Here is a 72089-nt window from a genome sequence, read left to right as displayed (position 1 = left end):
TCATCCGCTAGTGTACTCTTCTACAGCTCCTCGTCCCTCAAACACACCGAGTCCGTCGGCTCGCTCCCGTGTCATCCTTCTCTCTAGCCGTGTCTTCCGCTCGACTTTCTGTGCTCCTAAGATCCTGCACACTTAGACACAGGGTTAAACACCAACAGGAACTCACCTGACTTGGTTGATCACATCAAAAACTACCACGGGATACCAACAATCTACCCCATTTTGATGTGATCAAACCCAAGTTAAAGTTAGGGTAAAAATAATTTCTAATGTTTGCAAGTAAGAAAGTTTTTCTAAGTAAAATTTGCTAGAAAAATTTACAAAAAAAAAATTTACTAAAAAAATTTTCAAGTAAATTTTTTTTAACCTTTAAGAAAAAAAATTTGCAAGTACCCTCTATACTTGTTCCTCCTTACTCCCCCTTTTGATCACATTAAAAATAGGGTTTATATAAAAGTCTAAGAGTAAAAATAATAAAACCAGTAAAAAAAAGTTTGTAACCATTTTAAAAAGAAAAAATATTTAATTAATTTTTAACAGAAAATTAAGGTATTTTTATAACTTTTTAATGCTTAACAGTTAGTCAATTAAATACTTATTTCAATAATTGACTTCCAGACTGTGGTGGCGCAGTAGACCTTCTTGGATATTAGAACAACAATCACTTCTAGACAAAGCCTCTAAAAGAAATTCAATATTTAATTTTTCTAAAAGTCTTGTGTCAAAAAGCAATTAATCTAAATATGCTTTTAGAATCCAAAATAGATTCCTTCTAACTGGATTAACTAGGAATCTCTTAGGTACATATTTTTTTTAAAATTTTCTAATTTGGCCCTTATGGTATTTAAGGTACCAATTCAATCCACTATATTTTCTACTATGTTAAATATTTGAGCATGTGTGATTTTTCAAAGTTTCTATCTCTTTTTGTAATTTTTCATTCTCAATTTTAACTTTATCAAAGTCTTCTAATCGACAAGATTCAGCTAGTATTGATTTTAATTCCTTAACTTATTTTTCTAATTTTTATTAATAATTTAATAAATTGAAATAATTTGTCAGGAGAAAGAGATCGTACCTAACTTACTTTATTGATCTCGTGATCCGAAGCTCCCACTGAAGTACTGCTTTCTTCCAATGTCACTCCTCCTTCATTGATGCTTTCAATGCACATTTCAGACGAGCTTACTTCGTCTCCTTCTTCTTGGTGACTTGCCACTAGCGCAAGTCCGGCGATGGCTTCAATTTTTGATTCGGACGATGTTTCGTCCCACGTCATCTTCATATTCTTGTATTTGTTCACTTGGGTCAGCTTCTTGTTCTTGTTCTTGTCCTTGTCTTTCAATTTAGGACAGTTATCTTTCACATGCCCTTCTTCATTGCAGTGGTAGCATCTTATCATTCTTTTCCTACCCCGCACTTGATTAAATCTTTTAGTTTTAAATAACTTTTTAAATGTACGTACCATCAGTGTTGTTTCACTATCATCAAGAGAAGATTCTAAATCTTGTTCATCCACCTTTGCCTTTAAGGTAATGTTATGCTCCTTCTTCGGACCTACATATCTAAAGGACATACTCAACGGCCTTGCAACTACACACTCGTCTAAAGGACATACTCAACGGCCTCCACCTAATCGGACACAACTTGGAAAACCGTGACACTATAAGGTACACTCTGAATGCCTTTCGGAGGAATGCTTTGTGGGCATCGATTGTAGATGCCTACAAAGTTTCCAAAGATCTTTCAATTCTTAAGTTAGACGAGTTATTTTGTGAATTGGAATTAGACTAACAGTCTAACACAAGTCATGTCGAGAAAGGTGTAGCGTTGTATGCAGGTTCAAGCAAGGAAACAAAATCAAAAATGAAGATCGATTCAGAAAGCGAACCAGACTCTGACTCAACGAACGAAGAAGAATTAGTCAACATGGTCCGAAAGTTGTTGACTAAGAAGAAGTTTAGAAGAAGCACCAAGAAGACCCCACCAAACCAGATCAAAAAAAATCAGAAGTAATCTGTTATGGATGCAACAAGAAGGGGCATTTCAAAAATGAATGCCCAAATCGAAAAGAAGAAAGACCCAAATCAACAAGAAGAAAGAAGGCTCTTCAAGCAACATGGGACGAAACTTCTTCCGATGAATCCGACGCGGAACAAACAAAGCACTCAAGCCATCTTGCATTTATGGCAAGAAACGAAGATTCAGGGTCCGAGTCCGACGAAGAGTACGAATCCGAGATCGACATCGAGTCCGACGAAAGCAACGGATCAGAAGATCCAAATATGGTAACATTTTATACCAAGTCTAATTTACTTAAAGTAGTTAAATGTCTGTTTAAAAAATTATCAAAATCTGAAAAACAAAATAACTTGTTACTTAAGGAAATAGATCACCTTAAGCAACAAGTTAACTTGAGTGACTCGACTAATCGAGTTCAAGTCGAAACTTCAACTCAAGTTGAAAAACTTGAGGAAGAAAATTCTGATTTGAAAGGTCAAGTCGAGTGACTCAAGAAAATGTTGGAAAGGTTCAAAATGGGATCCAAGTGTCTAAATATGGTACTTGGATTGCAACGAGTCGTGTACAACAAATCAGGACTCGGCTACAAACCCAAACAAACAAACAAATCATACTTATCATTGATCAGTCAAAATACTAGAAGACAAGTCCAAGCATGAGTTCAAACAAAACTTTTAACCAAACAAATTGAATCAACTCTATACTTGGTTCATAGGAGTCAAATTCATTACTTAGATAAACCTTATCTAAGCTATAACTCAGGGGGAGCAAGTAGAAAAATAATACAACCAACTTGACTAACCAAACTCAATACTTAGGACTAGGTTTATTTTCTGCTTAGAATGGTTAGATGAAAAAGGTTTACCAAACCCTACAACATAGCATCGGAATGAATTGGGATAATAGTACGTCAAGGAAGTTTTGTCGAAGTCATGTCTAGGCTGAATATGGAATTCTACCTGGTGCACTAGACTTAATGGATCTGACCGAAGCTACCCCAGTCAAACATGGACTAGTGAGACCAAAATTTAGTAGTAAGTTTTTTGAGCGGGAATAGTTTGGAAAGCCTTCAACAAGTGGTCTAATGATATTCAAGTAGGTCATATGCCTCGCCACTGAACTGGAAGCTTATCCTAAGGACGCCTGCTTGATTAACCCAAAGCTAAGTTTGAATCTAACATGAGTTCAAGAATCTTTCTCGAATAATTAAATCAAACTTCAATTCAAACTTAAATTTAAAATTAATTAAATCAAACTTCAATTCAAACTTAAATTTAAAATTAATTATCAAACTTTAATTCAAACTTTAATTATCAAACTTTAATTCAAACTTTAATTATCAAACCTAATTCAAACTTTAATTATCAAACCTAATTTAAACCTATTTAATTAAAAAAATTTTAAAAAACTATTTAAAAAACAAAAAAACTTATTAAAAAATATTAAAAATTATTTTAAAACTTATTAAAAATTATTTTACAATTTTTTAAAACTTATTAAAAATTATTTTAAAACTTACTAAAACTTATTCTAAAACTTATTTTAAAACTTATTAAAAATTATTTTAAAACTTACTAAAACTTATTTTAAAACTTATTAAAACTTATTAAAAATTATTTTAAATTATTTTAAAACTTATTTTAAAACTTATTAAAAATTATTTTAAAACTTTTTAAAACTTATTAAAACTTATTAAAAATTATTTTAAAACTTATTAAAAATTATTTTAAAACTTATTAAAAATTATTAAAAATTATTTTAAACTTATTAAAAATTATTTTAAAACTTATTAAAAATTATTTTAAAACTTTTTAAAACTTATTTTAAAACTTATTAAAAATTATTTTTAAACTTACTAAAACTTATTTTAAAACTTATTAAAACTTATTTTAAAACTTATTAAAAATTATTTTTAAATTTTTTAAAACCTATTAAAAATTATTTTAAAACTTATTAAAAATTATTTTAAAACTTATTAAAACTTATTTTAAAACTTATTAAAAACTATTTTAAAACTTATTATAAATTATTTTAAAACTTATTAAAAATTATTTTAAAAAACTTATTAAAAATTATTTTAAAACTTTTTAAAACTTATTAAAAATTCTTTTAATCTTAATTAAAATTATTTAAAACTATTTTAAAATTATTTCAAAACTTAATTAAAATTATTTTAAACTATTTTAAAATTATTTCAAAACTTAATTATTTTAAAATTATTTTAAACTTATTTTAAACCTTATTAAAAATTATTCAACTTTATTAAAAATTATTAAAAACTTATTTTAAACCTTATTAAAATTATTTAACTTTATTAAAAAAATTATTATTTTAACATTATTATTATTAAGAATTATTTAAATTTTTTAAAATAATAAAAAGAATTAATTAAAAGTTCCGTCGCCCGAACAAATGATTCGGTCGACCGAAAACTTTTAATCCCACTTAAAGACTGATTCAATTATTCGGTCGACCGAACCGGTTTGTTGGTCGACCGAAAACATAAAATTTCATCCGTTCAACTACTCTCCACCCACCCTGTATCTGTGCCAAAATAAATATATCGGTCGACCGAACATCTGCTCATCGGTCAAAAGGACGAGAAATTTAAGGGATCGGTCGATCGAACCCCCTATCAGTCGACCGATCAACCCCTATAAATACAAGTTTTGGCAGACCGAAAACCTCATCCCCCAAAATCCTCTTCTTTCTTTCTTCCTTGTATACAGAGCTTTTTCACCGGTTTCAGTTCGTTTAGCAGCCCGACAATGCCTCGATAACGATTTCTTAATTTTAAATCTTTTAAAATATTTATGCACAATTATTTATTGTTATTCTTTTATATATAGTGAAAAAAGTAGAGCTATTGCGCAACGAGAGGCTAGCTCTCTTAATCCCAGTCAGGACCCTAGGTTTTCTATTGAAGAGTTAAGGCAATCTTTTCCTAATAAAAAATTTAAGGTGATAGGTACTCGTTGTTTGGATCTCCAATTCTACCAAACCTTTTGTCCTGAAGCCATAGAGATCAATCAGCACTATCAACTTGATAGCATCATCTTTTGTAGACATGCATACAATCCTATTCTCTGTTCGGAATTTTACCACAACTTGTGCGAGCTTGACCCCCATCACTATAGGACTAGGGTCGCCACTAGAGAAATGCTTTTTGATCTGAATATGTTTCTTAGGTTTTTACGGATACGACCCTCAGTTAATCGTATCTTTTTCAGTGCTTCCATTCCAGATCCATTACCTGCTCCATTTACTCATCTTACTCTTGATACTATGTATGCTAACTTCTTTGAGGGACCACGTCCTAAAAAGATGTCTACTGTACCACTTAGTCCAAGAGATAATGCTTTTTATAAGATGGTTGTCTCCTGCATTCATCCCCTGTCATCTAGAGATCAGGGTGTTTTACGACCGGTCCATCTTTTTCTGAGGTACGCCTTACGACATAGACTAGAGTTTGACTTAGGATACTAGGTGTTTCGGTCCATTATCTATTATTCGGGGTATAGCACCTTGAATAAAGTTCATATGATCCAGTGTCATATTCTTATTGCCTATATTGCTTCTCTGGGTGTGGGTGTTCATCGGGGTGAGTTGATTGAGTTGTCAGATTTTGATCTTGTCGGGGTTAGGCAATTGTCCTTGGCTGGGATTAAGACTAGTGACGAGGGTCTTTTGTATAAATGGACTCATCCACACTACATTCCACCGGCTGTCGATGATCCTATTGCTGAAGATGATCTGGTCCCAATTACTGCATCTCCTCCAGTATATATTGATCCAGGATTTGCCATGACACTCTACTTTGATTTTCCTCAAAGCAGTTCATATGCTACTCCTCCAACTAGTGACTTCTTTACCCGTCTACGAGATGATATTTTTAGTCGCTTTGACTCGTTGGAAACAAAAATGGATGATCAGTACAGCTCTCTTCAGGGATAAATTGCAGATTTTCATCAAGAGATGCTGGATCGTACTGATGCTTTAGAGAAGGTGCAGCGGAGGATGTTTGACTATTATCGAGATGATGAGGATGAGTGATTTTTAGGATCTGTTATTTTTGACTTATTGTATATGTTTACTTGGATTATGACTACGTTTAATCTTAAGTAATTTCTAGTTAGTAATGTCTTTTGCTAAATTTTATAGAATAGTTTTTCTTTCATTTAAAAAAAAAATTACTTATTTTTTAAAAAATTAGTTTTGTAAAAATCCCCTTTCAAATTTTTAGTTTTCAAAATATTTTAATTTTCTGGAGTAGCTTAGGATCTACCGTAGACTGCATGATCCTATAGTTCTAGGAGTCAGCATCTCACAAGCACAGTAGGATCCCTTTTTTGATAACTTAGAATGGGTGAGATGCTTAGGTCTTAGCCCTAGATTTCAGATGCTTATGTCAGTGCATCGATATAAATCTGGGCTTTAAACAACATACATGAATCAATTTGAGTTAACTAGCTAGTAAAAATCTAGTTAGTCCTAAATACTCAAATTGATCAACCTGAATCATTAGCTACTATCTTGTGGTAGTTAGCCTTGAACAAAGGTTGGACATTTCATCATAAGGATAAATTTTCCTTAGTTTTCCTACCTATGCTTGGACTTTTAGGAATTTGTCAATTTTAGGGGAGCTTCAAAACAAGATTTTTCAGTTTATACTTAGTGATCAAATTATTTTCAAAATATATTTTTCAATTTTCATTCTTTTCAAAATATTATTTTTTAAAATGTTTTTCAAAATTCATTCTTTTCAAAATGTAATTTTTCAAAATGTTTTTCAAAATATAATTTTTCAAAAAAAAATTTCTTTCCAAAATATAAAATTTCAGATGTTCTTTAATTTTCAAAATGTCTTTCAAAATTTATTCTTTTCAACATATAATTTTCAGATATTTTCAAAATTATTTTGCTTAGTAATGTTTTCCAAAATTTTATTCAAACGTAATAATATGTTTAAATTTTTAACTTAGTCAAATTTTTCAACAATTTTATTCAAAATTTACATTACTTAGTAGAATTTTTCAAAATTTCACTTAGCAAATTTCTCAAAATTATTATGCTTAGTAAAGTTTTTTTTCAAAATTTAGTAATATGTTTAAATTCTTTACCTAGTAAATTTTTTTTAGAAAAATTTATTCAAAATTTACTTTACTTAGTTAAATTATTTCATATTTTAATCATTTTACTTAGCAAAACTTTATGGTTAAAATCTTTCTTGGTTTTTATGTCTACCCCTATTTTTGATGTGTGTCAAAGGGAGAGAGATAGTGGATTCAGGGAGAGTTGTTTAACTTAGGGGGAGAAATGTTAAATTGGTTGTTTATTTACTTTTTGCATATGTTTAAACTTAACTTTGAACCTTGGTTGCCAAACATCAAAAAGGGGGAGATTGTTGGTGCAAGTTGCACCAGAATCAAACCTAAGTTTTGATGTTGTCAAAGGTTCAAGTTAAGTCTTGTTGTGATCTAACAAGTTGACTGAGTGTGCAGGATATTTACTCAACCGGGAAAGACCTAGTTGGAGGCTAGGCAGGAGAAATCTTAGCAGATCGTGGAACCCAGGTGCAAGTCCAAGTGAGTCGAGGGGACCGGATACTTGGCGGTGTGATCGAGAGGTCTGGAGGACAAAAGATCAAAGGAAAAGTTTTGGGGAGCCGATCAAGGCTGAGTGAAAAGTCCAAACTAGATCTGGAGGATCTAAGTTTGGCAGGTAGGTTGAGGTAAATAAACTGGAGGAGCGACAGTGAGGTCGGGTTCCCGAAGGGAACAACCTTAGGTCGCTGATCCTACTGAAGAAACTGGGAAGGTTTCCAAGTTGAGATCAAGACAGCTCTACTGTCTCTTATTATTATTCTTGCATTATACTATTACTGCACTAATTTCTGTTTTGCAGGATGTTTTGCCTAAAACTATTTTGCAGATCTGAGCTGATCGGTCGACCGAATAGTAGGATCGGTATCAGTCGACCGAACCATAGTGACTCAGCACAGGACAAATCATCAGCATCGATCAGTAGCAAAGGAAATAAGCTGATCGGTCGACCGAACCTGGCGATCGGTCGACCGATCCAATCAGCATTTATTCAGCATTAAATGATGATCTCGGCAGAATCACGACGAATAGGGAAGGAAGCTGTTCGGTCGACCGAAAAGCATGATCGGTCGACCGAACCATTAAAGACCAGTAAATGCAAAAGATCGAGCCAGCTTCGAACTTTAGCCAGGAAGGAAGAGAGCGGGTTCGGTCGACCGAACAGTGGGATTGGTCGACCGAACCTCCAGTACATCTATAAAAACAGGCTCGAAGACAGAGGCCAGATAGAACTTTCTGATCATCTTCAAGTCTTCTCTGTGCGTACGGATTGTGCTACAAGTCTTCGACTCCACAAAACTACTCCGTCCGAAAGTGCCGACCGAGCTTCAACCTATACGTATTTGTCGGTATATTTTTTATATTGCACTTAATTTCAATAAGATAGTAGGATTGTTACTATCTTATTCTATTTGTACTTGTACGATCTGCTTCTCTCCAAGGATTTCGGAGAGAAGAGTTATAGTGATTTGCCCATCGGTGCAATCAAGGACCGCAGGCCTTCGAGTAGGAGTCGAGCTAGGCTCCGAACGAAGTAAAAGAACGTGTCTCTTTGTCTAATTTCCGCTGTTTAACTTTGAGTTTTAAAATACGAAAAGAATAGTTTTAAAAAGCGATATTCACCCCCCTTCTATCGCAACTACTCGATCTATCACACATTGGTTATGGGACGAGGAGCTACTCATGCTTCTAGATTTATTTGATAGATGGTCTATGGATTCGAGCCATCCATCTCCTAGACTAATAGAACCAAAGGCTCAGATAATCTCAAAATTACATTTGACCCATGAATGTTCATGATCATTTCACTTTGATGAACATCCATATATTTTAATGTAATGGTGAGACTACCACTGTGCTCCTAGAGTTTGCCCTCTCATTTGTATTTTGACATGTGGAGATTAATCAAAGTGAATGATCATTTCACCTAGAATTTTAACATGTCAAAAATGCAAGAGTGGCCATTAAATGTATTCTTAAGACTCCAAGAAACTCATCTGTCCCTAGAGTCCTCTAGGACTGTCCTATGTGATCTGGAAGGAAGATAAATTTTGGAGGCTTCATTTAATATAGTGACCCTTTGCATAGGATCAAATGACTCGAAGTTTGTCAAACCAATGTGGCAACAACTAGGATAGCCATTCAGCCTGGTTTTTGTAGTCAAATGTATACTCCGTAATAATGGATTGAACCAACATATGTACAAATAGAGAAGAAGGCCAGTCAAGCTAGCCATTTAGCCTAAAGCCAAATTCAAGCCTAGAAAGGTTTTCTATTTAAGAAAAAGTAAGGAAAAGAAGCCTTATTTAAACAAAGATAAACATATTAGGAGGTTTAAACCAAAGAAAACATATGTCAATACTATAACTTATTTTTCCTGTAATGAACCAGGACATCTCTCTTCTGCATATCCAAATAAAAAACTTATATACAAGAGTATATATACATATGCAATTTTTTTTATTTGAAATTTTTTATGTGCTTAATATTATAATCTAGCTCCTAAATTCTAAAAAGAACATCTTATTAGCATAACCAAAAGATTAAAAAAAACAAAAAGAAAAAAGGGAAAAAATCATTGATGGCAACGCTTACAACATCACATACGCTGGGCTATGTGATGCTCACCTTATGTTGTACACTCCGTGAGCACCTAATGTGATTGATTTATTTATTTATATTTTTTAAGCTCTAGATTATCCCAATCAGATTTTTCCTTTAGAGTTTAGGGGTTGAGTTATAGTGTTAAGCAAAAAAAAATTAAATAAAAAAAAAATTAGGTGCACAAGGGGTGTGCGGTGATGTGTGCATTTCATATAAATTTTTTTATCGTACTTTGACACACATTCTATCTCATTTTATATGCATATATTTTATATTTTCATCTTTGTGTGCTTCTTTTTTTTACTTTTAGTTCTAAGAACTGCTCTTCACTTATTTTCATTAATAGGACATGAATTTGGAGCTAAAATGGAGCATTGAAAGTGGAGTAAGGAGCCCAACACATGAAGCACCCACAAAGAAAAAGGATTCAAAAGCCCATCACAATGAAGTTTTAATCAAGGAACATGGTCCGATAATGTCCCATGACACAAGCATGCTCAGATGGAAGAAATCGAGTGCAAAACAATGCTTAAATGACCCCAAATAGCATCAACTATGGGCCCTTGTGTTATTGGGCACGGGCATGGCAATTTTGGGCATTTTCCTGAGCTAAACACGAGTGACCATGTTGGGAACTATGAGTCGTGTCATCCTTTGCCTACATTGCAGACCAAATTTTGAACTATCATAACTTTTAGCTTGGTTTGAACCATGGGTCATACCACATATGAAAATATAGATAATTTCAAGATCTACAACTTTACTTTAGAGTCCAACCTGAGAAAATAAGAAATAAACGTCAAGAAAGCTGGTTTGGTGAAGCCTTATAAATCTAGCAGAATCTACCCTAATCGACCCAAACTACAGACTAAACATTGATGGACCATAACTTTCGACTCGGTTGGATTTAGGAGTCAAACTACCTATCAAAATGTATATATTTTTAAGCTCTATAACTTTAATTTAGGGCCCAACCCAAAAAAATTGAGTCTAAGGGTCAAACCCCCCATTTTAGTGGAGTCATGTAAACCTACATATTTGGATCACTTGAGGGGAGGTATAAAATGGTCAAGCATACCCTTACTTGACCACTCTTGGACTAGAGGACTTTGTACTCCTCCTTGGGAGAGGATTTTCCCCTCTAGGAGATATCCTAGAGCCATCATCTTCAACCACTCCAACAATACGTTCACCTCCGGTGCGAGGGAACCACTTCGATGACACCAGGAATCATCTCCCTAAGCATCTCTCTATCTCTATTCATTATTTTCATCTATATAAATGATTTCATTTATGTATTTAGATTGCAATTCCTTTGTTATGGAGTAGTTATCATGATTCTAGGATGTAGAGAGTAGCCCTTTTGAAATATGAATATCTTTTCGGTTAATCCATATGTTTGCATGTTTCTTGTTTGATGAAATATTAGTTTATGGTTCAGATCTACCGTATTAACATGATCTCTATGCCAAAAGCATGAGATTCATATCCTATGAGGGTTTGGGGATGAACTGAAAGGAGAATCAGTGTAACGGCCCAATTTTCCTCATTAGGAGTTCTAAAAGTTCTTAAAAATATTTATAAATATTTTAGAAATATTCTAGAGATTTTTAGAGTATTTTTATGTAATTTTTGGAGGTCGTTTGGTATTTTTACTAAACGAAGAAAGTTTCGACAAAAAAATGTCCAAGCCGAGAATTGAACCCACGACCTTTAACTCAGTCAAAACCCAGCTGACCAGGTGGGCAAACGGATTTTTCTGTTTAGAAAAGGTAGCAAATTTATTTAAGATAGTTAACAGAATATTGGATTATAAAAGGGATAAGTTGATCTTGGATTTGTCTGTTTAGAAAAGGTAGCGAATTTATTTAAGATAGTTAATAGAATATTATAAAAGGGATAAGTTGATGTTGGATTTGTCTGTTTAGAAAAGGTAGCGAATTTATTTAAGATAGTTAGCAAAATATTGGATTATAAAAGGGATAAGTTGATGTTGGATTTGTCTGTTTAGAAAAGGTAGCGAATTTATTTAAGGAGTTAACAGAAATATTAAGTTATAAAAAGGGATAAGTTGATGCTCTGTTTTCCCGTGACTTAAACCATTCTCTCCTTCTCTTCTGCGTACGATGGCGGAGCTCGGGTAGAAAACGAAAGGGAGTTAGGGCATCATCTCCGGCGGTCGGCCAAGGTCCTAGAAGCCCTTTTTGTTCAGTTGTGAGTCCAAGAATCAAGGTAAGTACTTCTCACCTGCAGTAAGAGTAGTTTCGGACCTTTGTTCTTCTTGAATTCGAAGCATAAGAAGCGCTTATAGTGCAGATTTTTAATTAAGCCTATAGTGCAGATTTTAATTAAGCTTATAATGCAGATTTTTATGTAGAGCTTATATTGCAGATTTTAATTAAGCGCTTATAGTGCAGATTTTTAATTAAGCCTATAGTGCATATTTTAATTAAGCTTATAATGCAGATTTTTATGTAGAGCTTATATTGCAGATTTTAATTAAGCGCTTATAGTGCAGATTTTTAATTAAGCCTATAGTACAGATTTTAATTAAGCTTATAGTGCAGATTTTTATGTAGGCTTATAGTGCAGATTTTAATTAAGCTTATAGTGCAGATTTTATGTTTGCATAGTATGCAGAAATAGTGTAGCATAGAATGCAGAATCTTGACTAGAATAGTATGCAGAATTTTGATTAGCATAGTATGCAGATTTTTGTTTATGCATTTCAAAGTTAGAATTTGTTTAAACATTTCAGTTTTTAAAGAAACATTCTTTTATTAGAGGTATTAAAAAGTATAAGAAAGATAAAGAAAAGAAAGAAAAAGGCCAAGGCCTTAAGTAGATCCCAAAGTCAAGACTTTAGGGATTTTGGCACACAAGGTGCTTGTTAAAATGCCGAGGCATTATATATTAGAAGTATTAAAAGATAACAAGTATTTTACTTTTATCAGTGGCACTGTGTTGGACTCTCAGTTGTCCTTGGGTTGGGCTCCCATAGTCGTCCCTAGGTTTAGATAACCTAGTAGTAACGGCACGGCCGACGGTCGACGGTCGACGACCCGAGGGTCGCCAAATGGGTCGCCGAATGGGTCGGGTCGTTACAAAAGTAAAAGCAAGTACAGTTGTCGGGCCCAAGAGAAGTTGATTACTATTTTGAAGTATTATAAGTATAAGTTTTTGAACAAGTAAAGTAAGTTTTACATAAGTATAAAAGTATTAAAGAAGAAGTTTTTAAACAAGTGAAATAAAAGAATAAGTTTAGAAAAAATGAAATAAGTTTCATTTTGTTTTAAAAGCAGCAAGTTGAGTTTTCTTTTATGCTAGCATGTTATTTAGATTAGCTTACTGTTCTTTGTTATTTTCTGAGCATGAGTAGCTTTACATGTTTAGCATTTCAGCCTGTTTGATTCCTTTATTATTAGATGAGCATTCAGTTTCTAGATTTCTTTCAGCTTACATGCATACTCGAGTTTTGTGAGTTCGATAGCGCTTACTAAGTAATTTTGCTTATAGATGCATTTCCTCTTACTGCAGATAAAGGAAAGGAAAAGCTATAGTAAAAGAAGGCGACAAGGAGGTGCGGATGGATGTGTGATGCCTGGACTATAGAAGCCTTGGGATTTAGTTTAAGAATTTGTTTAGATTCCTAAAATGACTTCACGTATTTAGAATTCTTTCATTTAAATTGTTATGCACATTAGACCTATTATCTAAGTTGTACTAATGTTGCATGCATGTTTAGATTTATACATATATTTCAGCATGATTATATTGATATGTAGTTTTAGATATGAACAAATACTTGAGTAGTATGTATAGATAAGTCATTTAGTCTTCCGCTGCCAGTTAATCGTATGTTTAGAAAGTTTATGTATTGATCTTTACATGTGAACAACATTAGTTAAGAGAAAAGTTAGTAGCCCAGTAGCGCTCCACTCCCTCACGGACTAGTAGTAAGGAGGGTGGGGTGTTACAATTAGACCCTCCGATCCGTAGAAAACTAAGACGCATAGAGTTAGGTACAAAAGTGAAATCTGGTTTGCAACGAGGAGCCCTAGGCCATCATAGAGCTTAATGTATCAAACCTAATTCATTATTAACAATGATTAGGGTTGATATGCCATTGTAAAAGCAAAATTTCACATATGATATCATACAATGGCCTACCTACATAAATACTCATTGAGGATAGGAAATCAAACATAGATTAGGTGTTTACGATCAATTGGGTGAAACCGAAGTCTTAGAATCACTTCATCCTTCACTCACTCCTCTAACTCGACTCTCTTCACTACCTCTCCCTCAATTCTCTCGTGCTTAGCTCTCTCACTCTCTCTCTCTCTCATCTTACCTTCTCTCTTTCTCACTTGTTCTTGTGACCACACACTAACTAGTACTTGATTCATGGTTCTCGTGGGATCGATATAATTTATTACTTGACAATACTTCCATGCACTTGCAGATTTTCCACTACAGGAAGTTTTTGGTGCCATTATCGAAGAATGTGCCAATCAATATTAGTTGGATAGCATTGTAGTTAATCTAGATTTCTTTTTTTTTTTGTTATCTTTTGTTGTATTTTCTTGTCTTTCTCTAATAAAGCAAAATGGATGCTCATAATTAATGGTTTAATTAATTTAATGATATGAATTTTTCTCCTTATTGTTGTGAGATTTGTTGTGCAACATGACATGTGATTGATGATTATCCACTACTAGTTGACCCTGCATATATAATCAGTGGAGAAAAATAGGGTGTTCTCTCTAACTATAATGATTTATTGCAATAACAATTATATTGTGAGGTGTGTGAAATAATAAGACATACAACCGATAATTATAGTAGGTCTCACAACTTACAAATCAAATTTAAAAATTTTATTGCAAATCAAAACAAAGCAAATGAAGCCATAAAGATAACACTTGAAGAAAAAGAGTTAGTTGCATCTACCGATATTGTGTTACTTCTGTTGTTAATGTTAATCTTGATATATTCTATCCTGCCTATGATGTTATTGTGGATACAAGTGTAGGGACTTGTACTATGGAAGCAATGCTCCAAGAATTACTTCTGGTGGTCGCACAACCACTAGACACTATAGATGTTGCAAGATTAGAAATTTTTGATGATCAAAGTGTAGGACTTACGTAGTGGAGACCAAGCCCTAAAAATCACCTCTTTTAGTCACTCACCCATCGGAGCTAGAACCTAGCCTAACCACACATGAAACCATGTTTGATGATTTACTCACTTTGATGATTGATGTAGGTAAAATTTTATTTGATATATCTGAAGTTACTAATCAATATTTTCTCGAGCATATTTGTGGTAGGACATATTTTTCACAACAACCACATGAAAGATTTTATGGAAACTATTTGAAGATGGGCATATTCAATGATGGCTTAAGACCTGGAGCAAGCAAGTACATTGCTCCTCCATGAGCAAGGTTTAAGATAGATGCAAAGCCGAAAACCCTTATCAAGAGGGTTCTAAAATATCTCACTCCTCCAAGGGCGAGATTTGGATGGGCCAAATAAGTTGTCGAGCTTATGACTGTAAACAAATGCTTCTTGGGAGGTAGCCCAAGTTCCTTCTTATTTTTGTTTATGCTTTTCTCTTGTTTCATAATTTTAGCTTTTTATTTTTCTTAATTTCAAGGGAAGGAGTATGATTTTAGAGAGTGACTCTTGGAATATCCTTTGATAAGGCATGAAGAGGAGCAAAAATAGAGTTGGTGGACACATTCTGGAGCTTGCCACGGCTGTCCGTGCCCAACAGCATGGGTCCTGCCAAGCTCGAGGTCCTATCAAGGGTTGCCCATGCCCAGTGGCACGGGTTGTGCCCCATTCGACATCCTCACCACGGGCACTCGTGCCATTAAGCATGGGACGTGCCCAGGTTCCAAAGCCTACCACAAGCACCCGTGCCAGCCGGCATGGGCCTTGGCAGGCACTAGTGGGATTCACAACACCCAACATGGGTCGTATCGGTTGGCACGGGCTGTGTTGTGCGCTAAAAAAAAGGGAGAACTTGATCTCTTTCGTGCCAAATTTTGCCAAGATCAAGAACGTGCCATACCTCCCTTGATCTCACTTCTTTCCTTTCTCATAACCCTAACCCCTTACTTGATTTTTCTTATCTAATTTTCTCTTTTAGGATTCAAAGTTGAGGAGGAATATGAATAATGGATAGAGGGGTGCCTTTGACACATGAATGACTTAAATATTTGGCACACGTCACTTGGTAACTCCTCTCACTCTAAACTTTGAAACATTGAAAAAATTAAGTATGAGGGAATGTACATACTTTGGGTTAATAGTTAGTTTTGTCATGTTTCTCGTTGTGTAATAAATTTTTTCTTCTAGTTTGCATCGTATCAAATAGAAGCACTCATGCATGCCTTGTCCATTAAGTAATATTTTGATGTGTTTAGTATTAGTGTTATCATGTGGATGCATTCTATCATTTTTAGTGATTCATGTTTTTCTATCTAGTAGAAAAATTTTATAAAAGTGATGTTGAGTTGATTTTTGTTTCACCATATGCCTACTTGATAGTTTGACCATTACACTTCACTTTTGATTTATTTTCAAAAGGTTGATTTAGTACAACATAGTTATGATTCATTTTATTGGGCTAGTACCATGGTGACCATAGGTGACTCTTTCCCAATATTTTAGTTACTGGTTCATGCGTGATTTGTGATAGCTCATTTGGAAAAATCGAAATCTCAAGTGAGAGGAAAAGAAAATAAAATATTTGAGATGCAATAAAATATTTGAGTGAAAAGGAAAAAATAAAAATGAAAAATGGTAATAATGGGATAGAAAACAATTATCATTGGTGGAAAGGATAATATGTCCATTTGAGACTAAGTTAGGTTACTAGGGAATCATTTATCCATTTCTCTCAACACCAAACATACCTTTGAGACTTTGTGCTGGAAAAGGGGACGAACTTTGCGTATGGCAAGTAAGTGTCTAACGCTAGAAACTATGGGAGCACAATGGAATGATGATTTGACTAGGAAGGAACTTGCAACCTTAAGAACAAACTATACACTGTGCACCTAAGCTAGCTCGTTAGGCTTGGTGAAACTAATTGAATACCTTTGCTTAAAGATGATACTACTTGATAGGATTAGATAAACTTATTGAAATTTGGGAGATATGAATTCACATGCATTCTTGATATTGATTTTTGCTTAAGGACAAGAAAAGGTTCAAAGTTGGGGATTTTGATGTGTGCATTTCATATAGATTTTTTATCATAGTTTGACACACATCCTATCCTATTTTATATGAATATATTTTATATTTTCATCTTTGTGTGCTTCTTTTTGTTATTTTTAGTTTGGAGAACCGCTCTTTACTTATTTTCATTAATAGGATGTGAATTTGGAGCTAAAAATAGAGCATTGAAAGTGAAGTGGAGAAAGGAGCCGAACACATGAAGCACCCACAAAGAAAAAGGATTCAAAAGCCCATCAAAATAAAGTTATAATCAAGGAACATTCCCCGATAATGTCCCATGACATGAGCGTGCTCATATGGAAGAAATAGAGTGCAAAACGATGCTAAAATGACCCCAAATAACATCAACCATGGACCCCTGTGTTGTTGGGCACATGCATGGTAATTTTGGGCGTTTTCCCAAGCTGAACATGGGTACCCGTGTGCCCGTGTTGGGCACCATGGGCCGTGTTAGTCTCTACCTACACTATGGACCAAATTTTAAATGACTACAACTTTTAGTTCGATTCGAACCATGGGTCGTACAACATATGAAAATGTAGATAATTTCAAGATCTACAACTTTTCTTTAGGGTCTAATCCAAGAAAACCAAATATAATGGTCGAAAAATTCAGTTTGGTGGAGCCCTATATATCTGGCAAAATCTACCCTTCTCGATCCAAACTACAGACCAAACTTCGAAGGACCATAACTTTCGAATCATTTGGATCCAAAAGTTGAACCATCTATCAAATGTAAATATTTTCAAGATCTACAACTTTGATTCAGGGCCCAACCCGAGAAAACTAGATCTAAGGGTCGAAAACCCTATTTTAGTGGAGCCATATAAACTTACAGATCTGGATCACTTGAGGGGAGGTATAAAAGGGTCAAGCAAACCCTTGGTTGACTACTTTTGGACCAGAGGACTTCATTCTCCTCCTTGAGCCATCATCTTTATCCACTCCGGCAATATGTCCACCTCCGGTGCAAGGGAATCACTTCGAAGATACCGAGAATCTTCTCCCTAGGCATCTCTCTATCTCTATTCATTATTTTCCTTTGTATGAACGCTTTTATTTGTGTCTTTGGATTGTTATTCCTTTATTATAAAGTAGTTTTCATAATTCTAGGAAGTAGTTCTCTTATTATAAAGTAGCCCTTTTGTTATATGAACATCTTTTTGGTTAATCTATATATTTGCATGTTTTTTTGATGAAATATGTGTTTATGGTTCGGATCTACCGTGTTAACACGATTTCGATGCCAAAAATATGAGATTCATATCCCATGAGGGTTTGAGGACGAACTGAAGGGAGAACCCGACTCTCCGGCCCATAGAATATTGAGACACGGAGAGTCGGATACAAAAGTGCAACCTTGTTTACTGCGATGAGCCCTATGCCATCACAGAGCTTAATAGATTAAACTTAATTTGTTGTAGACAATGATTAGGACTGATACATCATTATAGAAGCAAAAGTTTACATTGAATACCATAGGATGGTCTACGTACAAAAATATCCATTGAGGATAGGAAAATAAATATAAATTAGATGTTTACAATCAATTGGGTGAAACTGAAGTCCTAGGATCACTTCATCCTTCACTCACTCTTGTGATTGAGCTTTCTTCTTTGCCTCTTCCTCAATTCTCTCGTGCTTAGCTCTCTCACACTCTCAACTCTCTTTCTCTCCTTCTCACTTATCTTGTGACCACACACTCGTGATCATCTAGATAACCTATTTTGTCAATCCGATTAGTATTTGATTCACAGTTCTCGTGGGATCAATATCTTTTATTACTTGACTAAGCTTTCGTGCACTTGCGAATTTACCACCATATCATGTGGCGTAAAGTGGGCAGTATAGTATAGTATAGTATATATATATATATATATATATGGAAATGCATTTGATGGTCAATTCTTAACTTTTAATGTTGGTATTTATTTATGTTTATAACTTTAATGTGAATAAGCTAACTAGGAAGTTATTCATGAAAGAGGTAAAATCACTTTAGAAAAAGAGACATTTCCCTAAAATTCTTAAAAACATGAAGACTCCTCACTCTTTAGTTTTTATTATTTGACCACAAAATATGTCCATACTCAATTAGACGAAAATTTATTCTTCAAAAATATAAAATTAAGTTTCTTTACGTAGATTTGTTATACAAATTTAAATCTTAATTTAATTAAAAGTGTAAATGTAACACTTCTATTATAAAATCCTTTGATTAATAATTTAAGATCACATCATGTGATGAGCCTCAAGATGATAAAAGATGAATACGTTCATTCCCAGTGTCTTCGTTAATTCATTTCAGAACCAATATAGAGGAGGTAGATCACGAGCGACTACTAGCCTTTGAAATAATGACTAGCACATAATGGAAGTATTTACCTTGATTTTATCGAAATTCGAACCCCAGATCTCATGATGATAATACTTCATATGCTAATTAGTAGACCATTCCCACTATAGGAAGGAATAAATCAGGCAAGACTCTCATTTGGAAAGGTATTTTTCATCGATTTCCTTACTCTATGTTGTAAATCTACTGCATCATTAATTATTGACTCGGCTACGCCCATGAACAAGATTGACTCTATACAAAAAATGATAATCCCAGTTAGCCTCATTGACTATCCTTGGGGTGACCGGCCCGACCCTACGAAAATTTTCCACCGCCCACCAGGGTAAATCGGGAAGCGCACGCGGCAGCCAACCCAAACGCCCAGCATCCTTTGATTGCGCTCCTCATTTGGAGGAAAATTCCTGCAAATACGTCGTAGCTGAGGATCGAACCGCGGGTGCCTGAGTGATAACCTGGATGTCCTACCGTGACACCATGCCCCGGGGACAGATTGACTCTATACAAATTCATATATACGATGGTAATTAAATCAAACATTCATATTGAGACACGGAGAGTCGGATACAAAAGTACAACCCTATTTGCTGTGATGAGCCTTAGGTCATCACTGAGCTTAATAGATCAAACCTAATTTGTTGTAGGCAATGATTAGGACTGATACACCATTGTATAAGTAAAAGTTTACATCGAATATCATAGGATGGTCTACGCACATAAATACTAATTGAGGATAGGAAAACAAATGTAAATTAGGTGTTTGTGATCAATTGGGTGAAACTGAAGTCCTAGAATCACTTTATCCTTTACTCACTCCTCTGACTGAACTTTCTTCTCTGCCTCTTTCTCAATTCTCCCGTGTTTAGCACTCTCTCTCTCTCAACTCTCTTTCTCACTTATTCTTGTGACCACATACTCGTGATCATCTAGATAACCAATTTTGCCAATCCGACTAGTATTTGATTCACAGTTCTCTTGTGATCAATATCTTTTATTACTTGACTAAGCTTCCGTGCACTTACAAATTTACTACCATATCATGCGGCGTAAAATGGGCAGCATAGTGTATATATATATTTATTAGGGAAATGTATTTGATGGTCAATTCTTAACTTTTATTGTTGGTATTCGTTAATATATATATATATATATATATATATATATATATATATATATATATATATTAGGGAAATGCATTTGATGGTCAATTCTTAACTTTTAATGTTGGTATTCGTTTATATATATATATATATATATATATATATATATATATATATATATATATTAGGGAAATGCATTTGATGGTCAATTCTTAACTTTTAATGTTGGTATTCGTTTATGTTTATTAACTTTAATGTGAATACGCTAAATAGGAAGTTATTAGGTAAAATCATTACTTTCGAAAAAGAGCCATTTCCCTAAAATTCTTAAAAACATGAAGGCTCCTCACTCTTTAATTTTTATTATTTGATCGCTAAATATCTCCTTAGATGAAAATTTATTCTTCAAAAATATAAAATTTTCTTTACGTAGTTTTATTATACAAATTTAAATCTTAATTTAATTTAATTGAAAGTGCAAATGTAACACTTCTATTACAAAATCCTTTGATTAATAATTTAAGATCACGTCGTGTGATGACCCTCAATATGGTAAAAAAATGAATACGTTCGTCCCAATATCTTAATTAATTTATCTCAAGATCAATACGGATGAGGTAAATCACAAGTGACTATTAGTCTTTGGAATAATGACTATTATCTCGATTTTATCATAATTCGAATCTCAAATCTTATGATGATACCACTTTATGCGCGTTAGTCATTAGACTATCTTCGAGTAAATCAGGCAAGCCTCTCTTTCGGGAAGGTATTTTTGATTGATTTCCTTACTCTATGTTGTAAATCTACTGCATAATTAATTATTGACTCGGCTACGCCCAGGAACAAGATTGACTCTATACAAATTCATATATACGATGGTGATTAAATCAAACATTCATACTAAAAAATATTTACGTTCGTTCAAAAATAAAAATATTAATAAATTTGAATAAATAAAATAAGCATAAATACACCTAAATTCGGCTCATTTACTCTCTATCGACATGCAAAAAGCTAAAATATAAGGAAATAAAAAACAAATAAATAAAAGAAGAAACATGGTGGAGGCACCCTGCCCTAACCGCGTCTCTCGTCGATCGCCGCTCCTTCGCTTCCTCGGCGACTGCCAAAGGTGCGATTTTTCATCTCCGCTCACTGCCTGTTTGCGCATCCCTGTCTTCTCAGGAGTTTCAAACTTGTTTATACGGATCTTGGTCTTTGCTTTTTGGCATTGAGGGATCTAAATGGGAGCCTTTGGTTCTCGGATCCGTCCATGGGAACTTGTAGACAATGTTCGGCGGGGAATGGAAGGATATTGACGCGAGGATACTTTGAGTGAGGACATCGAGTCAGACCTTGTATTTTGCGTGGCGTTTGGATTCTTGTCTGATCGGTCTAGTAGGTCGTAATGAAGTTGAGCAGCTTACTTGTAGCTGACAATTCAGTTCTTTCTATTCATGCGAACATTTTTTCTTAATATTCTGTTGGGAGCGTCGTTCTATCAGATTACGCTTATCAATGCAACTAAGATCTTCAGAGCAGATTTGGTATTTCCTGTATTTTGAAATGTTCCATAGATCATTCTACATTGAACTAAATAACTTATGATTTTATTAGTTTTTCAAATTACTTCTATTTTTATTTACTTCTCTGCCACAGTTTGAGGATGCATCTTCTTATTGTATGGGTGAAGCTTGGGGAGTGTGAAAAATTGATTCTTACCATGCTAATCCTGGTGTCTAAACTATTAGAAGATGATCTCTAGAGGACAGCTGGTTCTAGTGTATAAAAGGGAACTTTGTGGGGCATACAATTTTTTGCCATGGTGATGACACTTGTTTTGAGTCACAACACTTGAAGGGTCTTTTCCTCCCGTCTACCCCTTTTATAGTTTGCAAAAGAAGTCCATGTGGCCACATAAATCAATGTTAGGCTTAACTGCAGATATCCTGCATGTGATGTCATTTTGAGATCAGATTCAGGATGAGGTCAGATTATATATTACTTGGGTTGGATATTCATTTTGGTTAGGAACACTCTAGGTGTCCCCACGTGTGGCATGCATCCCATATATGCAGTGATTCCATATATGATTGACTTTGGCATTCCATTTGCATTTGGAAAGTGCATTTAAGAAATGACTTTGTGCTAAAATATGCTGTGTCAAAGTAATTTAGTCTTTGGTACTTTGTATCTCAAAATTACTAATGTATAGTGTTTGGTGAGAGTGTACTGTAGTAATTAATTAGAATCATAGTTGTCAAAAGCCAGGTGCAAAAAAATGCTCAAGGGTCCTAGGACTTAAAGCGCTTTACGGAACAAAGCACAATAAATAAAATATATATGAATATGTTATAGTGATGAAATCAATAATAATCAATTAATAAACTAAAAAAAATACATAGTAAAAAAATGCAAAAAAAAAGTAAAAGATAATTTAACAGAATGTAAATAGATTTATATGAATTAATAAAATTTATTAGAATTTTTTAAATTTTAAATATATTTTTATATATTTTATTGAGATGATTTAATTAGGGTTTATGAAAACATGTTCGAATTATCCCATTTAAGTTGGGAGTTGATTGAATTAATCAAATCCCATACCCAAAGTTCGAGTTTGAATTTACTCGAGGATATCGCGATGCCCACGACCCCTTTATGGTGCCGGAGTTGTTGTGGGACTCTCCCACCTGCCCCAAAGGCGTTGCCGGACGCTCCCGCCTACGTCGGAGACATCGTCGGACGCTTCTGCTAGTGTCAGAGCTGTCGCATGACGCCTTTGAAGTCGCTGGGAGTGTCCAGCGAAGCCTCTAGTGCCACTGGGAGAGTCCTGCGATGCCTCCGACGCCACTAGAAAATTTAAAACAGAAAAAACATACAGAGAAAAGAAAGAGGAAGCTCAAAACGTGCTTGCTTGCGCTTTTGCGTGAGGCGCAAAGACTCGCACGCTTCATAGAACTGGTATGCTTTCGAGTTCTTTGCAGCGCAGTGCCTACGCCTCGCGTCGCTTGGCACTTAAGTTAGCAAAGCCCTCACTTTTAACAACTATGATTAGAATAAGTTGTTTAATATTAATTGAAATAAACTAAAATATGCATCTCTATTTTTTATAATTTTTTATTACTATGCAATACAAAGTAATATTTATGTGTAATTATTATTTCAAAACACGTATTTATTTAGTGATTAGATTATTGGTTTAATTTTATTTATGAAACTTAATATATGATTTAATGTATATATTTAAGAAGTAAAAGAAATAAATTGACTAATAAAAATGGCATTTATTTTATAAGTTATTTGTTAAAAAATTATGAAATTATAAATAGGTATTATTATATGAATATTCATTTTAATTGACAAAAAAAATTAATTTTAATTTTTGTATACTAATTTATGTCTTTATAAATAATAATTTATATGTTATATTGTTATTTTGTGTTAATATAAAATAAATTTAAATAATAAATATTCAGATATTAAATATGATTTTATAAAATAATTTAAGATTATATTTATATCACTAATTTTCTAAAATATACAAAACTCAATTTTATAGATTCTAGTTTGTACTATTTATTAAATTTTTTATATTATGTTTTGAAAGAAGTTAAACACCATTTTGTGAAAGTATCTTTGGGAATTCTCTTGTATGGATCGGAAAAGTGGCTTCGAGAATGCCATGAACTCAATAGAATTCTTTAGGCATAATTTACCCAACACTGGATTTCACTCCAAAGGTGCTTGGGACGTCAAAAGCACTTTGGCAAAGCATTCCCAAACCCATCTTAAGTGTACAAGCATGGAAAATTGATACATTTGTACCGACTTGCATGATATAACACTGAAAAGTTACTATAAAAAGTTATCTCAGTTAGACTTGATAAAGATGCTTTCACTCAATTTGCAACTTCTGTCATCTTTTGTAGTGCTGTAGCTTCATTCTTATAGTTGTTAATATTTAGCTTATAGACATATAGTAGTTGGTTGGATTTACAAATTTATGGACTAAAAGTAACATATATCTCTATTTATGAGTTTCCTGTTTTAGTAGATTGAACTTTGTACATTTTAGGTTGGGTTTTTACTGCCTTATATGGTGCTAGAAATTCTCTGTTTGGAATTCAGGTACTGGAATGTTAGTTTGGTTTAAAGAGTAGATCAAGGACATATTCTTTCCTTGATTTCCTCAAACTGATATCTTTTTTGTAGCTCTTACTTTCTTGATGAACCCATCATCAAAGCTTCTAATTGTTTAACTTGAAAAATGGACGTACATAACTAGTTTCTGTGCAATTAGTTCTCTAGATGATTATTACCAGTGGTCCCTTCTGGTTATGTAGCCCATGAAAACAGTGGAGTAATTTCCTTTCATATTGGTTGTAGAGCAATTGATTAGATTTTCTATGAGAGATTGTTAACGGTTATGTTTCTATCTATCCAGAACATAGTCGGGAATTGGGATTACTCTAGCACATGCTTCTTCATGGAGCATGACATAATTATTTACTTGATAATGCATGTATGCTGCTTACATTGTTATCTAATGTACGTGTTGAACTTATGGAAACAAAATGATCAATTTTAGAAATTTTAATTAGCATTTCTGCTATCAGATATTGCTATTTATGCTTTTCTGTCCTACTTTAGAATTTACATGATTCTCTTTTTCTGTTTCTTTTCATGCCATTAGTGTGTAAAGTAATTCTATAAGCACCCTTTTATGTGCATGCAGGGCTTCTTTATGTTAGCTTGAATTTCACTAACAAAGTTGTATAAGGAAATGGAGGACTCTGGAATATCAAGTTTTTGGGGACCTGTGACATCCACTACAGAACTATGCGAGGAAAACTATGCATATTCTTCATATATTGCTGAATTTTACAACACTATATCAAATATTCCTTGCATTCTTTTGGCACTTGTTGGTCTAATAAATGCTCTAAGCCAAAGATTTGAGAAAAGATTTAGTGTTCTTCATATTTCCAATATGATCCTAGCAATTGGGAGCATGATCTTCCATGCCACACTGCAAAATGTGTAAGTCTGTTTACTCATCTCTAAGCTCTTATCATAATAATAGTGTCTTTTTAATTGTACTTCTCTCCATATCTTCATATTCTGCTAGCATCACCTGATTAGATATGTAGGATCTAAAACCAAAACTAGATAGCTGGGAGAGGTCATTCCTTGTTTACTTGCTCTTGAGGGACTCTTGTTTTCAAATACGGCAAAAATTTTAATTCCGCTTGAGGATTGGCAGTGACAAGTGTCACGAATGAAGCCACTACCTCACGACGTCCACTGCGAGGTCTCGGAGGCAATTGAGAGGTTGAGACATCCTCTTTTTTAGAAATTTATTTATTGTTAATCTTTTTTTAAAAAATTTACTTATGTATTTATTTTTTCATTTCTAACTGTTAATTTATTTTTTTTTAAAAAAAATTCTCTTTGATTCGTTAATTTTTTTCTCCTTCAACAATGAGGGTAAACAAAGAGGAAAATAACCTCTTCTTTAACAGTGGTTTATTTTTTCCTCCATCTATCCATGAAAAAACTCTCTCTTAAATAATGGCTAAGTTTTTCTCTCTATCTATCCATAAGGTAAATAAAAAAATAAACCTCTTTAAAATGGAGGAAACAAATTGTTAGAAAAATAAAAAATTAAATATAATATAATTTATATCCTTATAAAATTTACTACTATGACTTAAATTATTATATATATAAATTTAGTATAATTTTAAATTGATTAAAATAAATCCAAATTAAATTAAATTTAAATCTACTTGATCCTGTTATATCTATTTGAAGGACTTTAACTTATTTTGAATTAACTTTAACTCAATAAACATCAAATATTTTATAAGATAATATCAAAATATGAACTCGACTTTTAACAACTTAAATATAACTCAATAATAAGTATTTATAATAATCAAATAGTAATAAAATTAAATTTTAATTAATATATTTATATGTAAAGTACTAAAATTGCATTGCCACTACACAATAATTTACTGAACCATATCGTTTCGGTTATAAACTGAAAATTCGGCATGACTCAAAATTTTAAACCTTTGTCTTAAGTGTTTACCGACATATAATGAGTTGAATTACAAGAAGTAGTCTAATTTAATTTGATGTTGAAATACAACTTGATTGTTGCAAAGCATAGACTGAATTGGAATTAGAAGGTTTACATTTGTGATAAACATTCTTCCAAAGCCCGTCTATTTGATTGTTACTTAGATATTGATGGTTGGTACTTTAGAATACAACGCTTTGGTGGTATAATAGAGTTACATTATATTTGTGATGATTTTAGACTTGGATTTCCTGGTCCTCTCTGGTTTGCATTGAACAATAGTTGGCTTAAATTCTTGTGCACAAAGTCCCATTGCACTATTTCGGACAAAGCTTAATTCTTTGTGAGCATCAGATTAATCGAAGTAAGATTGTTAATACTTGGATGGGTATATTAATTGGATAAAAAAAAAAGAATCAATAGTGATGGATAAAGTGGAGTGCTATTGAGTTTCCACATAGTCATACTAAGCATATGCACTCAAGGATATGCAGTCTAGGTGAATCAGCATTGGGATTGAGCAACTATAAAATTCCAGCATCTTTCTCCTTGGATCAATCAGATTTATGAAACTGGAAAATTGGTAAATAATTGAATTTCTAGATAATAATGACAATATAGGAAAACCATCAGCAAAAATAAGCATGTATATTCCTGTTTGCTTTGATGAATTGGTAGTAAATTAGGGGAAAACATAATTTAGAATAGTTTATTGTTTACCATATATATATATATATATATTTTAAGATACATTTGACTATATTTTAGGTATTGGATACCATAATTCGAGAATGCAAATCATTTTTTTTATAATTATTTGATTATCGATTTGATTTTGTAGTTAATGTTTTTATTGACATCCTTACTATCCTGCTATATTGACATAGGGTGTGAGTATTCAACATGAGTACCAATTTAATGTTTTTATTGATATACTTACTATCTAGCTATATTAATGCAGGGTGTGAGAATTCAACATGAGTATAAATTTAGATATTAGAATTTTCTTAAAATGAGGACATGGTGACTATCATAAAAGGGTCCAAATTTAGACACAAGTACTAAGAGCATCCATACCAGTTTTTCTATAATATGTCTAAAATTTGGGGCAAACCATCCACTTTATTAAAAATTTAGGTAATCATTTTTCATTACACACTACATTAGTTACTCTAAAATTTCCATTATCTTCATTTTTTTTTTATTTTCTTCTCTCTCTTCCACTTTTTAAATTATTTATTATTATTTTTTTCCTCTCCCTATATAATATTTACTTTTCATTACCCAATCCATTCCCTTTATTTTTTTTCTCTCCCAAATTAAATGATATTTTAATGTTTAGGGAATGAATTTCATTTCTTAAATTTAAAGAAGTACTATTCATGAAATCTAAATTTAAGGAATGGATAGGATAGCCGATGCAAAGGGTTTTTATGTAAAATGTAAAATTTAAGATAAATTCGGTATTTAGGGAAGCTAATGTGGATGCTCTAAAATACAATGATCTTACAAATTAATGGATTCTAACTCATATAGTACATTTCCTAACTCAATTAACAGCCCCCTAACTTATTCAATGAAGACAACTCAAATTTTTGTTTGGAAAATCTAAGCATGAATTGAACCACATCAATTTCTACACCACTTATAACCCTAATGTAACTTTCAATCCTATTGTTCCTCATTGTCTCAACATGAACTGAACTTGATACAGGAGCAGTGCTGAACCTTCTCCCAAGTTGCAAGCTAGCTTGGTCTCCCTCTCTTTGCACACCACCATAATGTGCAATGCTGCTATCTTCCTCATCAAGACATAGTCCTCCAATTCTTCCTCCTTTTCTTCCCTTCTCTCTCTTATGTTTCCACTTCTTCCTCCTTTCTTCCCTTCCCACTCCATTTTTTTTATTGTTACTTTTTTTTTTCTCCCCTCCTACTCCTTTGTTTCTCTGCTATAACAATAGAGCTCGATTTTGGTTAAGACCAATCCAGCTTGTTGGACTCATTTTTCATACTTGAAGCCATATTGTGTTGTGTGAAATTGAACAAGAAGAGAAAATTGCCAAGTTCAAGTGAGAGAGATATCAAAAAAATATTGTTATATACTACTATTGGTTTAAGTTTTCCTAATAACTAAAATATATGACTCAAGTTTTCCAAGGCAACACTGACCTTAGCTATTCACACTGATGACAAGGTGACTTTGACCCTTGTGATCCACAATCATTTGTAAGATTGTTTGATTTTCTACCAATTCTATCTTGGCATTGCGCATTTCATGCATCTTTCCTTGGATCTGAGTTGATATCAGTACATTTTGTTCTTATGAAGGGTTATGACTTGGAAAATGGATTAACCTTGATCCACTTTGATCCAACTCTGCTGATCTGACTAAGAATCAACTGATACTGATAACTATGGTTTGAAGTGCGGTAATCTCTATATGAGATTGTATCTTGAATGCATATTACATATTCATGTGATCAAATTCATGTCCAATCCAATAAAAAATATTATTTTTTGATCAAACCAATCTGAATTTCTAATATACTGATGATGAATTAGGTGAGTGATGAGAAATTTAATGATGAGTGATATTTTGCAACATAAATCCATTATAGAATGGATTAATGATTGCGAACCTTTTTAAAGCACAATCTATTGGTTGCCTTTGCTAAAAAATATGTAGTTGTATATGTGAACACAATTATTTATATTGTTTATTATGTGATATAAAATTTTCTTAACTGAATAGCATAGAATGATTAATTTGAAATTTTGTGTAATCAATGTGAAACCTTTTAGTAAACATTTCTAAATTGTTTTATTTGGTAGATATAAAATTTTCTTTAAATGAATTACTTTTGCATTAATTTCTTAGTTTGATTAATTTGGTAGATTATAATAGACGCAAACATAGTTGTTTTTTTTTATGAAAATTTTCAAAATGCCTATAAAGTTAGATTGTTTTCAAAATTTCCCCATGGTTTCACTATCATCAAAATATGGTCTATTGCTTTCCTTTTTAAAAATGCCCCCCTTTTCATTTACAAGTAACAAAGAGGTTAACAACATGAGCAAAGGCATTGAGAGGGGCATTAGATAACCAAATGAAGGTGATGGAACCCCAAAGCATGCTCAAAAAAAAAAGGGTAGCCTGGTGCACGAAGCTCCCGTCATGCGGGGTCCCGTGGAAGGATCCATTGTACGCAACCTTACCCTGCTTTTTGCAAGAGGTTGTTTCCAGGATTCGAACCCGTGACCTTTTGGTCACATGACGACAACTTTACCGTTGCGCCAAGGAACCCCAAAGCATGATCACAAGTGAAAAATCCTTTTTTTGCTTGATGAATAAGCAAAGTATGGAGACAAGGTTAATTCGAGATGGGGAATGTAAACATGGTATTCAGTGATCTTAAGGAACATGGGCATGGAGTGATTGAACTGAAAATTTTACTAATAACAATTGCAAGAAAGTAAGATGTTTCTTACAATTTCTTTCCATTTATTAAAATCCTTACAATTCCAATTAAATTATCTTTCATTTTATCTCTCTAATTTTAATTTTAAAGTTCTCTCCTTTCTGCTAACATTCTCTATGTTGATCAATGACTAGCCTTTGTAGCTCATTTACAGCTTTGTTCCCTCGTTGCCACCCTCTTGCACCTTCCCTATCTTACCACCCCTTGAAATGCCCACCCTACCTTTAGTGCCGACGTGACAGCCACCAGTGGGTAGCATTGTTTGTGCTCTTGTTGTGTTTCTTTGTCACTGTCGTAATTGGTCTCCAATGCTACCCTCGCCAGTGATGCTTACTTCTAATGTTGTCCATTACTTGTTATGAAGAGGTGTGCATCAAGGAGGGAAGGGAAACCTTGGGGGTGTGTTTTGACAATAGTGCAGATGAAGCAATTTGAAAAAGCAACTAAACCTTAGGGAGCATTCTATTTTCTTTTCTTTTTTATAATTTTAATTACCATTTTCAGAATGGGGTGAATATTTATTATCACTTCAAAGTTCAACCTAGGAAATAATATATGTACTATTATAATGTCTAGTGCATATATTCTTCTAATATAGGAATACCTAATATATACAAATTAATATAACTTAAACATGAAGTATTAATGACAAATTATGGTTACTAATGTTTGGTTAAAGTTATATACCTAAAATGCCCATATTGTATTTTTATCAAATTATTATTTTTTTCCTGTATTTTCTTTGCATCACTTTCAAATGATATTTTTATTTCCTTTTGATTTCTTTTTCATCAACAAATGTTATCTCCAAATATTATAAAATTCATTATCAAAATAGTGGTTGACCTAACTACATGGGTGAACGTATGATCTTATCCCCTTCATTGAGCTCTATGCAACACTATATTACTGATATATCCAATTGATCTTTTTTTAACATTAACTATATTTTTCTTTGATCTCTCAGTATATTTTATACTATATATGCCTTCTGCTTTAATAGATTCAACTTGTCTAACTATATGATTTATGGTTGCCTTTGTTCATGCTTGCCAATTCATTTTCTTTCATTTTATTGGTAGTATATTTAATTGTTTCTGAATAATAGTATTTTATCTTTCTAATAACTCCACATATAGATCTTAGCATTACATCTCTTTATTTCTGTTATGTTTTTTTTTTCTTCTAATAGATCAACACTCAGTTTGGTTGGGTGTACATAATCTTATAAAATATTCCTTTAAGCCTAGTGGCATACGACAAGCACAAATGACTTGAAAAACACCCCTCCCTTTCATCCACCCTTTTTTAACTTATTAATAATATCTTAATCAATATAGCCGACACCCCTCCCTTTGGTTGTTGTTGTTGAATAATATCTTAATCACGCTCTTTTGTTGTATAAGGATTTAAGATGTCAAAACTTGAACATTTTATGTCCACCCATCTTAACTAGACCCTACAAAGATACAAATTTGCAATTGCCTTTCAAACTTCTATTTAAGAATTTTATCCTTGCAAAACATAGAGCCTTTCATGCATGCCGTGGAAAGTTTGTTCCTCTTAAAAGAGTTAATGGTGATCATTGACAGTGATGTCTATACAGGTCATAATTGCATTTTTATTTTAAATAAAAAACAGTCATTATTAAGTTTGAGACCTCAATCACACTTGGGTTAGATTTCAATTTCAATTTCAATTTCAATATAAAAATTTCCATGGGGACAATGATGTTTACTCTTGAGACATTGCTGCCTTAAATGCTTTAATGCCTTAAGTTTTGTTTGTGTAAAATTGGACTAAAATTTTGTCTCATAAAACTTTTGCCAAACAACCTTGGAAAATTTAGATAGTGGTGTCTTTCGTATCATCTCAGTCTTCCTCTTGGTTTAGGACATATTTAAATGTGCTACCACCCGTACTTCTGTTCATGTTTGAACTGCTTGAAATGACTGCTTATTTTACAAGATCATAAGTTTCTATCTTCTTATAGTGCACTTGTTTATCAGATAAATTCTTTACAAGTGTTGGGTCATGTTTATGCATCGGATAGTGGCATAATTTTCTATGCTTCTGTGATCTCTTCCAGACTACAGCAGAGTGATGAAACTCCAATGGTATGGGAGATGCTGCTATATCTTTATGTTATTTACTCACCAGACTGGCACTATAGAAGCACTATGCCGACTTTTCTTTTCCTATATGGTGCTGCCTTTGGCGTTATTCATTTCTTTGCGCGCTTCGGAATAGGTTTCAAGATACATTATATCATCCTTTGTCTTCTCTGTGTCCCCCGGATGTACAAGTATTACATACAAACAAAAGATATAGCAGCTAAACGGCTAGCCAAACTCTTTGTGACGACATTTTTACTGGGGGCTTTATGCTGGCTGTTCGACAGAATCTTCTGCAAGAAATTAATTCATTGGTATGTCAACCCTCAGGGCCATGCGTGGTGGCATGTTCTTATGGGATTGAATTCTTACTTTGCGAATACATTTTTGATGTTCTGCCGTGCTCAGCAACGCGGCTGGGAACCACAAGTTGTTCGTCTCTTTGGCTTCTTTCCTTATGTGAAGATTCAGAAATCCAAAAAGCAGGAGTGAGAAGCCAGTTTGCAAAATGTTTTGACATTAGGTTGGTTCTTCCTTCTAAAACAGATGTTTGACATGATTTGTTAGTTAGAACATGAACTGGCACTTGCTTTGTAACATAACCAACTCTGCAATCCATGCTGACATGATGTAGTGGATGATGAATGAATGTCTCCTTTTTTTGAGGAAAAATTTCAGAGAATTATTTTTAAAAAAATTCTCCACTTGGAATGTTAAATCCTCTTAAAATTTGAACCATTTTATAATTTTGTTGTTGGATTTTTCATTAATTAAGTGTTCCATCAATCCTAATTCATTTAGATTTTTTCACCTTTATTAACTTTTTAGTCCACTCTCGTTAGCTGTTGGCTTTCTTGTGGTTCATTTGTACTTGTTGAATTTATCCGATGGTTAGTATGAGTTTTCCATGTGGTTCGGTTGAGTTGGGTTGGCAATATAAAAATACTTGGACATTTGGATTTTTTTATTTTATTTTTTCTTCTTTCTGTTAACATGTGGCTTTCAATTGATATTAAATGTCTAATTAATATCTTATTTATTATTATTAAATATATAGATTAAACATTAAAATTTTAAATTATAATCAACTTTGTTGGTTTGGCTAAATTTGATTAGGGATCAATTGCACTAATACAAACAATTGGCCAAGAAGGAATATTTAATACTTATGGTCTTATATGATTAGGAGTGCTTAAGTACACGTGAAGAGGGAGCATCACATGCCCCGGAGCATGGTGTGGCGGTATACCTGTGTAATGAGAGTTCCATTTTCTCACCAGGCATATCAAACTTCCACAGCACTTGAATTCCTTGTGATGCTGACCGCTTGTTTGGACTCATTTATGTTTTTTGAATTGAGTTATGATTCTTGCAGTGAAACTCCTTAGTGAAAACTTATCGCGATTGTGTTGGCACCTTGCGTGGCCACACCCATCTTAGCAAACCTCATCTAAAAATTTCACGGGCATGACTTCCTCTTTCACGGCCCGTGCCCTAACTCTCCTCCTCCTCCTCCTCCTTCCTCTTTCGCGAAAGATCCTCCCGTGCCCTAACTCTAGCTCCCGAGCTGCTTCTTCCTTCCCCTTCGAGAAGAGAGGAGCAAAGCCCGTCCCCTTCGTGCCCTAACTTCTTCAGCCGCAGCCTCACGTTCTCCTTTCTCTTCCTCCCAGTGAGGCCACCCACTTCTTCCCTCCCGTTCTCAAAGAGAGGAGCGAAGCCTGTCCATCCAAAAAAAAAATAGTGAGTTTTTTTTTTTGCAGTTCACGTTTTTGCTTCATTTGCATGCCCTAACTCCTTCTTCTTCCCTCTTCCTTCCCTTTTGCGTTTTTACTTCATTTGCATTTCTCCCTCTCCTGCCCTAACTCCTTTTTCTTCTTCCCTCTCCCTTACAAGGAGTCGAAGCCCTGACCTAGCTACGAGGTCAAGTTATGGCACCAGTAGACATGGAGCTTTGAATTTGAGCACTCTTTGAGATAATCAACTTCTATTCCTTTTCTTCTTCTTCTTCGACGCTTCCATGGTTTGGTAGGTGAGATTAAAATGTTCAGGTTCTGCCTTTTTGTTCAGTTATGGAGTGTCTTTGAGTTTTACTGGTAGGTGGGATTTATGCATTAACCAGCGGAAAGAAAATATTAATTAGGTTCTTATAATGTTCAGGTTCTTAAAATGTTTAGGTTCATATTCTTAAAATGTTCAGGTTCAAGTTCTTAAAATGTTCAGGTTCTTAAAATGCTTAGGTTCTTGAAGAATGCTCCATGTCCATGAAATTTTTAGGTGAGGTTCATTGAGATGGACGTGGCCACGCAAGGTGCCAACTCAGTCGCGATGAGTTTTCGCTGAGGAGTTTCACTGCAAGAATTATAACTCTTTTTATAAATATTGCATGCTAAGTTAATTGCTAAATATTGCATGCTAAGTTTATTATTGAATATTGCAAGCTAAGTTAATTGTTGAATCTTGCATATTAGTTTGTTAAGTCATATATCCTATTTAATTTTGTTTGGTTAAGATAATTTTATTTATTTCGGTGCTTGGTTAAGTTAATTTTATTTATTCCGGTGCGTACTCTCTATTAGTTGGTTTAGAATTATAACTGCCACTTGTAAAAATTGTAAAATGCTATTCACTGTATTAAATTAGATCCTACACTGAGATCATGTTACTGACCATCATGTTGGCTTGTTGCTGCCCACTTGACCTCTCCCCTGCCTTCTCCCGGCTGAGGGAGCTAAGCGAGAAAGGCACTTGCTAAGCGGCGACTCACTTTAATGGTGGTCGGGCGAGGCTAGCTGACCTCTCTTAGCATGAGAAGTGGAAGCCACTCCTTTTGAATTCTGCACCGAGGGCTTCGCAGCTAGTGTTGCCTCTTCTTCCAACTGTTGATCCCCATGGTTGTTTTGATGTGATCAACCAAGTTGGGTTAGATCCTGTTAGTTATTTGATTCCTGTGTTCTTAGGAGAGCAGGAAGTCGAGCGGAAGCCGCAGCTAGCAAGAAGGACGGCATGGGAAGGGAGTCGACGGGCTCGGTGCATCTGAAGGACGAGAGAGCTGCGGAAGAGTACTCCGGTGGATGAGAAGAACGTGCATGGCGTTCGAGGGACGAGAAGCCGGGACGGAATCCTGCTCCAGGAGAAGGTCAGGAATTGGGTTCGGGTGAACCCTATTCCGGTTGGCCACAATCACCCAAGTTATCGGAGCATCGGAAGCTAAAATGAAGCCAAAAGGAGCTGGAAAGCTAGCTGGAGGTGCCTTCAACGAAGTGCTGAAGGCGCCTATGCTATTTGTAGGGTTGGAGGTGCCTCCATCACCTTGAAGGCGCCTCAGACCAGTCCGAGGCGCCTTCAAGGGCATTGGAGGCGCCTCAGACCCAGTCTTCATGACCGTTTGCAACCGGATAGAGCTTTATCCGGTCAAACTGCTTGGAGGCGCCCTCAATCCTCTTGGAGGCGCCTTCGACACTCGGGATAAGTTTTCCAGGAGCTATATAAAGGCCCCTGGAGCTAGGAAATTAATCAATCAACTCAATATTCAATTTTTAGCAATAGTTTAGAGCTTTCAGTGTGTAAAAGGCTTCTCCGCCTTCAGAGAAGGAAATCTTTCTTACCTTTTTCATCGCTTTGGATTAATAACCCCTGGGTTGTAACCAAGTTAAATTCTTTGTCTTCTCTTTATTTATGTTAGTTTATTTCTTTATTATTATTGCATTTTTGAGTTGAAAGTCTTGAGGAGTGTATACTTTATTTTTCAAGTAATTCACCCCCCTCTTGCCGGCCCCGCTGCACCAACAAGTGGTATCAGAGTCCGACAGCCTCAGAAGGACTAACCGTCGACTGAAGCACAAAGATCAAGACGATGGCCGAAACAAGCATTCATCCTCCGAAATTCGACGGAGACTTCGCTACATGGAAACGAAGAATGGAGGTATTTTTTAAGACTGAGTTTGATATTCTTCTTATTATGAAATATGATTTTTCAACCCCCAAAGATAAGGAAGAATATAACTGGACAAAGAAGGAGCAAAAACGATTTCGTGGACAACGGAAAGGCGGAGTTCCACCTGCTCAGCGTTCTGCCGCCTCAGGAAGTAAGTCGGATCGAAAGCTACGACTCCGCTAAAGGCCTCTGGGAGAAATTCCTGGAGCTCCACGAAGGCACCTCAGAAGCCAAGTTAGCGAGGCGCGACATCCTCCAGACGCAACTGACAAACCTCCGGATGAACAACGGCGAAAAGGTAGCGCAACTCCAGGCGAGAATCAAGGAGCTGATAACGCAACTGACAAATCTCGAAGAATCGGTAACAAACCGAGACTCCATCCGGTATGCACTCAACGCCTTCTCAAGAACTCCAGAGTGAGCGTCCTTAGTAGATACTTACTACATCTCTAAGGACTTTGAGGTAAGTACTTTAGAAAGTTTATTCTCTACTTTCAAACTTCACGAGTCTCGAATTGCAAAGCCGAAACAATTAGAGAATTCAGACCTCAACGTTGCCCTACAAGACAAGATGGACGATCCCGACTCCGAAGCATTGATCGACGAAACTGAAGCGACTCTTTTGGTAAGAAAGTTAAATAAATTTATTAAAACTAATAAATTTAGATCGCAGTCGAAAAAGCATCATCGCAATAAAAGGACGGTCTGATGCTACAACTGCAATGAGGAAGGGCACATCAATGATGATTACCCAAAACTAAAGAAAAGGGACAAGGAGAAGTCTCAAAGACTGACATTCTCAAAGCACAAGAGTTTGAAGGCTACATGAGATGAATCATCATCCTCCGAGTCAAAAGTCGAAGCCTTCTCAGGAGTAGCACTAATGGCTAACCATCTCTTTGAAGATGACTCGGACTCAAAGATGAGCATAGATCAAGGGGAGAATCAGAAGAGGAGAGCTACGATGAAGGGGGAGCATCACCAAGTGAGGTAAGTAAGATACGTGCTCTCACCCCTACTCAGTTGATATGGGTTAGGTTTTGTGGGTCTTCAGATGAGGAAAGAAAAGGAAAAAAGAGTCAAAGGAGGAAAGCCAATAACGACCGATGCACACTCCAGAGCAGAGATAACCTAATATCGTCCAATACATGCCTGCCGAATGAAGGTAGGTCAATATTGGTCGATACATGCCTGTCGAACGAAGGTAGGCCAACATCGGTCGATACATGCCTATCGAACAAAGGTAGGTCAACATTGGTCGATACATGCCTATCGAACGAAGGTAGGCGAATATCGGTCGATACATGCCTATCGAACGAAGGTAGGCCAATATCGGTCGCTACATGCCTGCCGAATGAAGGTAGGTCAATATCGGTCGATACACGCCTGTCGAACGAAGGTAGGCCAATATCGGTCGATACATGCCTATCGAACGAAGGTAGGCCAATATCTGTCGCTACATGCTTGCCGAACGAAGGTAGGCCAATATCGGTCGATACATGTCTGCCGAACGAAGGTAGGCCAATATTGGTCGATAAGTGCCTATCGAACGAAGGAAGGCCAATATCGGTCGCTACATGCCTGTCGAATGAAGGTAGGTCAATATCGGTCGATACACGCCTGTCGAACGAAGGTAGGCCAATATCGGTCGATACATGCCTATCGAACGAAGGTAGGCCAATATCGGTCGCTACATGCTTGCCGAACGAAGGTAGGCCAATATCGGTCGATACATGTCTGCCGAACGAAGGTAGGCCAATATCGGTCGATACGTGCCTATCAAACGAAGGAAGGCCAATATCGGTCGCTACATGCTTGCCGAACGAAGGTAGGCCAATATCGGTCGATACATGTCTACCGAATGAGGGTAGGCCAATATCGGTCGATACATGCTGTCTGTATAAAGGTAAGTTAATAACAACCGATACGCATGTCAAAGCAAAGATAGCCCAAAATCGGTCAATACATGTCTGCCGAACGAAGGTGGGCCCATATCGGTCAATACATGCTTGTTGTATCAGGGTAAGTTAATAACGACTGATACATACTCCAGAGCAAAAGTAGACTAATATCGGCCAAAAGGATTAACGAATGCCTTAGAAACATGTTGAATAAAATATTATTACAAATAGAAGTCACATGAAGAAGAATCATACATGAATATATCGAATAGAATAATTTATGATGGAGAGTATATATTTTTTGGCGGGAAATATGCTTTCAGATTGTCTTGCAGGCGCTAAACGACAAAGAAGGTACATCTGGGGTACAGAAAAGATTCCTTAAAAATCATCTTCCTCAAGTACCAGCTGATGTCATAACGAACTCTAACAAACCGGGGTCCACTTCATGACTACGGAGGTTATATGAAGTGGTATAAAAGGGAGAATCCTCTCCGTTGGCTAGGTAAGTTCACATCTCTAATTCTGGGGCTACCGTTCATCTTCTTTCTTCTTCTTTCCTCGGCGTCAAGAGAGATTCCTAACTTGAGCGTCGGAGGGCCTAGCCAGGGATTCCCACCCCGGTCTTAGGTCACTGACGATAGTGTTGATTGGTCTCTTGTGCGTAGGGAGCCTCGGGAGCTTGAAGTGGGTCTCCTTCTCCCGGATCTCCTTCACGGTCAGCTTCTCAGACAGGATCAAATTTGGCGCTGTCTGTGGGAAACTTCACCTGAATCTGAGACTACGTGATGGAAGAGGCTGGGAAGTCGAACCTACTTACTATCAGTCGCGAAGATTTGGATCTCCTCATTAATTCTCATGTTCAGAAAGCCCTACAACAACAGCAGCAACAATTGCAAGCTCATACTGGGGCCACTTTGCCAACGGCTCATCATCCGGCGATATCAACTACGGAGCATCGGAAAGGAAAGGAGATGGAAGAAGAAGAACCTTTGTATTTTCCTCCAGCTACTGTTTCTCCAACCAGGCGTCCACGAGTTTCCTTCGCACTCCCTTGGATCTAGGGGGTAAGAGGCCTGTGTTCCAAGAGTCCTCTGGTGAGGCACCGGATAGAGAGAAGCGTAAGATTAAAATGATAACCAGTGATAGTTCACCTGAAAAGGTCATCTCCCCATTTTCACAAAGTATATTAGATGACCCACTTCCCAAGCGATATCAGAATCTGCAAATTGGAGAATATATTGGAACCACAGATCCGGAAGATCATTTGTTAAAGTTTGAGAATGTAGCCTTGTTGCAACAATTCTCCGATGGGGTGAAGTGTCGGATGTTTCTCACTACTCTTGGGGGAGCAGCGCAACGCTGGTTCAAGAGATTGCCTGAAAAGTCTATTCGAAAGTTTAAAGATTTTAAGAAAGTCTTTCTACATCATTTCTCCAGCAACAAAAGGTATCATAAGACCCCGTGGAGCCTATTCTCAATTAAACAGACGTCTAAAGAATCCATCCAGGCATATATTAAAAGGTTCAATCAGGTAGCTATAGATGTACCTAATGCTACTACTGAAATATTAGTAAGTGCTTTCTCTCAGGGCCTAAATGATAATGATTTCTTTAAAGATCTGGTAAGAAATCCTCCTGTTAATTTTGATTCCCTGATTGAACGTGCTACTGAGTTCATTAACGTAGAAGAAGCCCAAGCTGCTCGTAGGAAAGAAGGTGTTCCCTCTTCTCCTACTCATGTGAAGGAGAAGGCTCCGACCCCGGTACCCCCACCAAGAGGACCTAGAACTACTCATCCACCTCATCGCCAACCAGATTATCGTCCACAAGCTGTACAGCATGTAGAGATGCAACCGGAGGCACCGAGGAGATGGTGTACTTATCATAAAACTAGCAGTCATCACTCTGATGACTGTTTCGTTTTGAGAAATAGAAGAGTCAATAAAGAGCGCTATCAGAAACAGAACTATTACCGGCAACAATACCCCAGGCAGCAAAGTCCACTCAAACCGGAATATCACCCGGATGGAACCCGGCAAGAAGCAATGCCGGTCCCAGCGGCTACCAGCCAAGTATCAGATAAAGCACCTTCCGAAGCCACAATGACACGTCAGGAAGAGAATAGAAACAATGCTGCTCGGGGCAATATTAACATGATTACGGGCGGACCCACTGATGGGGATTCCAACAGAGCCAGAAAAGCACATGCCCGAAGATTGGAGATTCATGCAGTAGGATGCAGCATGGAACGAGCAGCCGGTCCTGAAATAAGCTTCGGGCCCAAGGATCTTGAGGGGGTAGAGATACCTCATGATGATGCATTAATCATCAAAGCTGTGATAGCTAACTACGCCATCGCCCGTACCTTCATAGACACTGGCAGCTCAGTCAACATTATATTCAAAAAGGCTTTTGATCAGCTACAAGTTGACCCCAGTGAACTTCAACCGATTGCAACTCCTCTGTATGGATTCACAGGCAATGAAGTGCAACCTTTGGGTCAAATAAAATTGGCCATTTCTCTGGGAGAGGAACCCCTGATGAGAACCAGGAGATCCTACTTTATGGTAGTAGATGCTCCATCTTCTTATAATGTGATATTGGGTCGGCCCGCCCTGAATGAGTTCAGGGCGGTCGTTTCTACTTTCTGTTAGAAGATTAAGTTTCCCGTGGAGAATCAAGTCAGAGAAGTACGGGGTGATCAAAAGACAGCCTGAAAATGTTATGTAGAAATCATTCGGACTGAGGCTAACACAGCTCGGAAGATTCAAAGAATGGAAGTTAATGCCATTCGTGAAAAGCAGCCTGTCCTGGTTTATGAGGAAAACGAAGAAGTTCAAATCCAGACTGGGCGTCCAGAAGCTACCACCTACGTTGCAGCCGATCTCGATCCTGATCTTAAAGCTGAGTTGGTGCAATGTTTGAAGAAGAATAATGATGTATTTTCCTGGACTCCCAAAGAAGTTTCGGGCATTTCTCCTGCTGTCATGAAACATTCCTTGCATGTCTTTCCGGATGCCCGCCCCGTCATGCAAAGGAAGAGGAGTTTCAGTATGGAGCAAAATCAGATTATCAAGGAAGAAATAACCAAGCTTATGGAGGCCGGATACATTAGGGAAGTGCAATTCCCAAGTTGGTTGACTAATGTGGTGTTAGTCTCTAAACCTGGGAATAAATGGCGAGTGTGCATTAACTTTCGAGATCTCAACAAAGCTTGCCCGAAGGATTACTATCCCTTACCCAGGATTGATCAACTAGTTGATTCTACTGCCGGATGCGAATATATTTCCATGCTGGATGCATATCAAGGTTATCATCAAGTCCCCTTGGCCAAAGAGGATCAAGAAAAGGTTAGTTTTATAACATCTGAAGGCACTTATTGTTATAATGTTATGCCCTTTGGACTAAAGAATGCAGGAGCAACCTATCAAAGGCTTATGAATAAGGTTTTTCAGAAGCAGATTGGTAGGAATATGGAAGTATATGTTGATGACATCTTAATTAAGTCTCTTCAAGCTGTTGATCTATGCAGGGATATAGAGGAGACTTGCAAGACATTAAGACAGTATGGGCTCAAGTTGAACCCAAGAAAATGCTTGTTCGGCACAAAGGGAGGAAAATTCCTGGGATATATGGTGTCCGAACGGGGGATAGAGGCCAACCCGAGCAAGGTCAAGGCATTACAGAGCATGGAGCCACCCCGCAACCTGAGAGAAGCTCAAAGATTGACAGGCCGAATCACAGCCTTGTCTAGATTTATTTCCAGATCAGCCGATCGCAGTTTTCATTTCTTTAAAATACTCAGAAAGGCTACTAAGTTTCAATGGAATGAAGAATGCGATAAGGCTTTTCAGGAGTTGAAAGATTATTTAGCTACCCTCCCTGTGTTGGCTAAACCTATGGCAGGAGAGACTTTGTGGGTGTATTTGTCGGCTAATGAAAACGCCGTAGGCTCTGTATTAGTCAGACAGGAAGGAAAAGAGCAACAACTTGTATATTTTTCTAGTCATTTATTAAAAGGAGCGGAGTGTAGATACACTACACTAGAAAAACTGGCTTATGCTCTGATATTGACTGCTCGGAGGTTGTGCCCATATTTCTTAGCACATGAGATTATTGTCTTAACCAATAGCACTCTCGGACGGGTATTGCTCAACCCAGAAGCATCAGGACGGTTAGTCAAATGGACGACCGAGCTTGGGGAATATGACATCCAATATCAACCCCGCTCGGCCATCAAGGCACAAGCTCTAGCAGATTTCATCGTAGAGGTTCAAGGCCCAGAAGAAGAAGATACTTGGAAAATTTATGTGGATGACTCTGCAACTAGACAAGGCAGTGGGATTGGTATTCTTCTTATATCCCCAAAAGAAGACAGACTTCAACTCTCCATTAGATTAAATTACAGAGCCACCAACAATGAGGCTGAATATGAAGCTCTCATAGCTGGCTTACAAGCTGCTCGGCATGTAGGAGCAGTTCGAGTCCTTATATATTCTGATTCTCAGCTAGCAGCTCAACAATTATCAGGTAATTTTGAAATCAATAATGACAGGCTTAAGTTATATGTAGAGGCATTCGATAAGTTGAAGTCTCAATTTCAAGATGTGAGCATACAAAAAATTTCTCGATCAGAGAATCAAGTGGCAGATGAATTAGCTAAGCTAGCCTCTGCTGTAGTACCATGGAGTCTTGATCGACCAGTGGAACAGACCCTGTTAATTTCCTGTATTGAAAGACAGACTGATATAGAAATTCAAGGTGATTGGCGAGCTCAAATTATATTATATTTACAGCAAGGTCTTCTTCCGAGAGATACAGAACAAGCCAGGGTATTTAAGAAACGAGCTGTTCAATATACTATGGTGGGGGAGCAATTATATAAAAGGGCTTTTTTCAGACCTTTACTCAAGTGTGTAGGCACAGAAGACACACAATTTATTTTACAGGAGGTGCATCAAGGCTCTTGTGGTAGTCATATAGGAGGAAGATCTTTGGCTCATAAAATCCTCCTAGCGGGATATTTCTGGCCTACTCTACATGAAGATGCCGCTAAATTGGTAAGAACTTGTATTTCTTGTCAAAAGAATCAGAATATATTACATCACCTTACCCAGTTATTAAGAACCTCTATAGTCTCGTGTCCCTTCGATCAATGGGGTATGGACATAGTGGGTCCATTTCCTATGGCCGCTGCACAGAGGAGGTTCTTGCTGGTGGCTGTGGATTATTTCTCTAAATGGGTGGAAGCAGAACCACTTGCTAGAATTACAGAAGACGCGGTCATTAAATTCTTATGGAAAAATATAATATGTAGGTTTGGCATTCCTCATAAGTTGGTCTCTGATAAAGGAAGGCAGTTTCAAGGTGATAGAATCCTAGACTGGTGTCAGATTTATGGGATTACCCAGGCCTTCACCTCTGTAGCTTACCCGCAGAGCAATGGTCAAGTAGAAGTAACTAATAGAGAGATTATTAGAGGACTAAAAACTAAGATAGATCATGTTGGAGGTAGCTGGGTAGACGAGTTACCTAGTGTTCTCTCGGCATATAGTACTACGCCTCGTGAAGCTACAGGAATCACTCCTTTCCAACTAGTCTATGGAGGAGAAGGAGTAATCCCCATTGAGGTAGGAGTGGAGTCTGACAGAAGATAATTGTATGATGAAGATAATAGAGACCGACGACTTATGGAGCTGGACTTAATTGAGGAAATAAGGGATAAAGCTGCTACTCGTCTTATATCATATCGACAAAGGATGAGACAGAATTATAACAAAAGGGTCATCCCCAGATTCTTCCAAGTAGGGGATTTGGTATGGAAACGAGTTAAGCCTGTGGGAGATGTCAGCAAGTTGGCACCACAATGGGGAGGGCCTTATAAAGTGATAGAAAAGCTCGCGTCAGGCTCATACTATCTCCAAGATGCCGAAGGAAGAATGTTGGAACGCCCTTGGAGCGCTAATCATTTGCAACCCTATCGAGCCTGATTTGATCATATTACTTTAAATATGTTCACAGTTATTGGAATTCCCAGGCAAGTTGAGATACTTACAGTCTATGTACTTTGTTTCTTTGATGAAAGTCAAGCAAGATAAATATTGACACAGGAAATAAATATGGTTCATACAAATTGATAAATATCAGGAGAAGCCTCCTTTCTATTTTTCAAGTAGTAAAATAAGGGGAAATCATAAAGGCCTATTCAGCTCCCCTCAAGGAATTACAGGCCAACACGAGGTTAGCCCAAGTATTATACTTTCGTACAAAGCAAAGTCGATCGAGAAAATCCTATGAAGTAACCAGGTCGGGCATTCATAGGACGACTCGGAGACTATAAACCAAAGTCGATCGGGAAGATTCTATGAAGTAACCCGGCAGGCCTTCATAGGAAAAACCGGAGACTATAAACTGAGACAAAGCAAAGTCGATCGAGAAAACCCTATGAAGCAACCCGGTCAGGTTTTCATAGGAAGACTCGGAGACTATAAACCAAAGTCGATCGAGAAAATCCTATGAAGTAACCCGGTCAGGTTTTCATAGGAAGACTCGAAGACTATAAACCAAAGTCGATCGGGAAGATTCTATGAAGTAACCCGGCAGGCCTTCATAGGGAAAACCGGAGACTATAAACTGAGACAAAGCAAAGTCGATCGGGAAGATTCTATGAAGTAACCCGGCAGGCCTTCATAGGAAAAACCGGAGACTATAAACTGAGATAAACCAAAGTCGATCGAGAAAATCCTATGAAGTAACCCGGTCAGGTTTTCATAGGAAGACTCGGAGACTATAAACCAAAGTCGATCGAGAAAATCCTATGAAGTAACCCGGTCAGGTTTTCATAGGAAGACTCGGAGACTATAAACCAAAGTCGATCGGGAAGATTCTATGAAGTAACCCGGCAGACCTTCATAGGAAAAACCGGAGACTATAAACTGAGACAAAGCAAAGTCGATCGAGAAAATCCTATGAAGTAATCCGGTCGGACATTCATAGGAAGACTCGGAGACTATAAACCAAAGTCGATCGGGAAGATTCTATGAAGTAACCCAGCAGACCTTCATAGGAAAAACCGGGGACTATAAACTGAGACAGATCTAAGTCGATCGAGAAAATACTATGAAGTAACCCGGTCGGGCATTCATAGGAAGACTCGGAGACTATAAACCAAAGTCAATTGGGAAGATTCTATGAAGTAATCCGGTCGGGCTTTCATAGGAAGACTCGGAGACTATAAACCAAAGTCGATTGGGAAGATTCTATGAAGTAATCCGATCGGGCTTTCATAGGAAGACTCGGAGACTATAAACCAAAGTCGATCGGGAAGATTCTATGAAATACAATAGGCAAGATTTCACGGATGAAATCAGAGATTTCGAACTAACGCAAGGTATAATTAATCAGGGAATCTCCGGGCTTCAAAGCCTAATTAAGCAAGAATTGAGAAGGGATTCCATATGGGAGCTCAGATATATGAAAGTCTTTATTCAAAATCCGGTTGGGATATTATACTTAATCTGAAGATCAATAATACAATTCCGGATCCAGTCTCAACTAAGATCATTCATCCTCGGGGAGATATAAAGCATACCGGATGTTACTTAAGGAAGAATCCATCAAGATAAGGTTTAATCCTGAAAGATGAACAAGGGATTTTTCCAATAAAGTTTATACTTAGCAATCAAAAGCATGTCAGGAAGGGGTATTCTTGAACTAGCATAAAGGAAAAGCAAGTAAGTGTTAAAGTTTTTCTTACACCTTGCAAGTACTTAATTACTTAGTATCAAATGCACTTTTTCCACTGTCAGTTCTTACTTTACAAGTTTTTATGAATAATTTCCTTAGACATTAGGAAAAGGGCCTTTCAAATATGAAGGTAGTTCTTCATTAAGCCTGCAGCGATTTATGAAAGATAGGGGAGGTTCTTTGGGTAGATATCCACCCTCTTTTAACTGTCGTAGAACTCCCGATACGGAATGATTTAGCGCACCCACTATCATGCGAACAGATTCCCAGGCAAATGCCGGGGACTGTAAGTAAACTTGCCGCCATTCTTCCCACCGACCCTTTTCCTGCTCATAATTCTGGAAATCAGCTTGCAGCTTTGTGTTTTGTTCTTTTAAAGCATCTTTCTCTGATCTTAGCTGTTCCAATTCCTTCTGGAGCAGTGATAATTCGTTATCTTGAGCTTTCCTCAGCTCTTGTTCCTGTAGAATAGTGAAATCATGAGAATCCAGGTCCTGAGCTTGGTCAGAAAGACAGGCATTATGAAGCTTCTCTACTTTCTCTAAGATAAGACTTTTCTGAGAAGCATCTAAGAGAGCTTTCTCTTTTAGAGCGATCTCCAAACGAAGACCGGAATGCAGTCGATCCACCTGTAATTCTAAGGTTTTTCTAGCCAGCTCTTTGTCTTTTAATAGTTGCTGGCATTCTTCCAACTCCTATTTTAGGATCCCCAACTGTTGATCCTGCAAGGCCACCTTCTCCTGCAATTGAGTCGGGTCGCTAGCGGAAGAGAGAGACGCGACCCTCAATGTTTCCAATTGAGCTTTCAATTTAGTGTTCTCATGATCTTTAGCTGTGAGTAACTGATCGATATGCAGACTTGTGGCTAGAAACTAAATGAAAGGATAATGTCAGTTAGGGATAAAGTTACAAAGCTAATAAACACATAACTGGGAATACTTACAGCCACTGCCTGACGACTATGGCGATCCGCTCGATGTGGGAGACTAAGGCCTCGTAATTGTTCATAACCTTGCGACCAAGATTCAGCCAATAAACCTTGCAATTGCAGAGTGCCATAGCCAGGAGGACTAGAAGGCTATCCCAATTGAGAAGGTAAGCCCGCAGCCACTCTAAATAAAGGAGGGGGATGAGAGGAAGCCGGATATGGAGAAGAAGAGGAGGCAATCTGAGGAAAAGGGATAGTAAAAGTAGGAGGAACAGAGTGGGAGCTAGAGGGAACAGAAGGTAGTAGCGCAGGAGGGGTTGTTACAATTGTGGAAACACTAGCGGTTGAAGGGCTGACAATGGGAGAAGATCTCCGGCAAGGTGTTCGTTTCGCTCGAGGCCTATAAGCCAAGGGAGGCAAGGCCAATGCCAAGGATGTAGAAGACACGGGAGGGATAGTGGCCATCTTAGAAGCAGGAGCAGGAGAAGCTGAAACAGTAGAAGAAGAAGAGATAAGCAGACCAGGCCTCATCATTCGAAGAGCAGGATTGGAGATGATATTGGTGGGAGTCATCGGTGTTTTACCTCTTTCAAAAGAAATAGGCGCCGGAACAAGAGGAGTTTGTACAAAGGTACCAAAGAAATCACCAAAGGGAGAATCCTTGGTAAGATTTGGCTTTTTAACTAAAGTGACAAAAGGCTCTTCTTCTTCCTCTTCCATAAGTGCGACACCCTCTGCTTGTTGTTCTTCTTCGGAAAGCAAGCCCAAGGTAGAGGGATTGGGATCAGATTGGCAAGCCAGTAACCATTGTTCTCCAAGATTATTGATAAAGGATTTGGTCATAGCAGAATTCCTGTACATAAGAGCCGGAAGAATAGCGTCGGCTGAAAAATAGAGTATAAACATCATGGTTATAGAGATATACTAATCAGCAAAGGCGAAGTAAAATAATTATACTCACCAAAGGAACTATCCAAAGGAGTATTAATGTTGCCTATCCCAAAGGGAAACATCAAGCCCTCTTCAATTAGATGCGGTAAACTGAATTTCGCTCCCCGCAGTTTAGGCAAGGCAGAGGCCACAAAAGGATCATTGAGAAGACCTTGAGTGTCAGGAAGCGAGGGCAGATCATGTATCCATTGAATAGGAAAAGGAGGGGGAGAAGGTAGACGCATATAGAAATTTTTTTTATACCATTCACCTTGAGGGGGAATACGATTAAATATAATAGCTTTGGGACGAGATTGAAACTTAAAAATACCAACATCTACCCGACGAGGGATAAAGAAATGATGGAAAAGACGAGGAGACAGTGGGAAATCTAACAGTTTGGATACTCCAATGAAGCCCACTAGAATGGAAAAGGATTGGGGAACGAACTGGTTTAATGGGATAGCAAAATAACGGCTAACCTCACAAAAAAAGGAGTGAAGAGGAAATCTGAAACCTTGCAGAACTTGGTCCCTGAAGATGGAGATACAGTCTAAGGGAGGAAGGTGAGGACCCTCATGGGGAGCAGGGCGAACAATGTAAGAGGGAAAACCATAGGTAGTCTGTAAGTCCACTTCTTCTGTATCTGTGAGATCGGAAGAGCAAGAGAGGAACCATGCCGGAGAAGAAACCGCCATGAAGAGAGAAGGTCGAAAGAAGAGGAATTGAGAAGCAAAAAGATGGACGGAGGGAAGCAGAATAAAATTCCGTAAACCCTTGTCCCTTTTCTAGTCCTATGCTAAAACCTCTAAATATAAGATACGAAAGGGAAATAAAAGGTGCTCAGAATGTCAAGCGTCATAAAAGGTAATAATATCATAGAATAAAGGGAAAGAGATGAAGTCAAATAAACTACCTTGGAAAAAATGCAAAATTTCCCTAGGAATAATTTTTGAAGAAATTTGATGAGACAAAAACAAAAAATAATTGGTTTAAAGCACGGGTCAAGCCTCGAATATTGATTAATGAAAACAACCTGGTTAAATTGAACCATCTTAATAAATCGACCGATAATTGGGGGTATCTTCGAAATATCGAACGATACCTACCAATGCTTGTACCTAGATCGACCGGGTCAGTAAGGAATGAGGATAATTGGGGGTATCTCCGAAATATCGGACGGTACTTACCAATGTTTATACATATATCGACCGGGTCATTGAAGAATGGGTCATAGGGAAAAATTGGACACTCACAAGCTAAGTAGCATTTAATACACGTACATGAAACCAACAAATTTTCCAAAAATTTGAATAAGATCAGCAATCAAAAGAGACTATTCAGATTCACGAAAGTTTGTAAAACCTTAATTCCCCTTCTCTACAACCACTGGAGAATGAGTTAGAACTAGTTTGGGGTACAAATCGGGAGGTCTTTCTTCAATGAGTCTGCGAAGGTTCAGGAAATTGAGAGGAGGAACACGCGCTAAGTAGCCCTCCTCTTCCAATTGTTGAATCGCTCCTTTGGCCCCTGCCGTAAAAGCAGACAAGATGGATCTCACAATCGGCCGGTTGAACTCAGTAGACTCGATCATGGCGGTGGCTCGTTCCTTATAACGAACGTCCTCGCCCCCTTTGTAGACTACCAGCGCCATCTGAGAGGTTTTTAATTCATCTGTTCTGGCAGAAGCCTTGGCTTTAGCCGAATCAAGGGAGGTGGTCAAAGAAGCTACCTCCTCCTCTTTCAGCTGTAAGGCTTTAAGTTTCTCAGCCAATTCTGCTTCATAATTCTCTTTTAGTTCTCCAAGTTTTGAGGTTAGCTCTTGATTGAGGTCCGCAACCAATTTGAATCGGGCTTCAAGGTTCTCAATTTGAATTTCAAACTGCTTCTTGGCGGTAGCAGAAAACTCGGCAGAAGACAATTCAATAACCTGCTGTCGCAACCCCTTGTTCTCTGATTTCAATTGCTCATTCTCAGTGTACAGATTATGCAATAGTCGGGAGAAACCCATGTTTTCTAGCCACCGCTGGGAGCATATTCAAAACCGTAAGACGATACTCCATAAACAGAAAGCAGAAGTATGTAAACATACCTTATTCTCTTTATTAGAAAAACGGTCAATCACTTCAGGAATGGAAAGCCCCTCAAAGAGGGAACGCACCTCATCCCAAGAACTAGCGAAAGAACCCCCCAGTAATATGGGGAGAACAGGAATGGTAGAAGAGCCAGCTGAGAAGGAAGAAGTAGGGACAGATGGTGGAGCAAAAACCAAGTAAGAAGAAGGTGAAGAGGGTAGAGATCCTGAAGTCGGAATAGACAAAGGAAAAGTAAAAGAAACGTCACCAGAAGTACTAGTTTTATGAAAAGGAGAGGTAGGAAAATTCAAGGAAGGATAAAGTTCTGCTAATGTGGGCTCATCGGAAAGAAGATCAGTTGAGGCAAAATCTTCTGAACCAAGCTCATTAGCAGAAAGGATTAGCCTCCTTTTTGGAGGAGGAGCCCTGGTCAATTTGCGTCCTGGACACTTGCCCGCAGAAATCTCAGTTAGGGGTTTATCAGAGCTACCAGGGGATGCAAGCTCGATAAGAGGAACCGAGGCAGAGGGGGAGACAGTAACAGCTGCAGGAGACGTAATAGCGGGAGCAGGATCAGGGAGGATCTGCGCAGCAGGATCCCTAGAAGAACCTCCTGGAGTCTCATGAAGCCCAGAAGAGCTAGGTATTTCGGCTGAGATAGCCGGCTCTTCAGTTGACAGTGGAGGGGCGATAGCGGCCAGAAATTCGGCCTCCTTGGCACGAAGCAATTCTTCTTCCACGCGTATTTCTTCGTCAATCAAAGCATCATAAAAACTCTCCACTGTATAGGATAGAGAAATAATTTAGGCAGTTATAAACAAAAAGAAAGGAACCAGACGTTACCTAAGGAAATGTGAGTATTGGGTCTGACTGGGCTTAAACCAAATAGGTATAGCAGCTCGACCTTCAACCATTTCGGGATCGAGAGCCGGTGACCTAATAACTTCTCACAATAAATAGGAAAAGTAGGGAGGAGATGCAACTCTCTAACATAGGGTAAGGGAGGCAAGAAAGACTTCCAAGCATGAGACCAAGGGATAGGTCCCGGAAACTTTAAAAAGAAAAAACGAGATTTCCAGGCTTTGAGAGATGATGGCATATCTCCAAAAAGGACCATTTTAGTTCTCGATTGGAATAAGAAGACACCAGGTTCCGAAAGCTTAGGGTATGAAAACATGAAGAAATTTTGAGGAGTAGGGGGAATATCTCGTAGACGAAACAACATATAAGCGCCGCATAGATAACGAAAGGCATTTGGAGCAAATTGTTGCAAAGGAATATCAAAATATCGACTTATTTCAATTAAGAAAGGAGGAATGGGGAACCTTAAGCCCCCTATCAACTGATCCCTGAAAAAAGTCACGCAGTTATCAAGGGGATGATGAGGTCGATCAGTCGGTGCTGGGAGTATGATTTTATATTCCTTAGGAATTTCATATTGACGACGGATGGATAATCTAGCATTCTTGTCAAAGATAGAAGACATATGGACATACCAAGGAGCAATTGCTTCTTCAGCCATGGACAAAGGTATGGGCTAGAGCAATAATGGATTACTTACTGAAGACAAGAAAGGGGATCGTCGTGGAACGGCGAGCACGAGGACTGGTCGAAGACAGCAACAGGAAGAGAGCTCTAGAGAAGGAAAAAGGAAGGACGAGGTTTAAAGAGGAGACGAAAGGTTTAGGGTTGGAAAAACGCAAGACGGTCGTCAGATTAGGACGTTGGTAGCTCAGCAGACGTTGAGGATCAAAATAGAAGGATAAAAGGCCTATGTGACATGGTGATCAAAAAAGGCACGTGTCAGGTCATCATAAAAAAAAGGAGGGGCATTTATATCAGACGTGACGAATCGGACCGCGATGGGGGTTGGTAGTGCCTCGAACATCCTCTCACCCGAAGGAGAGCCAATCACCAGTTCAGAAACCTCGAAAGAAAATGCGATCGACTGGGCATAATAAAATGAAAAGGACTAAACTTTTTGACCCTACCCAGGCTAAAGACAAGAATATTTTAAGAGTAAAAGTTTAGAAGAGTGACAAATATTAATCTGTTAGTGCAGAATATGACTTAGTATTTATTGAAAATATTTTTATTAATGAAGGCAAGTATGGTTATGTTGGATAAATATGATATTGACTTCAGTCAATGAGACAACATCAGTTGATATAACATGGGTTATAATATCAAACTATAATATCAAACTATACAAATAGTTAAAATGACCTTAGCTATGATAACTGATATATAGGATACATGAAGAAATGATGAACACAACACCACATTGTAAATGATAGAAGGATTCCATAAAAGCCTTTGATTAGATACAAAATTTGTCTTTACACTTAGAATCTGATCAAATACATAGCGTCACATTTCCTCAGGAACAGCAGACCTCAAATAGATAACAAATATTACAAGCATAAGCTCTTAGGGCACTCAGAAAATTTTAGTCCCACTGGATTCAAACTTACCATGGAGCAGAGAGGGAAATAGCCCACTTCGTCCGAGCTTGTCAAGGCGCATAAGAGGCAATATTTTGCCCGGGATGAAGAAAGCAACAAAAGCCAAAGAGCTCAAGGGCAATGAAAGAGGGGACATTGATTCATTCCATAATGGAAAAGTAGATAAAGAAACCACTTCCCCTCTCAAGCCATATGAGCTCAGCAAGTGGAGCAACCAATTTTAGCCCGAGGGTAACATGTGCTGTGCCCTTCACACAACACCCCTGGGTCATTTGGCTGCCCCTCTATAAGTAGGAAAAATTTCTCTGAAGTTTCTTGGGTCCTTCAGAGCACCTACATCTTTGGATACAAGATATGAACCGCGAAACTTCATCTCTTAAGACGATCCCTTGAACCCCTGAAGTAGCCAGAGCAAAAATCCCAATAAACTCATATATAGATCTCACCTTGTCCAACAAAAATTGCTTCCAAAAAGGAGGATCCACGACCATGGCCTTAGCAACAAAAACTGGCAGGGAGGAAAAAGAACTGAGAGGGATTATGGGTGAAGAGAAGGTTGTAGCCCTATTTAAAGGAGAAAAAGGCTTACAGTATGTCCACACTTAATCTATTAAGATAGTGGTACACAAAATCTGTGAGGTCATTTCAAAATCTGGAGCAGAGTCATGGGTAGGAAAAAACAAGATCATACTTATGTCTAGTCAGTCGTCTACACCTCCTTCGACTAGACTTGAAGGGAAGGCTAGTGATATGGGTTAGGTTTTATGGGTCTTCAGATGAGGAAAGAAAAGGAAAAAAGAGTCAAAGGATGAAAGCCAATAACGACCGATGCACACTCCAGAGCAGAGATAACCTAATATCGGTCAATACATGACTGCCGAATGAAGGTAGGTCAATATTGGTCGATACACGCCTGTCGAACGAAGGTAGGCCAACATCGGTCGATACATGCCTATCGAACGAAGGTAGGTCAACATCGGTCGATACATGCCTATCGAACGAAGGTAGGCCAATATCGGTCGATACATGCCTATCGAACGAAGGTAGGCCAATATCGGTCGCTACATGCCTGCCGAATGAAGGTAGGTCAATATCGGTCGATACATGCCTGTCGAACGAAGGTAGGCCAATATCGGTCGATACATGCCTATCGAACGAAGGTAGGCCAATATCGGTCGCTACATGCTTGCCGAACGAAGGTAGGCCAATATCGGTCGATACATGTCTGCTGAACGAAGGTAGGCCAATATCCGTCGATACGTGCCTATCGAACGAAGGAAGGCCAATATCGGTCGCTACATGCCTGCCGAATGAAGGTAGGTCAATATCGGTCGATACACGCCTGTCGAACGAAGGTAGGCCAATATCGGTCGATACATGCTTATCGAACGAAGGTAGGCCAATATCGGTCGCTACATGCTTGCCGAACGAAGGTAGGCCAATATCGGTCGATACATGTCTGCCGAACGAAGGTAGGCCAATATCGGTCGATACGTGCCTATCGAACGAAGGAAGGCCAATATCGATCGCTACATGCTTGCCGAACGAAGGTAGGCCAATATCGGTCGATACATGTCTGCCGAACGAGGGTAGGCCAATATTGGTCGATACATGCTGTCTGTATAAAGGTAAGTTAATAACAACCGATACGCATGCCAAAGCAAAGATAGCCCAAAATCGGTCAATACATGTCTGCCGAACGAAGGTGGGCCCATATCGGTCAATACATGCTTGCCGTATCAGGGTAAGTTAATAACGACCGATACATACTCCAGAGCAAAAGTAGACTAATATCGGCCAAAAGGATTAACGAATTCCTTAGAAACATGTTGAATAAAATATTATTACAAATAGAAGTCACATGAAGAAGAATCATACATGAATATATCGAATAGAATAATTTATGATGGAGAGTATATATTTTTTGGCGGGAAATATGCTTTCAGATTGTCTTGCAGGCGCTAAACGACAAAGAAGGTACATCTGGGGTACAGAAAAAATTCCTTAAAAATCATCTTCCTCAAGTACCAGCTGATGTCATAACAAACTCTAACAAACCAGGGTCCACTTCATGACTACGGAGGTTATATGAAGTGGTATAAAAGGGGGAATCCTCTTCGTTGGCTAGGTAAGTTCACATCTCTAATTCTGGGGCTACCGTTCATCTTCTTTCTTCTTCTTTCCTCGGCGTCAAGAGAGATCCCTAACTTGAGCGTCGGAGGGCCTAGCTGTTACGCTCCGCAAGTGTACGGAAATGTCGCAAGTAATATAAAAGATTATCGTATCCACAGGGATTGCAATAAGCACTAGAAATGTCTCAATGCGAATTAGCTAAACAACTATCCAATCGTTTCAAAAGCAAAGTAAAGGTAAACAAATCTAATATTAGAGATCAACAAACAAGAGTTTAGTGTTTTGGGTTATGATAAAGGGAGATTCTAGGAGTTTCGGTTTCTTTGTAAGATTTCTTGAATGTAAATGGTTCACCAATTCTTATTCCTCAATTGCCAAACATGTAGAAAGTTGTCGGTTCCCTCTTGCAATAGACAACCGGCTAAGGACTGAGAAATGTATCTAAATAGGATTAATTAGACATGAACCTACGTTGTCCTTACACAGAAGCGCACCTATTACTATGCCTTCCTCGGATATCAACATAGAAGCCCACAACTTATTAATCTATAAAGATACAAGAAGCTAATCATAGAATCCATCCTACTCTCTTGAATATTCCTATTTCCTCTTCAAGATTATCTCTCAAACGTCCTTACACGGGCTTGCACCTGTCACGTGGATCCCTCGGATGATCGAGTGAGAGTTTATCCTTACCAAGTCCATAAGAAATCCAAACAATCAATCAAGAATGAGAATTAAGCACAAACCACCATCAATCATTCAAGATCTAATTGATACAAGCAAGATAATGTCATTGAAACAAGAAAATGGCAAATCCATAAGAGATTACATCAATCCATCATACAAATACTCCCTTAATCCTAGAATACAAGATCTACTCCATGAATCGAGGAAGAAAACCCGAAAGAATAGAGATTACAAGCATTCCTTGAATCCCCAATCCAAGAAAACAAGAAGAGGGAAAAAGAGAAAACTTATCTACAAAGAAGCTTCGTCTTCTGATCCAATCCACACTCCGGAGTCGAAATCGTCGAGATCTCCATTAGAATTGCCCAGAAATCCTCCCAAGAATGGGAGGAAACCACCAAATCTTGCTTTCTCCCAAAGGGGGAGAGATCCCCTTTCAATTCATGAAGAAGGGTTTAAATAGAGGAGGGAATCGGGCACACGGCCCGTGACACGGCCGTGTGAGATTCACACGCCATGTCCAGCCTCTCGCCAAACCGCACCACTGCAGTGACTCCACACGGCCGTAACCCTTCGCTCTCGAATGCTACACGGCCGTGGGTGCACAGGCCACACCGCTTGGTCTCTCGAGTCTCACACGGCCGTGTAGATCCACACGGCCATGTAAGGCTTCTGCTCTGGTTGGCTTCAAATCTTGACACGGTCGTGCGAGGTTCACACGGCCATGTCATCTTTCTCTTCTGTTGGTGTCAAACTCCACACGGCCCAAGCTCCATACCAGTGCAGGGCCGTGTGAGGTACACGGCCCGGTGCTTTCTCCCTTCGTCTCCTCCAATGCATGCCCAAAGATGTAGATTCTTCACCAAATCGACTCCTGTGTATAGAAAATGCACAAAAAGCAGATCTCCGAACCAAAAGAGTAAATATGCTAAAAGGAAAGCTGGAAGTATAAAAATGCATAGATCAAGCATGCTCAAAGTATGTAAATGTGCGTAAAAATATGCATAAAAGAGTACATAATCTACGCACATCACTAGCCAGGGATTCCCACCCCGGTCTTAGGTCACTGACGATAGTGTTGATTGGTCTCTTGTGCGCAGGGAGCCTCGGGAGCTTGAAGTGGGTCTCCTTCTCCCGGATCTCCTTCACGGTCAGCTTCTCAGACAGGATCATCAGTCTTTTCAATTTATCAAAGTACTTATGAAAGATCTAGCAAAATTAGAAAAAGAAAATGCTGAATTGAAATTGAAATTAGAAAAAGCATGTCTCCTAGAAATGTATGATAATTTAAAATTAGAAAATTAAAAATTAAAAATTGAAATTGAAAAATCAAAAAATAATCATGCATGCTCAAATAAATTTCCAAAATCAAAACTTAGAATTTATGAAAAATTGAATTGGTATATTAAAAAACATAAGGGACAACTTAGACAAATTCTCAGAAATTATGTACCCCCAAAGTTCTTATATAATCCAGTAGAAAGGAACCTTTACTAGGTTCCAAAATCTTTACTAGATTAAATTATTTAAAATATTAAAGCTTTCAGCGAGAAAATTAAACAATAAAATTTCTTTATGAGGATTTGTCTAAGGAAGTGGTTGTTGCTCCAATAACCAAGAAAGCCTAGTGCCTCGCCACGACCTGGAAGCCAAAATATTGGAATAAAAATGTTTAATTAATTTTTTGATAAAACATTAAAATTAGAATTAAATAATGCTTTAGAATTTTTTTTTAATTTTTTTTAAATTCTTCAAAAATATTTTTAAATTTTAGAAAAATATCTTTTGCATAAAGTTTTTACTTAAAAAATTCTCAAAAATATTTTTGCCTAAGTTAAAACTTTTTTCTGAAATAAAAAAATTCTTAAAAAAAAATCTCTTTGTTTGACTTAGAAATTTTCTACTTCAAATTGTTTTTACTCAAAAATTATTTTGAATCAAAGGTTAGACTTTTTGCTTAGAAGTGTCTTTCACTTAGAAATCTTTACTTGAAATTTTGACCCCACTTGTTTGATGTGATCAAAGGAGGAGAATTAGGTACAAGTTTAGGGGGGAATTCATATTTTAGGGGGAGTAAATTAAAATTAATTTTTTTTTACTTAGTGTTGCAAATTTTTTATTGCAATTTTTGTGCTGAAATGTTAGTTTAATAATATCTTTAAATTATTACTAGTCTGTTTACCCTAACTTGAAATTGGGTTGATGCACATCAAAAAGGGGGAGATTGTTGATCCCTATGATTATTTTGATGTGATCAACCAAGTTGGGTTAGGTCTTGCTTGTTATTTAATCCCTACGTCTAAGTGTGCAGGAACTTAGGAGCATAGGAAGTCGAGCGGAAGACGCAGCTAGCGAGAAGGACGACACTGGAAGGGAGCCGACGGGCTTGGTGCGTCCGAAGGACGAGAGAGCTATGGAAGAGTACTTCGGTGGACGAGAAGAACGTGCGCGGCGTTCGAGGGACGAGAAGTCGGGATGGAAGTCTGCTCGAGGAGAAGGCCGGGAATTAGGTTTGGATGAGCCCTATTCCGGTTGGCCGCAATCACCCAAGTTATCGGAGCATCGGAAGCTAAAATGAAGTCGAAAGGAGCTGGAAAGCTAGCTGGAGGCGCCTTCAACGAAGTGCTAAAGGCACCTATGTTGTCTGCAGGGTTGGAGGCGCCTCAGACCAGGCCGAGGCGCCTTCAATTGAAGGTGCCTCAAATCCAGTTTTCGTGACTGTTTGCAACCGGATAGAGCTTTATCCAAAGGGAAGATATACAGAGAAAGTAAAGGGAAGATCTAAATATCCAAAGGATCAAGCAAGGAATACAAGAAGAAGACAATTCAGAGTTTAGAGTATCAGACAGTGGGATCCTCTATCAGGGGAACCGACTTTGTGTCCCCAATGATGAAGAACTGAGAAAGAAAATTTTAGAAGAAGCTCATAGTACACCATACTCCATACATCCTGGTTCTACCAAGATGTACCAAGACGTGAAACAGAGGTTCTGGTGGTCTGGATTCAAAAGAGATGTTGCTAAATATGTCAGTACCTGCCTGACATGTCAGAGGGTCAAAGCAGAACACCAGAGACCAGGAGGAGTTCTACAGCCTCTTTCAATACCAGAGTAGAAGTGGGAAGACATATCCATGGACTTTATAACAGGTCTTCCAATAACTACAAATGGATATGATGCGATATGGGTAATAGTGGAGAGATTGACCAAGTCTGCCCATTTTCTAGCCAACAAGGTGTCCCATTCTATAGAGCAGTTGGCACAACTGTATGTTAAGGAAGTGATCAGACTTCATGGAGTTCCAAAATCTATTGTGTCTGATAGGGATGGGCGCTTCTCCTCTCATTTTTGGGAGTGTGTTCAGAATGCTCTAGGCACCAAACTCAAGTTCAGCGCAACCTTCCATCCTCAGACTGATGGACAGACAGAGCGAGTAAATCAGATTTTAGAAGATATGCTCAGACCCTGTGCATTGGATTTCAAGGGAAGTTGATGCAAGTATATATGCTTAGCTGAGTTTGCCTACAATAATAGCTATCAGGCCACCATCAGGATGACACCTTATGAGACGTTGTATGGCAGGAAGTGCAGATCACCCATTTGCTGGCAAGAAGCAGGTGAAAGAAAAGAAATGGAAGTAGAGTTGGGCATTCAGATTGAGATGATAGATGAGACCACTCAGACTATCCAGAAGATCAGACAGAGAATTGAGACTGCCCAGAGTAGACAAAAAAGTTATGCTGACACACGCCGTAGGCCTCTTGAGTTCCAAGTAGGGGATTCAGTTTTTCTCAAGGTTGCTCCGATGAAGGGAGTGATGAGATTTAGCAAGAAGGGCAAGTTAAGTCGCCGCTACGTAGGACCCTACCTGATCACAGAAAGGATTGAGAAAGTAGCATACAAGCTGGACTTACCACAAGACATGTCAGCAATACATAATGTATTTCATGTCTCCATGCTAAAGAAGTGTCTCCATGACCTTAGCCAAGTGATTCAGCCTTAGTTAGTGCAGATCCAGGAGGATCTTAGCTATGAGAGAAGACCTACACAGATAGTGGACAGAGAAGTTAAGAGACTAAGGAACAAAGAAGTACCACTAGTGAAGGTCATCTGGCAGAACCAGAAGCACGAGGAAGTCACTTGGGAGCGTGAGGACAGTATGAGACAGAAGTATCCAGAATTATTCTAAGTTCGAGGACAAACTTTTTATAAGGTATGGAGAATTATAACAACCCAAATTTCCTCATTACGAGTCTTAATAGTACTTAAAAATATTTATAAATGCTTTAGAAATATTCTAGAGATTTTTAGGAATTTTTAGAGTATTTTTATGTAATTTTTGGAGTTTGTTTGGTATTTTTACCAAAAGGAAGAAGTTTCAAAAAAATAAATAGGTTCGGCCGAGGTTCGAACCTGCGACCCGACCCAAACCTTAAGCGGATCCGACTGACCAAGTGCCCAAGCGGGCGATGCTGATCAAATAGAGGTTGGAATTATATTTAAGTGGTAGATAGTTAACAGAATATTGGAGTTATAAAGGGAGAACTTAGGTTTTACCGTGACCTAAAAACCTTTCCTCTCCTTTCTCTCTCACGGCGCGTCGGCGTTTCTCGTCTCGGGCGAAAACGCAGTGAAGGGAAGCTAGCGTTTTCACCTCCGGCGGCCGGCGAGGGGCTAACTCTGGGAGTTCTTCATCAATACGAGGTCCTCTTGTCGAAGGGAAGCCGTGAACACGAAGAAGAAGCCGGAATTTCCGAGCTCTCCGAAACCCTAGAAGTTGTTTCCGGGTTGTAAGTTCAAGAACCGAATGTAAGTTGCTACTCACCTACAGTAGGATAGCTCCGAGGTTTCTTCCTTGTTCCTCTTCTTGTTTCCGAAGCTTTGCATGAAACCTTAGAGCTTACTTGTAGGTGAATTGATAAGGTATTGTTGTCTCACAGCATGCCTCAAGAGTTGTACTTCCTTTTTATTTCACAGCACGCCCTCAAGAGTTGTATTTCTTTGTTGCTATTCTTTTTGTCAAGCCAGAACAACCCTTATAATTAGCCTTGCGGTTTTTGGTCTTGTTGCTAGGCAGTGATCATGAAATGGTTGAGATATGTAGCATCTCAGTTTTAGACTCCCTTGATAACTCATGATGCCAATAATTTTTATGCACCATTAGGATTTTAAAGTAGATCCTCTTATGAAAATAGGTTAAGCGTTATGCATGTTCTTGTGAAATAGTTTTATTTTAAGCATGCTAGTTACTTTCTTTGTTGCCATTCAACGGATAGGAATAGCCATATAAGTTCACATTATAGATTCAGTTTTTTCTTTGATTTATGTCTGTTGTTGCATGCTTAAGGAATTCAGATTTGCTTTCCTTTGTTTTAATTCTGTTGTAGCAAAAAGAATAATTATGTGTTAAGCTTACAGTAGCAATTGTTTATAGCAGTAATTTCTGTTTGGTTTGTTGTCGTGGCACATAACAAGAAGAACAAACAAATATGGTTCTAGATTTCCAGTAGCAATGTTTCCTTACTAGTTGCACTTTGGTCTTCCTTGCCATGGTACAAAGCATGCAGAATAGTGCAGTTTTGTTAGCCCAATATGCAGATTTTTGTTAGCTAAATATGCAGAATTTTTTATTAGCATAGTATGCAGTTTTATTGAGCATTTCAGTACAGTTTTATTAAGTATTTTCATGCAATTTTGTTAAGCATTTCAGTACAATTTTATTAAGTATTTCCATGCAATTCTGTTAAGCATTTCAGTGCAATGTTAATAAGCATTTTGGTGCAGTTTTGTATGAGACATCCTTTTATTAGAGATATTAACAAGTATAAGAAAGATAAAGAAAAGAAAGAAAAAAGCCAAGGCCTTAAGTAGATCCCAAAGTCAAGACTTTAGGGATTTTGGCACACAAGGTGCTTGTTAAAATGTCAAGACATTTAAAGAAGAAGTAATTAAGATATTTTACTTTGAAGAGGCTAGTACCCGACTTCCAAGGTTGTCGTTAAACAAATCCAGGTGACCAATTCCAAGGTCTTGGCCCTGGTAAGACCAAGGTCTTTACCCTCGTAGGACTTGTGACTAGCTACCACAGTCTCTATTAGGGAGCGCGCTTTGGTACTACGCCTGGGCCCAAGAGAAGTTGATTATTATTTTGAAGTATTAAAGTATAAGTTTTGGAACAAATGAAACAAGCTTCACTTATGTTTAGAGTCAGCAAGTTTAGTTTCTTTTAATCCGAAGCATGCAGTATTAGTTTTATTTGTTTCCTGATTAGTTTATTGAGCATGATTAGCCTTGTCTTCCAGCATGCAGTTTTATTCTTATATATCATGAGTATGCAAATTTTAGTGCTTTGATACTAGATGAGCATGAATAGTTTTCTTCTTACAGATTCAGTTTTAGCATTTCTGTATTTATATGCACATTCGAGTTTTTGTGAGTTAGACAACACTTACTAAGCATTTTGCTTATAGTTTGCATTTCCTCTTACTGCAGATAAAGGAAAGGAAAAGCTATAGAAAAGGAAGGCGACGAGGAGGTGAAGAAGGATGTGTGATGCCAGGACTATGGGAGAGACTTGGGGCATTATTAAGTTTCCGTGTTTTAGTGGTTAAGAAACATTTGAGATTGTACCTTAAGTTCCATGTCATTTGAGATTATTTTTGTTCTAGATTGCATGCTAAGATGAATTTAGTGTAGTAAGTACCTTCTTTTGGTGTTTGCATGGAGATATAGTTTCATATGTTTTTGTTATTATGATATATATATATGCATGTTCATTTTTGGAATATTGTATTCTATTTTAGTCCTGTTGAAATGCATATACTCTGCCGAAATTTTAAGTTTTCTGGAAAAATTAAGTACAGTTTGTTACACTAGTTAAGTAAGAGTCTATAGTAGTTACGTAACGGACACCTTTAGAGAGTAGTGAGAAGGGTGGTCGTTACAGTTGGTATCAGAGCAGTTCCTATTCTCCAGCATTGTTGGGATTTTTGGGCCGCAAAAATCACTTTTTCGCGTTGCGAAAACCCCGAAACCCCCGCCATCGGATCCGTGCGAAGAGAAAAATTTCGAAAACATTATGAGTACGAGTTTCTTACACTAATTCTATACTAGATCTACAAGGAGAAGGAATTTACCCTTGATGTGAAGCCCTTCGCAATCCCGCTCGTCCTCGGTTCGCCGGATCTCGAAAGTGTCAAAGTAGACACTTCTCTATGTGTATCCACACAAGCAAGAGATGGAGAAGAACCTCTAAGGATGTGCTAGCAAGCTTAGAGATCAGTAATGGAGGAGAGGGAGAGCAAGAAGAAAACTAGAGAGGAAGAAGATGATGGAGTTACTCACACAAATGAAACTCTTACCATCCAATAAAGTGGCCGGCCACACTTATGTGGTTTGTAACCTCCATGGGATATCAAGAGTCACAACTCATGGTAACTCCCATGAGGTGACACTTTACTTAAGTAACCATGATGATGTGGAGCATGATCATTGGTCCACTTAATGCCAACTCACCAATGAGGTGGCAAATGGTCAAGTCAAACTTGACCCTTCATCTTCCTCTTAAGTCAAGTCAAACTTGACCACTTCTCTCCCATGGTTGATCAAATATAACCATTGGTTCAAGTCAATTTTAATTTAATGAATCTCTATTCATTGAATTAAATTGACTCAATGAGTCTAAGTCCAAATTAGACTCATCTAACACATGAACCAAATTGAGTCCAACTCAATTAGCCTACTTTGGATTACTCTTAATCCAATTTGGTTCATCATATGAACCTAATCATTTAGGTTCATCAAATGAACCTAATCTCCATCTAATTGCCCTTTGTGTGTGACCCTATAGGTTCTTGTAACGTTGGCAATGCTCCTAAACCCATTTAGAAGCATAAGTAATGAGCGGTATCTAGCAACACATCATTATTACCCAAGTTACAAGAATGTTGAGATCCAACATCACCTTGTGACTACTAATTGTGACTCCTCACAATATATGACAATGTCCTTCTATCCTAGACATCTAGATTGATCAATATGAGGCATAGACCGTGTCATCTTCTAATCAATCTGAATCTTGAACTCCAATTAGACTCACTCGATCAAATGAGCTCAATATCTTATATTGACTCATTTGGGCATGACCATGCACTTAGTGGTCTCACTCTATCAAGAATATCGATGTCTCTCCCGTCATATAAGAGGGATAGATCCCATCTACATCACTCACATCCCTCCGCATAATTTGTTACATACCCAGTAATCACCTTTATAGTCCACCCAGTTACGGGTGACGTTTGACGAAGCCAAAGTACGTAACTCCTTATGTAGGGAACCATGGTGACTTCAGGTCCAAGGACTAGTAGTCATACTATAATAGCCACATGAGAAAGTATATGACACTCATATAACGATCCATGATACTTTCTCATGGCGGGTCATTCAGTATACATTCTCCAATGCATACCCATGTGTCAACTTGATATCTCTATATCCATGACTTGTGAGATCAAGTCATCGAGTTAACCTACATGCTAGTCTCGTCGCATTAACATTATCCCTGAATGTTAATACTCGACTAGGAATGATTAAGAGTAGTGTTCCCTATATCATCTCACTATCGGTTCAACTAACCGATTGATATAGGTAAGAACTCTCTTCTCAAGGACGCTATTATACTTAGTTTATTTGGCACCAATACAAGTAATCATAATAACCAAAAAACCAAATGCCTTTATATATAAGAATATGATACAATGAGTTCATACAACAATCATCAAATGATTGGCTCTAGGGCTTAAACTAACAATCTCCCACTAGCACTAGTGCCAATCAGTGTAGGCTCTAAGGCCTAATGACCTAGTGTGACCATCATGCTTTCTCTGTGCCAAAGCCTTGGTCAAGGGATCTGCGATGTTAGCCTTTGTAGGTACTCTGTAAATCTTCACATCTCCTTTGTCGATAATCTCTCGAATGAGATGGAAGCGCCGTAGTATGTGTTTGGTCCGCTGGTGTGAGCGAGGTTCCTTCGCCTATGCTATAGCTCCATTGTTGTCACAATAGAGCTCAATAGGGTCAGTGATACTAGGAACCACCCCAAGTCCAGTGATGAACTTGCGGATCCAAACTGCCTCCTTTGCTGCCTCTGATGCAGCAATGTACTCGGCCTCTGTTGTAGAATCAGCGACTGTGTCCTGGTTCGAACTCTTCCAGCTCACAACACCACCATTTATGCAAAACACAAACCCTGACTACGATCGATAATCATCCTGGTCGGTCTAGAAGCTAGCATCACTGTAACCCTTTACAGCTAGCTCGTCATCGCCTCCATATATCAAGAAATATTCTTTAGTCCTTCTCAAGTACTTAAGAATATTCTTGACCGCTATCCAGTGACTCTCACCTGGATTTGACTGGTACCTGCTCGTCATGCTCAAAGCATACGAGACATCAAGACGAGTACATAGCATGACGTATATGATAGATCCTATGGATGAGGTATAAGGGATCTGATCCATGCAGTCTCTCTCCTTTCTAGAAGAGGGACCTTGAGTGTTCGAAAGACTCACGCCATGTGACATCGGTAGAAATCCCTTCTTGGAGTTTTGCATGGCAAACCGTACGAGTACCTTATCAATATATGTACTCTGACTTAGGCCAAGCAACCTCTTAGATCTATCTCTATAGATCTGTATGCCTAGAATATGGGATGCTTTACCTAAGTCCTTCATTGAGAAACAAGTCCCTAGCCAAGTCTTGACAGACTGTAGCAAAGGGATGTCTTTCCCAATGAGTAGTATGTCATCCACATACAATATGAGGCAGACAACTGTGTTCCCTACAACCTTCTTGTAGACACAAGGTTCATCTTTATTTTTGATGAAACCAAACTGTTTGATTGCATCATTGAATCAAAAATTCCAGCTCCGAGAAGCTTGCTTTAGTCCATAAATGAACTTATGCAGCTTGCATACTCTGCCAGTATGTTGTGGATCTACAAAACCCTCATGTTGTGTCATGTACACATCCTCAAGCAGGTTTCCATTCAGAAACGCGGTTTTGACATCCATCTGCCATATCTCATAGTCATAGTATGATGCAATAGCAAGCATGATCCGAATGGACTTAAACATCGCTACTGGAGAAAAGGTTTCATCATAGTCAATACCATAAATTTGCTTGAAACCTTTAGCTACCTAGCGACCCTTATAAATAAGTCCATCCATGTCAGTCTTTCTCTTAAAGACCCACTTACACCCTATGGGTTTTACCTCTTCAGGTGGATCAACCAAAGTCCATACTTGGTTAGTGTACATGGATTCCATCTCGGATCTCATGACTTTTAGACATTTCTCAGAATCTGGTCTCATCACAGCTTCTTGATAGGAAGTGGGCTCATCCTCTATGAGCACAACATCATCATGGTTAGACAAGAGAAATGAGTATCTCTCAGGCTGACTACGTACCCTATCAGACCTGTGAAGAGGTATGTCTACTTGAACTGGTTGTTGTTCCTCAACTCCTTGTGGAACAATATCATCCACAACACTTTGTGGTTCAGTTCAACTTCCATCGAGGCTTTAGTGCTATTGTTCGCATCTTGAACTTCTTCAAGATTGAACGTACTCCCACTAGTCTTTCTAGAAACAAAATTCCTTTCTAGAAATACCCCAATCTTAGCCACAACTACCTTGTGTTGACTGGGAATGTAGAAGTAATATCCCTTAGTTTCCTTGGGATATCCGATAAAATAGCACTTGTCGGATTTGGGGTCCCAGTTTGTCTGAGACTTGACGTCTAACGTAAGCCTCACAACTCCAAATCCTCATAAAAGACACCTGGGCATCTCTCCCAGTCCATATCCTATATGGTGTCTTTATTACAGCCTTAGATGGAACTCGGTTGAGAATGAAGGCTGCTATGTCTAGAGCATAGCCCCAAAGATACATAAGAAGATCTGTGTGACTCATCATAGATCGTACCATATATAATAAGGTATGATTCCTCCTTTCAGATACATTATTCCACTGTGGTGTTCCAGGAGGAGTGAGTTGAGATAGAATCCCACACTCAACTAGATAGTCACGAAACTTATGGCTAAGGTATTCACCACCTCGATCTGATCGAAGTATCTTAATACTTTTGCCAAGCTGGTTTTGTACTTCATTCTTGAATTCTTTGAACTTTTCAAAGGATTCTGACTTATGTGTCATCAGGTACACATAACCATATCTACTGAAGTCATCAGTAAATGTAATGAAGTACCTGTAACCATCTCTAGCAGTGACATTGAAAGGGCCACATACATCACTATGTATAAGACCTAACAAGTCAGTCGTTTTCTCTCTGTGTCCACTAAAGGGAGTCTTGGTCATCTTGCCTAGAAGGCATGACTCGCATGTCTTATATGATTCAAAATTAAATGAGTCCAGCAAACCATCTTTATGGAGCTGGAATAAGTGTTTGTCATTTATATGACCTAAGCGACAGTGCCAGAGATAGGTTTGGTTCATGTCATTTGACTTGAACCTCTTGGTACTAATGTTATAGATAGGGTTCTCAAGGTCTAGAATATAGAGTCCGTTTATCATAGGTGCACTACAATAGAACATTTCATTTAAATAAACTGAACAACATTTGTTCTTTATAATAAATGAAAAATCTTTCTTGTCCAAACAAGAAACTGATATAATGTTCTTAGTTAAAGCAGGCACATAACAACAATCATCCAATTCTAGTACAAGCCCAGAGGGCAGAGATAGAGAATAAGTTCCTACAGCAATAGCAGCAACCCGTGCTCCATTGCCTACTTGTAGATCTATCTCGCCCTTCGTCAATGCTCTGCTATTTCTCAGCGCTTGTACATTAGTACAAATGTGAGAAGTACATCCGGTGTCTAATACCCACGATGAAGAAATAGAGAGGTTGACTTCTATAACATGTATACCTGAAGTAGAAATCTTATTTCTCTTCTTCTTAAGATCTTCCATGTATCCTGTGCAGTTCCTCTTCTAGTGCCCTGCTTGTCCTTGATACAGTTGACGAAGATGTTCAACCATATCATAAGCAGTCATCAACTCATGTTGCTTCTAAAGCTCAGAGTTCATGGTTGCGAGCATAAGACATAACACATCTAATGCGTCATCTTGATGCTTCTTGTAAGCATCACGATCAGCTCGCGTGGCAGTGGCAGGAGGTGCCTCGGGAATGAGCTGCTCCAGGACGTACAGTTTTCTTTTCTGAGTGAGAACTACTCTCAGATTTCTGTACCAGTCCAGGAAATTAGCTCCGTTGAGCTTGTCCTTCTTAAGGACGGAACGCAGGGAGAAGGTGTTCGTGTTTGACGTCATGGCAATCTACAACAGAAAATGCAGAAAATAAATATCATATTCCTTTTATCATTTAATTAGGTCTTTAACTAAATGATGCTCCCATTGAATTATAGAACTTTTGTAGAATCAAGTGAGTGATGTGGTCAAACCACACTTACTAGATTCTAACCAACTGGCTATAATTCGTGTGGGACAAGATCCACATCATACTACACCTTGAGTTAGCTTTGGCTAAATCGCCCAAGACTTAGTATGATCAGTAGGTAACTAATTACCAATTACATCTCTATGCAACTCTTGTTTATAGGATCAAGATCCACATTTATATTAAAACTCGAGTTAGCTTTGGCTAATACGCCCAAGAGTTAATATAAACGTGATTTTGTCCTATCTTCCAACTATTGGATAAATGCCTTCAGTTAAACTTTATTTAACTAGTTATACTCAATCTAATTGAGTTTTACTCACCCATGCGTTGATAGGCGGGACCAAGATTGTCCCTCCGTACCCTACCAAGATAATATGTGTTGCTCTGCTTTGGCAGATTCAACAACTACATGCGATCGAGGTAGTGATAGGTATCACGGCATGGTAGGCATTACGAGTTGACGCGATTTAGATCTAATCTAATCGACGATGTGTATCATATACTCGATTTAGATCTAATCTAATCGTGGAGGAGGTGCATCATGTGCGCGACTTAGATCTAATCTAATCGTCGAGATGTATCATATACGCAATTGATCAAATCGAATCGTTAAGGTGCTAATTAATTATTTATTCTAGCATGCATCACATATACACACACAAGCAATTAATTAAATATTTTGTGATTAGTCATGGCCCTACTACGATCTTCTCAAGATAATGAGAAGATCGGATGGTCAATCTAAGGTCAACAGCTTCTCAAGCTCCTTCCTTTGACCACCTTGTGTTGCTCGCACCCTCCTCGTAACTCCGTCTCGAGTGGACCTTCCACCGCTCTAATTTTGTACATTACAATTTTGAAACTCGAGTTACATTCGAGTCTAAAAACTATTTTATAACAGGAATATAAAATAGATGAAGGCACGATGCTCAGGTCGCTAATCAAGTACAACACGCACAAACACAAAATGGCACGCATGCCATATTATGAATTACAACACAATTTTCCAATCTAATTGGGTCTTTTGGGCCATGACCATCATAAAATAATACATAATTATAAATTATGCAATTTCTATAAATTTCTGCAATTTTCTTACAATTTTTACAATTTTTATGAGTAAAAATTCCCGACGGTCCTGTTTAGCGATTTTCGGGTGCAATCGCGGAACGAAGCCCCTTGCGGGGTCAGGGGCAGCACCCCTACCCGCGATATAAGCATCGCGAGTGTCCCTAAGCGATCCTACATTGCCTTAGTCCGCTGTCCCAAAATTATTTGGGGTGAAACCTTACCGTTTTGGAAAAATCTTCTTGGTAGTCAAAGCCTACAAGTGTCGAAACACTTGTGCTTCGCTTCTATGAGAAAAATACCCATAAAAACCATAAAATTCATAAAATTACAGAAAGTTACTGAACTGATATTTTTTCTAAAAATACAAATTAAACTCGTTCAAGACTTCGCACGTGGCTCTGATACCACTGTTGGGATTTTCGGGCAGCAAAAACTGCTTTTTCGCGTTGTGGAAACCCTGAAACCCCCGCCACCGGATCCGTGCGAAGAGAAAAATTTCGAAAACATTACGAGTACGAGTTTCTTACACTAGTTCTAAACTAGATCTACAAGGAGAAGGAATTTACCCTTGATGTGAAGCCCTTCTCAATCCCGCTCGTCCTCGGTTCGCCGGATCTCGAAAGTGTCAAAGTAGACACTTCTCTATGTGTATCCACACAAGCAAGAGATGGAGAAGAACCTCTAAGGATGTGCTAGCAAGCTTAGAGATTAGTAATGGAGGAGAGGGAGAGCAAGAAGAAAACTAGAGAGGAAGAAGATGATGGAGTTACTCACACAAATGAAACTCTTACCATCCAATAAAGTGGCCGGCCACACTTATGTGGTTTGTAACCTCCATGGGATATCAAGAGTCACAACCCATGGTAACTCCCATGAGGTGGCACTTTACTTAAGTAACCATGATGATGTGGAGCATGATCATTGGTCCACTTAATGCCAACTCACCAATGAAGTGGCAAATGGTCAAGTCAAACTTGACCCTTCATCTTCCTCTCAAGTCAAGTCAAACTTGACCACTTCTCTCCCATGGTTGATCAAATCTAACCATTGGTTCAAGTAAATTTTAATTTAATGAATCTCTATTCATTGAATTAAATTGACTCAATGAGTCTAAGTCCAAATTAGACTCATCTAACACATGAACCAAATTGAGTCCAACTCAATTAGCCTACTTTGGATTACTCTTAATCCAATTTGGTTCATCATATGAACCTAATCATTTAGGTTCATCAAATGAACCTAATCTCCATCTAATTGCCCTTTGTGTGTGACCCTATAGGTTCTTGTAACGTTGGCAATGCTCCTAAACCCATTTAGAAGCATAAGTAATGAGCGGTATCTAGCAACACATCATTACTACCCAAGTTACAAGAATGTTGAGATCCAACATCACCTTGTGACTACTAATTGTGACTCCTCACAATATATGATAATGTCCTTCTATCCTAGACATCTAGATTGATCAATATGAGGCATAGACCGTGTCATCCTCTAATCAATCTAAATCTTGAACTCCAAGTAGACTCACACAATCAAATGAGCTCAATATCTCATATTGACTCATTTGGGCATGCCCATGCACTCCGTGGTCTCACTCTATCAAGAATATCGATGTCTCTCCCGTCATATAAGAGGGATAGATCTCATCTACATCACTCACATCCCTCCGCATAATTTGTTACATACCCAGTAATCACCTTTATAGTCCACCCAGTTACGGATGACGTTTGACGAAGCCAAAGTATGTAACTCCTTATGTAGGGAACCATGGTGACTTCAGGTCCAAGGACTAGTAGTCATACTAATAGCCACATAAGAAAGTATATGACACTCTTATAACGATCCATGATACTTTCTCATGGCGGGTCATTCAGTATATATTCTCCAATGCATACCCATGTGTCAACTTGATATCTCTATATCCATGACTTGTGAGATCAAGTCATCGAGTTGACCTACATGCTAGTCTCGTCGCATTAACATTATCCTTGAATGTTAATACTCGACTAGGAATGATTAAGAGTAGTGTTCCCTATATCATATCACTATCGGTTCAACTAACCGATTGATATAGGTAAGAACCCTCTGCTCAAGGACGCTATTATACTTAGTTTATTTGGCACCAATACAAGTAAGCATAATAACCAAAAAAGCAAATGCCTTTATATATAAGAATATGATACAATGAGTTCATACAACAATCATCAAATGATTGGCTCTAAGGCTTTAACTAACAAGCATCACACATCAGCACCAGCCTTGTCGTCTTCAAGTAAGAATGAAACAACCAATAAGTTTCCAAAAGCTTGTTATACGTTGGACAAAGATGGTAAACAAGCTTTATGTAGTTGGTTAAAAGAAATCAAATTTCCAGATGGATATGCTTCGAATATGGCTCGATGCATTGACATGAATAAATTAAAGATGTTTGGAATGAAGAGTCATGACTGCCATGTGTTCATGCAAAGACTTATTCCAATAGCTTTTCATGATTTACTTCCCAATAATGTTTGGCAAGCACTTACTGAGTTGAGTCTTTTTTTCAGAGATTTGACAGTCAGGTGTATTATGACGGTTGATATGATTCAGCTAGAGACTGACATTCCTCTCATACTCTGTAAGTTGGAGCGCATATTTCCACCAAGTTTTTTTGATTCAATGGAACATCTACCGGTACATTTACCATATGAGGCACGAATAGCTGGTCCTGTGCAGTACAGATGGATGTACCCATTTGAAAGGTTTTTGAGAAAATTAAAAAATAATGTTCGTAATAAAGAAAGAGTTGATGGGTTAATGCTTATCTGGTGGAGGAAGCATCTTCTTTCTGCTCTTATTATTTTGTTGATAATGTTAAAACCAGACACCGCAAATATCCTAAAAATTCCGATGATACTCATAATATAGATCCATCGATGCTTTCTATTTTCAAATTTTCTGGTAAACCAATGGGTGCATCTGTTTCTAGATGGTTAACTCAACAAGAATACCATACTGCAAGAATATACATATTCTTAAACTGTGATGAGGTCAAACCCTACATAAAGTAAGTTAACTTCTCTAATCAAGCTTTTATTTCGTTGTACTTAATTGCTTGATATCCTAATTTTCTTATAATTACCTTCTTTCAAAGCTTGTATGAGCAACAATTATATCTTCAAAATCCATCAATAACTGCAAGTGAGGTTGTTGAAAAGTTAGAGACCGAATTTGCATTATGGTTTCAAATATATGTGAGTTAGAGAAATTTTCATAATTCTTTATTAAAATAAGTTCGGTCCTAATTTTTCTTATTACTATTTTGATAGGTGAAAGATCGAAGAATATCTAATGTACAAGATGATAGAATATTGAATCTTGCATCTGGACCCCTACGCCAAATAATGGTCTATTCAGGTTACTATGTTAATGGTCTCAAATTCCATATGAGACAACGAGATTCGCAAAGATTAATTTTTAATTCTGGTGTCTGCGTTAAAGGATCTATCGACACCAATAACACTGAGTTTGATTACTATGATAGACTTGAGGAAATTATAGAGGTTGAGTATCCTGCATTACCGATAAAAAGGTGTGTGTTGTTCAAATGTTCATGGTATGACCCA

The 72089-nt window shown here is 37.6% G+C and overlaps 1 protein-coding gene and 1 long non-coding RNA gene across 4 annotated transcripts; both read left to right on the top strand.

Moving 5' to 3' along the window:
* The first annotated feature begins 21453 nt into the window (after positions 1–21453).
* On the top strand, positions 21454–32775 carry LOC121974918 (alkaline ceramidase-like). 3 transcript variants are annotated; one of them, XM_042526204.1, is made up of 3 exons: positions 21454–21578; positions 25185–25489; positions 32106–32775. In XM_042526204.1, the coding sequence occupies exons 2-3, from the start codon at positions 25233–25235 to the stop codon at positions 32620–32622; spliced, it is 774 nt and encodes a 257-aa protein (XP_042382138.1). In that variant the 5' UTR covers positions 21454–21578; positions 25185–25232; the 3' UTR covers positions 32623–32775. The 3 variants fall into 3 exon arrangements, with proteins under 3 accessions (XP_042382138.1, XP_042382137.1, XP_042382140.1); XM_042526203.1 differs by lacking the exon at positions 21454–21578 and adding an exon at positions 21602–21993; XM_042526206.1 differs by lacking the exons at positions 21454–21578; positions 25185–25489 and adding an exon at positions 25506–25780.
* Positions 32776–33619: 844 nt separating this feature from the next.
* On the top strand, positions 33620–61466 carry LOC121977482. The gene is made up of 3 exons (XR_006110864.1): positions 33620–33870; positions 34024–34159; positions 61426–61466. It is a non-coding gene; the product is annotated as an uncharacterized LOC121977482 (long non-coding RNA).
* Positions 61467–72089: the final 10623 nt, after the last annotated feature.

This window comes from Zingiber officinale, chromosome 4B (assembly GCF_018446385.1).
Source record: "Zingiber officinale cultivar Zhangliang chromosome 4B, Zo_v1.1, whole genome shotgun sequence".
NCBI classification, from domain to species: Eukaryota; Viridiplantae; Streptophyta; class Magnoliopsida; order Zingiberales; family Zingiberaceae; genus Zingiber; species Zingiber officinale.
This window is presented reverse-complemented; position numbering and strand designations above follow the sequence as displayed.

Coding starts and splice junctions, on each gene's coding strand:
- LOC121974918 (XM_042526204.1), top strand. CDS start 25,233: ATGGAGGACTCTGGAATATCAAGTTTTTGGGGACCTGTGACATCCACT. Junction 25,490..32,105: donor CATGCCACACTGCAAAATGT/GTAAGTCTGTTT, acceptor GATCTCTTCCAG/ACTACAGCAGAGTGATGAAA.